At 38.5% G+C, this 72,089-nt stretch overlaps 3 protein-coding genes and 1 long non-coding RNA gene across 7 annotated transcripts; 3 read left to right on the plus strand and 1 right to left on the minus strand.

The window, feature by feature from the left end:
* The first annotated feature begins 6,986 nt into the window (after positions 1-6,986).
* LOC114299220 (triosephosphate isomerase, chloroplastic) lies at positions 6,987-12,060 on the plus strand. The gene is made up of 9 exons (XM_082904097.1): positions 6,987-7,490; positions 7,728-7,754; positions 8,982-9,051; positions 9,332-9,455; positions 10,166-10,250; positions 10,415-10,547; positions 10,665-10,838; positions 11,247-11,329; positions 11,771-12,060. The coding sequence occupies exons 1-9, from the start codon at positions 7,263-7,265 to the stop codon at positions 11,825-11,827; spliced, it is 981 nt and encodes a 326-aa protein (XP_082760223.1). The 5' UTR covers positions 6,987-7,262; the 3' UTR covers positions 11,828-12,060.
* An 11,929-nt stretch (positions 12,061-23,989) lies between these two features.
* Positions 23,990-25,235, plus strand: LOC145806660 (uncharacterized). Its single transcript, XR_014349981.1, has 2 exons — positions 23,990-24,130; positions 24,293-25,235. It is a non-coding gene; the product is annotated as an uncharacterized LOC145806660 (long non-coding RNA).
* A 1,995-nt stretch (positions 25,236-27,230) lies between these two features.
* LOC114299206 (Urb2/Npa2 family protein) lies at positions 27,231-40,975 on the minus strand. Its single transcript, XM_028243897.2, has 10 exons — positions 40,615-40,975; positions 38,471-40,109; positions 36,649-38,106; positions 35,993-36,372; positions 33,427-35,177; positions 29,689-30,130; positions 29,400-29,562; positions 27,978-28,081; positions 27,750-27,841; positions 27,231-27,640 (listed from the first exon to the last, which is right to left on the minus strand). The coding sequence occupies exons 1-10, from the start codon at positions 40,881-40,883 to the stop codon at positions 27,564-27,566; spliced, it is 6,375 nt and encodes a 2,124-aa protein (XP_028099698.2). The 5' UTR covers positions 40,884-40,975; the 3' UTR covers positions 27,231-27,563.
* Positions 40,976-55,846: 14,871 nt separating this feature from the next.
* LOC114299201 (ras-related protein Rab7) lies at positions 55,847-59,416 on the plus strand. Of its 4 annotated transcripts, none has more exons than XR_014350013.1 (4): positions 55,847-56,276; positions 56,389-56,488; positions 57,159-58,564; positions 59,165-59,416. XR_014350013.1 is itself a non-coding variant. In XM_082904117.1 (4 exons), exons 1-4 carry the CDS (start codon positions 55,952-55,954, stop codon positions 57,221-57,223), a joined length of 243 nt encoding a protein of 80 aa, XP_082760243.1. In that variant the 5' UTR covers positions 55,847-55,951; the 3' UTR covers positions 57,224-59,416. The 4 variants fall into 4 exon arrangements, 1 of the variants encoding a protein (XP_082760243.1); XM_082904117.1 differs by having other exon boundaries at positions 55,847-56,008; positions 56,251-56,276; positions 57,164-59,416; XR_003642242.2 differs by lacking the exon at positions 57,159-58,564 and having other exon boundaries at positions 55,851-56,276.
* Positions 59,417-72,089: the final 12,673 nt, after the last annotated feature.

Here is a 72,089-nt window from a genome sequence, read left to right on the forward strand (position 1 = left end):
GTTGAAGCGGGTAACAAAACTGCGTAGCAACTCCCCCTCGGTCTGTCGAATGTTGAGGAGTTGGGTTGTCGGGCGTCGCTGGCGCTGGGCTCCAATAAAATGGTTGAGGAAGGAGTCGCTGAGATACTGGCAAGTGGAGACGAAGTCTACTGGTAACTGGCTAAACCACAGCCGAGCTGACCCCTTCAGTGTCACGGGGAAAGCTCGACACATGATCTCGTCAGGGAATGTATGGAGGATCATGAGGATTCTGTAGGTCTCCAGATGGTCGATTGGGTCCGTCGTATCGTCAAAAGAGTCGATGGTGGGCATCTTGAACTTGGTGGGTAGAGGTTTGTCGCGGATGGAGGCGACAAATGGTGAGTTTGCTGTGGTAGAGGGTTTATGCTGGATATTCTGACCCCTTGGAGTTGGAGCTTCATGGCTTGGAGTTCCGCGTCCTAGAGAGGGATGTGGTCACCTCCGGAGGGCAACGGGGGCTGGACGCTGCTGGCCTCTCCTTCAAGGATTGGTACCAGGATTGATGGTTGTGGGCTCTGGGGTGGCAGGTTTATACATGGGGGAGGGGGTTGCAAGCCTTCTCTATTAGGCGGATTAGGCTGCGGGATAGTATGGCTCGGGGCTTGTTTGTAGTTGGGAGGAATATCAGGAGGTGGTGGAGGGGGCATAGGAAGGTTTCTTTGGAGTAGGGCATTGATCAGGGCTTGGTTTTGCTCGGCCATGCGGTTAATGCTGTTGGTAAGCTCGATGAAATATTGTGGTGGGTTGTTTGGATTGGGGGGATCGGCTTGGTGGTCAGCAACATTTTGGTGAGAAGCCATGGATCTAGTCGTGACCATACATTTCGATGGGTAGCGAGAAAGGGGTATTGGAACGGGGTCTCCAACGATAGTGAACACAACTGGCGCGAGGAGCAAAGTGTTCCCACAGACGGCGCCAACTGATTATACAGTTACGATACAACGGGTTCCAGAGGGAATGGGTCGGACTAGTCCACGCTTCTCCAACCGTTATCTGAATGGCCAAGCCCACTTGAGAACCTGCACAGGAGTTCAATGGGGAATGGGGAGTCCCCCAGCAAACCCTCCGACGAACAAGTTAGAGAGGGAGAGAAATGAAATGTAGAGATATGAATTGGAGATAGAAAACTTAACCTTCTTCTTGTCTTCAACGTTTGCTTATATCCTTTGGTCATCATTTCACTGTCCCTTCCGACCTGCCATCTTGGTCGAAAGTCTATGCTGTAGCTTACCTTGTTCAGGGTAAGGGGGTGTTGTTCCGACGGAGAGGTGTTGTTGTAATAAATGCTGTGATGGGCTGCATTAATGGTGATGTGCAGTGGCAATAACTTTGCAGATCTTTGTCTGCTAATGTGGCTTGTCCTTTACCTGCCGTATGTCTGAATGTCATTAGCTCTTTATGCCGTGTTGGATTCCAGCTGTTCTGGACTTCATCAGCTGGGTTATGTATTGGGCTCCAAGTGATGGGTTTGGGTTGTTCATAGTGGGCTATGGCCTTTGTGGGCCTACCCACGTCAGTTGTAATATTCATTTTTTTTATTTCATTTAATATAAGTTATTTCATTTTGTATTTCATTTTTTTCTTCAATTTTATTTTTTTTTTAAATTGTGATTCTGTTTTTATTAATTATTTTTCATTACAATTAATAATTTATTAATTTCAATTATTAATTTAATAGAAGTTATAATATTCATTTTTTTTATTTCATTTAATATAAGTTATTTCATTTTGTAGTTCATTTTTTTTCTTCAATTTTAATTTTTTTTTAAAAGTTGTGATTATGTTTTTATTAATTTTTTTCATTACAATCAATAATTTATTAATTTCAATTTTAATTTTTTTTTTGTATTTCCATTTTTTTTTAAAAATTTATTATTTTTTTCCCATTATAAACCCTAGCTACCGCCGCCAGTGGTTAGGGTTTCACATTGCAGATCGCGATGGTGACGGTGGCAGTTAGCTTTGGTTCATCACCGTCAGGCTATCTCGCGAAGCCAGTAAGATCACGGAAGGTTGATCGCGAAGAGAAAGAGAGGAGCCGACGATGGCGATCGTGATTAGGTTTTCAGATTGTGATCACGGTGTCAATGACTGTGGTGACTGGAGGTGGCGACGAAGCAGAACGTGCCCTAGCCACCGCCTCTAGTGCGTGAGAGAGAGAGAGAGAGAGAGCTCTGGTTTGAGATCGCGACACGACATTGAGCTCTGTTTCAGATTGTGACGGTGAGCTTTGGTTTGAGATCGCGACGATTAGCACTGGTTTGAGATTGTCGCGTCGTCGATGGTGGTGGTTAGGGTTAGGGTTGTCGATGCCGGAAATCGATTCCGTCTCTCTCTGGTTTGTGAACAATGTTAAGATGTGGTTTATATATTTTGGTTTTTAGTAATAATTGAAATTGATGAGGGACATTTAAGTAATCTTGCCCCTCCAATACATCTTTCCGCTTAAGCTGTAATTACTTAAGCACCTCCCAGGCCATTTCTCAAAATTCATGATTTTTGGCTTAAATTAAGCTGCCAAAAGCTGAGTTTAGCTGAACCAAACACTCCACAACAGCTTAATTTAAGCCAAAAGTTGAGATAAGCTGCTTACAAGCTGTGCTAAACAGGCACAATATGTTGCATTACTCTTTGGAGATTGAATAAAACGAAACGGTATTTTTTTTTTTTGTAAGTTTTAGAAATATGGCATTCAATTTTTAGCCAAAAAAAAAAAATGAGAAATTAAATTAATTACAAATATTATATTAATATAATTTTTTTTATATGAAAAATTTAATAAAATTAATTATTTAAATTATCAAAATTAGACTTATAACAAACTCCACGCATGAGGAGAATATCGTCCAAGCCCCATTATAGAATAGGAGGAACCAAATCCCTCAAATTTACTGTAGAAAATGAATTTTAAAATAGCTTTCCTCTCTAATTCACATGTCTTGTTAGCCATGGATTTCATTTTACGCACGTTAGTTGGCTATTTTATTTTTGATTATTTTAATAGATTAAAATAATTATATTTGAAAATGGAGTTGAATTTTTTTTTTTAATTTGATATGATATTTATGAAAAAAAAAGTGAAATAATTGTCAATTTAATGCAACATTTTATGTTATTAACTATTTTAACCTATTTTATTTTTAGTGATATTTTAACCCAAAAATTCAAAAAAAACATATTGTCAAACACCCCATAGTATCAATAGGCATGCCTATTATTTTGATTCGAGGGTTCAACCTAGTCCTTTCTAGTAATTTAAATAATTTATTTTGTTGAATTTTTTTATATATATTATTCACAAAAAAATTAAGTCAATTGTACATGTTCAATCTATCTTGTTTGACACCAAAAAATAAATAATTATACTTTTAAAAGCACACTTTTCATTTTGTGGTGTCACAATAAATTAATTTAACTACAAATATGAAATTAATTTAATTTTTATGTATAAATAATATACATAAAAATTTATATACAACAAATTGTTTAAATTATTTAAACATGACCCATTATAAGTCTCTCGAGAAGATCACCCAGCCAGTACAAATATTTGGACCTGAGGGAGCCCAATCCTACGAAAATGCAAGTGACTCCAAATATTTTACTAATCAACAATGTTACAGATCTCTAAAAAATACAAAATTCACAACTTCACTTATCTGTGATTGGTCCCGGAAAGAAAAAAAAAAATACATTATTAGTCCACATCATTTTGGGAGTCATAGGAGTCCCCAACTTTAAAAATCTCAAGTATTTTTTTTATCAATATTTTTACTAAGGGGTTGTTTGGGGTGTCCTAAATAAGTGCACTTTTTGTCTTTTTGGACTAAAAAGTTGAGGGAAAAAATATGGATGTTTGGGTTAACTTTTTAACTTTTTATGGAAAAATGTGTAATAAAAAATAGTAAAAATTGGTTTGTAGAGGAAAATTAAGATTGGGAGTTGTGCAGCCGTAATTGTTGACTTTTGATGAATAGTGTTAACTTTTTAACTTTTTGAGTAACTTTTTGACTTTTGGCTTTTTTTAATTATCCCAAACTTGACCTAAATGTCTGAAACTCACACTATATAAATCCCATGTAAATTCCACACTTACATAAAATATTTAATAAAAATATTAATAAATATTTAGGATTTGTTTGAGATGTGAGTTGACTTTTGGCTATTTTAGTCTGAGGTTAAAAAGTCTCGTTTAGGATAAATTTTTTGACTTTTTTAAATTTTGTGATAGAAAAAATAAAATAATTATAATTTAGATGTGATATTTTGTCTTATTAAATTAAAAATTATATTTTACCTTTTTATAATTAAAATAACTAAAAATTAAAAAACCTCAAATACTAAACGAAGATTTAAAATTCCTAATACTACCCCAATCTTTTATATCAACGGTTAGTTACATTACCTGCAAACCAAACGAGTCTATACCGTTTGGTCTCTCAAGGCCGTCCATCAAGTTAGGTGGGCATCTACCTCGTCCTTGGCCGGCCCAACCATTGACCTCTTCACTTAAGATGTGCACGGATCAATGTTTCGACCAACCTATGATTTGACCTTAATCTTTGGTTTTGATGGATAAGGTGCCACGTGTACGGTGCCCCTTGGCTCTCCACCACAGACTCCCACTGTGTCTCCAATCACCACATCCATATCCGTTTTCCTCATGTTAGTTGAACTACGTGGCAGCTTTAGAATGGTTCAGATTATTATCTGATGATGATGTGCATAAAAAATGTCGCGAAAGACAGAGGAAATTAGAAGATAAAGAGACGACGACGTATCAAGTCCAAAGTCGTTCTTTTTATTTGTCGTCCCGTCATCATTGATATTTTCACTGAAACAAGATTTGCCAATCTCACTGCTCGCACCGCACGTCGCTTAGGGGTCCTTTGTTTATAAAATAATTCTAAAATTTTTTAAGTTTTTAATTTTTTTTATTAAAGACCAAAATAAATTAACTAAAAATAATAATGTAAAATTATATAGACATTTAGATATATAATAATTTAGTAAATTTAATATAATTACATCATTTTCTGCATAATTTAATTTGAATCATACTTATTCTATTGTCTTGAGTGAGTGGTTAATAAGACGAATAGAATGTGAGATATCATCTAATTTTGTACTAAAATATATAATTTATCTTTAATTAATGTTAAATTTGTCATTTAAAAATTAAAATGATTAAGGATATATTACAATTTAATGACATCAATGCAAAAGAAAATATTATTTATCTCAATAAATTTAAGTGCACAGAAGTGACACACTGAATAGATATATATGTTTCACACAAGAGGTAAGACTCACATATGAGACCACTAATTATAAGATATCTATGTTTTATTTTGTTTTTAGTCTTTATATTCATAACATTACTGTTATATAATTATCATTTTGTTTTTTAAGAATATCCTTCGGTAACATTTAATAATTCTTGAATTGTTTTTATATTGTTAAACAATTTTCTCATTCCTCCTCGAACTTTCCTTTATTCATTAAATTATCAAAAAGTTTAATTTTAAAATAAAAAACGCATGTATTTTTCATCAATCTTTAGTAATTATGTAAAGAGCATTTGCTATTTAAAATCAAGAATTAAATCTAATTTTTAAATCTAATGATATGACAATTAATTAGAATATTAAAGACAACGCTTTCTCTCATATATTCTCTAATTATCAATCAAACATATCACTCACATATCATTAAGTGTAAAAAATAAGACTAAAAAGTAAGTTTGTGTATCATTTTTCTTAAGTAAAATCTATAAAGCTCAACATATTTGCAAAGTAAGGAATTATTGGGAATACACTATTTTATTAGAGACATTTTTTCATAAATTTCTTTTCACCTATTTATGTTTCATTTAGTCCACATTATTTTCTTAGGTTCCAATAAATCCTATGAGTGATATAGTTACCAAAATACCCTTAATAATATTTACATTTACATTGTGAATGTTTCGTGATACATTGTGAATGTTTCGTGATGTGAATATTCACATTGTAAAATATGAATGTTCACATCACCAAATTGCTAACCGTTCAAAAAATATTTGTAAGGGTAGAAATGTCCATAAAATACTTTAAATATGAGAATTAGGATTTGATAAATCAAATGTCCAAATAATAAGATTTATTAGAATATAAAAATATCTTATGGACTAATTGGAATACAAACATTTGAAAAAGAATTTTCTAATAAATTTCCCATTTTGTTAATTTTTTATTTTTTATAGAAAGATATGAAAAATAATAATAATAATAATAATAATAATAATATAAGATCAAAATAAGATAAAAATACAACCAGCTTATTTGTTTCCAGCTTTCAGAAAATTTTAATTTTTTATTTTTCGTATTTTAATATTTTTAATGAATTTTTTTAATATTTTAAGCAATTTTTTTTAAGAACTTTTAGACACACCTAACATAAATACACTTAAAAAGTATAATATTTATAAAAACAAATCTATAAAAAATATACTATACGAAAATTCAGTACATTTTTCATATTTTTGTATATTTATTAATTTTTTAAAATATTTTTTCACAAATATTTTACTACTTAGATATATTTAAATAAAATATATCTCAAAAATAAAAAAATTACTTAAAATTTTAAAATATTTACTAAAAAACATATATGTAAAAAATGAAAATTTAAATTCTCAGGTCCGTTTAGGAAGAACTAAAGTGGGTTTTTTTGGCTATTTTAGTCACAAAAGATAAAATAGGTTATTTTAGTCACAAAAAACAAAACATCACATCCAATCTATAATCATTACACTTTTCTCTTACAAAAAAAGTCAAAAAAACTAAAAAAACTAAAAAATCCTTCCCAAACCAAATTTTTTAACCTAAGCTAAAATAATAAAAAAAATTCAAAAAATTAAAAAACCAACCGACTTCCCAAACAGAGGCTCAGATAATTAAATTCTGAAATCTAACCCACTGAATAATATGCCATTTTATTTGGGTTGTTCGGAAACAACCCAAAAGCAAAATACTGGGGCGTGGAGTTGACGCACCCGAGACAGGCGTGAATTCTGTCTTCGAACAACCGATTATCACAAAACACAACGCCACATTTTCAGCTAAAGCTTTCAACTGATGATAGCTCTTCAAATAGATAGAAAGGACGGAGAGTGCAGGGTTGAGAGAGAGAGAGAGAGAGAGAGAGAGAGCCTTTTGACAGTAATCGGTAGTTGTTGAAGAAGCTGAGCTTAATCTTCAATGGCGGTAGCATCCACATCTCTCGCACCTCAACTTTCCGGCCCCAAATCTGCAACATCCTCTTGCCCTCAGTTCACTGGACTCCGTCGATCTTGCTCCAAGCTCGACCACTCTCTCTCTTCCCCTACTCTATCTCTCTTCCAAACCCTCGATTCTCATGTCCGTCTCTCCTCCTTCTCTTCACGAAAAGGTTGCAGAGGCGTCGTTGCCATGGCCGGCTCCGGCAAGGTAATAGCCTCTCATTCTCTTCTCTCCTTTCAATTCGTTTTCTAGATCTCTATAATTGAGGCATCGAAATTAAACGAAATGTGTGAATTTCTATGATGAATCTATTTATGTGGAGTTGTTGGTTGAATTTAGGATTATTTGATTCACTAAATTATTATGCTAATTTAGTTGAATTGTTTGTTTTATTCTTCAAATTTGATTTTTTTTTTTTTTTTTTTGCCTTTGCTTTGCTTGCAGTTCTTTGTTGGTGGCAACTGGAAGTGTGTAAGTATTTTTTCCCCTTTTTCCCATTTCTGTCATAAAGCTATATATATATATATATCACATTTGTGGTTGCTGTTATCTTTGAATTACTATCCTCGTGGACAATGGATAGATCTTGAGGACTGTTTTTGGTATTATGCAAACCAAAGTGTAAAGAGTTCTTAATTCAATCAAGATATAAAAAGACAATAGGGTACCCTAAACTTTAACATTGAATGAGGGTAATAGTTCCCTTCATAGTCATGGACCAATATTTAGATGCCATACCATATATCTAGATAAAAGTCAACCTGTGTATATGCTGGGTTTTCAAGTAAAGGCAATAAATTTTCAAAAGATGCCATTTTTACTAAAAGGTTTCAAAATGTCTTCTTAATCTTGAAGAAACAATGTTTGGTTCATGTTTACCTTTTCAAAATGGAATCAATGCATTAATGGCACCATTAACTCATCAAGGGCACATCATGATACTTCCTTACAAACAATTCTCCCTACCCACTGTATAGGTTTTCTCAAGTTATGATTGGATATAAGCAATACAACAAGCCACAGAATAACACAGAACTCTTCCAAATTAGGAACCTTGGTTTCTTTACAAACCAAAGAATTCATATGAAGGGATTAATTGAGAAACATAATTTGAATAGTACCAACAAGATAATGGGAAAAAGGTAATATGAACTATTCTTTGATAAGAAACTCTTTTGTTGTAAAGTGAACTTCAAACAATTCCTTTGATTTCTTTCAAAAAGCCTATTCTTCTAGAAGGCTGTGTTTGGATCTTAGATTTGGCTAGAAATTTGAAAAGAGAATGTGTATGAAATATAAGCGAAATTTTTTCTCCGTTTCCCTTTCCAAATCCTTAGCCAAATCCATGATCCAAACATAGCGTTAGTGTATTTTGATTAAAGCTTTTCAACATTACCTGAAGGCTGGAGAGTAGGTTTCCAAGGCTGTTACCAGTTGTCCAATGTGTTGTTGGGTTGGGTCAACTAGAAATGAACCTAATATTTGGCTGTATCGGCACATTGTGACTGTTCTCAACCATGATCTCGAATTCCCAGGCATAACATCCCAAAACTTTTGCCAGTAAGCCAAGCAATGGCCCCCTAATTTAAAATATATTCCTTGTGTAACTTTGGATATTGTATCCACTACTGATATTTTCATTTTTTCTAGCTTTTGATGGTAATGTCTCTTATAGACTCTTCTTCCATTTTTATATAGAATGGGACAAAAGAATCTATCAGTAAGCTTGTCTCGGACTTGAATAGTGCGAAGTTGGAGCCTGATGTTGGTGAGTCATTGCTCCCCTTCAATAGAATATCTAAATATCAGTAATATCTTTTTTATGATTTTTGTCCTACACTCATTGCCCTCAAAACAAGGCATCCCCTTTTAAATACAAACCCCCCCCCCCCCCCCCCCCCCCCCCCCCCCCCGGAAAAAAAAAAAAGACCTTTTTCTCCATGGTGTATTATTCTAGTAGATGTAAAGTTTCATTTGGTCACTTTTAATTCATTTATCAGTGTTAAATATATAAAGTATCAAAATCTCAATTCTGTTTGATTCTACAGATGTTGTTGTTGCACCTCCCTTTGTTTATGTCGATCTGGTAAAGAACTCATTGACAGATCGGATTGAGATATCTGCTCAAAATTCTTGGATCGGAAAAGGTGGGGCTTTCACAGGAGAAATCAGGTTAGAGTGTTTCTTCTTGGTGACTTAAGAATATTGGTTGCATTGCACTTGCCATTATACATTTCCACTAGAGTCAGATAAATGTGTCCTGCAGCCCCTTTTACTTTCTTTATCCACAATTGGTGATAGGATTCACAGTTCTAGGAGATTATTTTGAATATGCTCGAGAAAAAAGCCAGGGTGTGTAGTTTTGTTATATTTTCAATGTTCTTCCATGTTTTGTATATGTATTTGTCAATTCAACAATGATATATGGCATTGGATAGGACAGATGCTATTATTGTCTGGTTCCCCAGTTTAAAACTGAGGCGGCATTGTGGTGGACAAATATGGGGTTTTTGGCCATGATCGTAACTGTTTAGTGCTCTGTTTCGGATTGCACTTCTGTTTACTCAGGAATGAGAATCTACAGCTGGGGTTTGCTTGTGTTCCATTTTCATGTTCTCATGGACCATGGGAAATAAGGATGCATTTCTGCCTATAGTAAAAGGACAAAGCCTGGTGTTTGTCCCCATTAATCAAGGCTGTTGGACTGCTGGAAGGGTAACACTTGAGATAGACCTAATCTGTGGCTTTATTTATACAATGTGGCTGCTGTCAGACTAAAGCCCACATTCTCATTCTTGGCCCGAGATTTTATCAGGCATTTCTGTCTATATGTCAATCTTACGATTTCACACAAGTAAACATGCTCACATTTCTGTTTGCAGTGTGGAACAATTGAAGGATATTGGTTGCAAGTGGGTTATTCTTGGACATTCTGAGCGGAGACATGTTATTGGAGAAGATGATCAGGTGAGGATTATCAAAAATTTGATTTCTTGAATCTTGAACTTCCAAAAGATAAAAGTCACCTATCTAAAATGAAAATTCATTGTCATTGGGTTATTAATTGTATTTTATGACAAATTGAGGCCATGTATTCGATTCATGACTGAATCACTCTCACTCACCTTCAGTTTATAGGAAAGAAAGCTGCTTATGCCTTGAGCCAGGGTCTCGGAGTGATAGCCTGCATTGGTGAATTGCTAAACGAGAGAGAAGAAGGAAAGACATTTGATGTTTGTTTTCAGCAAATGAAGGCTTTTGCAGGCAAGCTTCCCTGGTTGTGGTTTTTTCTCAGAAATTCACCATCTGTGGGATTTTTGTGAACCAGAAATGGCTTTGCTATATTTTTTTGGACATGTAACCCATGTCCATGATTTGCAGATGCTGTGCCCAGTTGGGATAATGTAGTAATTGCTTATGAGCCTGTATGGGCAATTGGAACTGGTAAAGTGGCAACACCCCAGCAAGCTCAGGAAGTACATGTAGCTGTTCGTGATTGGCTCAAAAAGAATGTTTCAGCTGAAGTTGCTTCTAAGACACGTATAATCTATGGAGGTATTATTATTTTTACACTCTTATCTATACAATCATGTAATTTTCTTTTGCTAGTTTTAGTTTTGGGATATATTAGAAGATATGAAGAAAGCCTTCATTTTTCAAAGCATCTGTGTCATAATCCTCTCTGTGATACTGAGAGATATGTGCTGAGGTCATGTAAAGTCTATGTCTGTATTACTTGTGGAAAAAGCATACTTTCTCTCTTTCTCTCTCTCTCTCTCTCCACGACACTCTTCATTCTGAATCACTGTCAGCAAGAGCTACCTCCTTCGTGCAGACCTCTGCACTTGACCCTCTACACTGTTCTTACCAGCTTTATTTGTCTGAATGCTCCTAAACTTCTAGATTTAGTTATCATATGCTTTTGCTCATATTTGCTAATCGGAATCCAAATCTCTTTTGCAGGCTCTGTAAATGGTGGCAACTGCGCTGAGCTTGCGAAACAAGAAGATATTGACGGATTTCTTGTAGGTGGTGCTTCCTTAAAGGTATCATACCATTCAAATCATCAATATGTGTATCATACTGGTTTCATTTCTATATTTCCATCTTGTGTACTGTACTGTATGGTTTCTATAATTCATTGCTTTCTAAATTGCATTGATTAAGTGCAAGCAGTGCCCTTTCATTGATTATTTAAGTAATGTCTTGCTACGTCTCCTTGGTCCAAACATCAAGTACCTTTCAGCCAAATGATGGAATAAATTCCTTTTGTCCACTTGAAAGGGAACAAAGTTGTAAAAAAGCCTTGGAAGTGTGCATTAGTTATTTGTAATTTGTATGTATATATATATATCAAACATGTATATTTTGTGTTATGTATATATTAAGAATTTAAGATGCGATACAGTAAGAAGACTTGGGATCTTTCGTTCCCCAAAAATCTGTTGGTGTATCCATGATTAAAAGTTTGAATTTATGTGTTGCAGGGTCCTGAGTTTGCAACCATTGTCAATTCGGTAACTTCCAAGAAGGTAGCTGCTTGATCATTCATGGTGACTTTGGCAACTGGGCAAATAAATGGCTTAAGGAGTCACGTGAAAACTTATGAGCTAATTCAGTTTGGTGGGATTTTGATAGTTTTTCCATTTTTCCCCTGCCATGAATATTTAAAAAAATAAAAAATAAAAAAGGACAAGAAACGTGGCTTTCATTTGATTGCTTGATCTGTTTGAACAAGAAAGATTGAAGATATAGAATAATTGTCAACTTAGTGGCATATATGTTGAGTTGTGTTGCTTTGCTTATTCCTCATTAGAATAAGACAACTAGACACCACATGTTTTTAGCATCTATGAACATTGCTTGTGCTATATATGACTCTTTTCTATGAAAAATAATTTCTGTTTTGAAAGGTGTTTTACTACAAACGAAGGTTTCGAAAATTGGTTGCGGTGACACGCTTGCAGTTGCGGGGTGTGAAAGTCGTAGCGTAAGGTTGCAATAATTGGAACTGTGAATTTTTAAATTTTTTGCACAATTTGAAAAAAACTTATCAATAGGCATATTTTTTTTTTTTTTCAAAATTACATTTATTAGGGTTTAAAATAAATTTTGATCAATTTTTGTTAAATTTTATGTATGATATATATTTCATATTTTTAAATCACTATAAAATGTGTTTTTTATATTTTATTTTAATAGTTAATAAATAACTTTAAGAATAATTGATTTTAAATGTTTATAAAATTATTTTTGATCAATATTTGAACTCACTAAATAAAAGACTATTTACAATTATTAAATGAAATGATTATAAAAAAAATTCTGTTATAAACAAAAATTATTTGGGCTAATGATTTTTTTTTTAAAGATATTTTTTTAATCAACACTTTATAGTTAATTAAATAAAATTATTTATAATTAAGTATTAAATAAAATAAAAATTTTATTGTAAGTAAAAATTATTTTTGAGCTACTGGTTTTTTTTAAAGATATTTTTTAGACAACGTATTATACTAACAAAATAAAAATATTTATAATTAAATATTAAATGAACTGATTATGAAAATAAATACAATCACTGTTTATATATTTTTTATTTTACATACTAATGTAATGAAATAAAAATTAAAAAAAAATTATAAAGAAAAAAATCATACAAAGTTTTTCTTTGAGTTTGAATCACTTGAGTATTCATTTTTTTTTTTTTTTTGGAAAAAAAAGTTATTCAAAATATTGTAACGATGTGTAACGGCCGTTATGTAACACCGAAACGACCGTTATACATGTAAATTTTCGTCACATCACAAAAATGAATGTTATAAATAACGCTTACCACTACAACCATCACATAAAGACCATAATCTTTACTTAACACCATTTTAAAACCTTGCCACATACTATTAAGTACATTCTCCCAGTAGGCTTTTATTTGAAAAGGCGACACCCTTTCTTTCAACTGAGCTATTATGTTCAGTGGTTCAAATTACCGTTGCTCAGCAACCATCTGAGAGCTTCTAAACATGCAACAGCCTCTGCCATGAACAGTGAACAAGCTGGAAAAGGACCGTCTTCTAGCCTTTCTTCTACCCTTAGTCTCCTGAATATACTATATTTTGTTGTGTTACATAAGAAAAGGTTATTAACTTTAAGTGAACTCTTATTGTTGAGCCTCTAGTAACTTGATGTTATTGCACCCATTGACACCATAGTTCATTGTAATTTGGTAAACAATGTTTCCAAAGTGGGTAGGGTTAGTCAAATGGTAAACTATTTGAACAAAATCACATTTTCAAATCCCTCGGGTATTTCCTTTTCAAATCTCCTGATTTTGGTCAACCTTCTTACCTCTATATATTTTCTGTTGGTGATAATTATAAATAAAACATCAGAAAATAAATAATAAAAATTACAATAACTATTATAAGGGCTAAGGCGCGGGAAATTTACTCTCTTTAAAGAGATTCAAGCCCTCTGCGGTTAGGCAAAGCCACACACCGGTGCAGCAGAAAAATCCTTGACTTGTCCTTCCAGATACAACAGCCCGACTAAGTCGTATGGTTAACCAATACTGCATAATTGGTTGAATCCAAAACTTTATCACATAAATCATTTTTTATTTGCCTGATAATTTCACACAAGACATAATAAAAGCAACCAAAACTTCTTCTCGTATATCTCAAGATAGGACATAGCTCAATATATATAGGAGAAAAGGCTACGAGGGTCTTCCTTGGTGGATAAGAAAAGGAAGACTTGGAAGACTTGAAAGGATAAGACTTGGCGAAGACTTATCTTGGAAGACTAGGAAGACTAGGAAGACTTGATGTGGATAAGAATGGGGAGACTTGACCAAGACTTGGCAAAGACTTGAATGGTAAGTAAACTTGGTAGAAAAGAAAAGAAAACCGACCTATAACACATTATAATATTAAAATACCTGCTAACATTCTCCCCCCTATTTTAATATTATAGGTAACAAAAACTGAGATTATTAGGCAAATAAGGATATTATGCATCATGGTAGGTGTGCTCTGCATTGAACTTCCATTAGTGAAACAATAATATCTACTCCAAAGCCAATAGTATGCTCAGCATTGAACTATGACTACTTAAGGGAAATAAATAATTATTGCACACACATAATATTCCAAGTGTTCACAAAAGCTTTAAAAGCTAGCACATTACGGCCTTGTGCGATCCTAGGATTCATGAGTGTATTTGAGAATTAGCCCAAATCTCATAGGTAGCAGCCCCACTACCACACTCACATAGCTGAATTCTGTCAAGGGTGTTCCTGTTACTAAGGCACCCCACTCAATAAGAGTTACAGAAATTCATTAAGAGTTTTTTAATAACCCAGCCTCTACAACGTTACAGGATAAATGCACTTACATCACAGGGATGGGTAAAAAGTAATTTTAGTGCATTTCTCACGGCCATCATATGATAATTTTTCTCATTGAACCCAGTTATAGGATCTCTAGTCCTTGGGTTGAGTATCCTCATACATGGCTCCTGCTATATTCAATGGGCTTCAACCCTATCCCCCTCGATGTATTTCAGACTCTATCTCTTGCTAAGGCCTTAGTTAATAGATTTGCAAGATTATCACCAGATTTAATATAATCCACATTTATGATGCTATTATTCATATAAGATCTCACAGTACTGTGTTTTCTTCTGATAGGTCTGGATTTACCGTTATAATAACGGTTATTAACTCGATCAATTGCTGCGGTGCTATCACAATGAATCAATATAGGTGGAATTGGATTTTCCCAATAAGAGATTTCATTTAACAAATCTCTTAACCAATTTGGTTCTTCACTAGCTATAGCTAAAGCAATAAGCTCAGCCTCCATTGTTGAATTAGCAATAAGGGTTTGTTTTTTCGATTTCCAACTTATAGCACCACCTTTCAATGTAAATAAGTAACCAGTGGTTGATAATGAATCACCTGACAAGGTATTCCAATCGTCATCACTGTAACCTTCAAGTACTACAGGATACTTATTATAAAACAAGCCATATTTTATGGTACCAGATAAATATTTCATAATACGCTCAATGGCTAGCCAGTGATCACTGCTAGGCTTGCTCGTAAACCTGCTAAGTACTCCAACTGTATATGCAATGTCAGGTCTAATACAGTCAGTCGCATAACGCAAGCTACCAATCATACTAGCATAATCCTTTTGATTAATTACATCCTCATCATTTTCAATAGGAAATAAACGCACATGAGGATCAAAAGGAGTAAGAACATGCTTGCAGTTATAAAAATTATATTTTCTCAAAATTTTCTCAACATAATGCGACTGATCAAGAAATATACCATCATAGGTTTTGGTAATTTTCATTCCCAAAATATAATTAGCCTCACCAAGATCTTTCATATCAAAATGGCTACTAAACATATTTTTAGTTTCCTCGATGATATGCAAATTAGAGCCGAATATAAGTAGATCATCCACATAGAGGCTAATAATGACATGTGAATTCTCTTCAGATTTATAGTAAATGCATTTATCACATTCATTCGTTTTATAGCCATTCTCAATCATGTAGGAATCAAATTTCTCATGCCACTGTTTAGAGACCTGTTTTAAGCCATATAGGGATTTAACTAGTTTGCACACTTTGCTTTCTTGACCGGGTTCCACAAAACCCTCAGGTTGATCCATATAGATTTCTTCACCTAGGTCTCCATTTAAAAAGGCTGTTTTAACATCCATTTGATGAATTTTTAATCATGAATTGCAGCCACTGCAATTAATAATCTAATAGATGTAACTCTAGTAACTGGAGAAAATGTATCAAAAAAGTCAAGATCTGCTTGTTGTTTAAAACCTTTTGCAACAAGCCTTGCTTTATATTTATCAATAGTTCCATCCGATTTAAGTTTTTTTCTCAAAACCCATTTACAGCCAATAGTTTTACAACTTGGTGGTAAATCTACTAATACCCAAGTTTTATTAGATAATAATGATTCTATCTCATCATTTACAGCCTCGCTCCAAAAAACAGAGTCAGGAGATGCCAAAGCTTCTTGTAAAGTTAATGGAGTTTCCTCCACATTAAAAACATGATAATCAGGGCCAAAATCTTTTTCTAATCTAGCTCTTTTACTCCTTCTAGGTTCAAAACCTATAGGATCTTGGTTTTGTAAAAAAGGAGTAGAGGAACTAGTTTCAGATAAAATATTTTCTTGATAATTTTAACCCCCCACCATTTTTAGATTTAAAAGGAAATTTTTCTTCATGAAAAATTGCATCAACTAATTCAAAAATTATTTTGTTTTCAATATCAAAAAATCTATAGGCTGTACTATTTGTTGCATATCCAAGAAAAGCACAAGCGGCAGCTTTCACACCTAATTTAGGTCTTTTAGGGTCCACAAGTCTAACAAAAGCTAGACAACCCCAAACCCTCAAATATCTCAAATTTGGCTTATGCCCTTTCCACAACTCAAAAGGTGTAACTTTTATTTTTTTATGTAGCACTCTATTCATAACATAACATGCTGTTAAAATTGCTTCTCCCCACAAATTTGAAGGAGCACCTGCTTCAATTAGCATAGCATTTGTTAAATCAGTTAAAGTTCTATTTTTCCTTTCTGCTACACTATTAGATGCAGGTGAATATAGTGGAGTAGTTTCATGGATTATTCCCGAAGACGAGCAAACGAGTTGAATCCAAAAGATTCATACTCCCGACCTCTATCACTTCTATACCTTTTAATCTTTTTACCGAATTGATTTTCAATTTCAAGAAGAAATTCTTTAAATTTTTCAAAAGCATCACTTTTATTTTTCAACAAGTATACATAAGTGTATTTTGAAAAATCATCAATAAAAATGATAAAGTATCTATTTCCACCACGTGTTAAAATTCCTTCAAATTCACATAAATCAATGTGAATTAATTTTAACAATTCAGTATTTCTCACCACACTTTTATGAGGCATTTTAGTTATTTTTGCTTGACTGCAAACTTCACATTTCTCAAACTTATTTGTTAGTCTGAGAATTAATCCTAAACTACTCATGACTCTCACATATCGGCTATTAATATGACACAGACGAGCATGCCAACAATTCATAGAAGGCAGCATCTAAACAGAAACATGTGCTTTCTTATTCTCAACATTTAATTTAAACATACCATTACCGGCATACCCTTTCCCCACAAATATGCCTTTTTCAGTAATTACATATTGGTCAGATTCAATAGTCTGCTTGAAACTAGCTTTGTTGAGCAAATAACTCGACATCAAATTTTTTCTCATGAACGGTGTGTACAACACATCTTTTAAAACAAGCACATGTCCAGAGGTAAAATTCAGCTCAACATTTCCACACCCGAGCACCTTGGTTAAACTTGAGTCACCAAGCATAACAGTCATCTCCTCATTAAAAGGAGTGAAATCTTTGAACCAATTTTTATCATAGCAGACATGCCTATTGGCACTAGAGTTTGCCCACCACCTTTCCACAGATTGAACCATAAAAATATCTGTAATCATAGCCACAAACGGTTCCTCGGTAACATTAGCCTGTGGTCGAGACTGTTGTTTCCGAAATTTGTAAATTTAAGCAATATGCCCACTTTTGCCACACACAAAACATGTCACATTTGTCAGATCTTGTGAAGAGGGTTCTTGGTTCCATTTTTTTTACCTCGGGTAATTTTTATTTTGTGGTCTTCCAGTATTTTTCCAAATTTTCTTAACTGGCTTCAAATGATTATTTTTATGAAATCGACCTTTAGGTAAAGTATTTCCAGAAGTTAAATTTACCTTTGTAGTGGAATGCTCTTGTGTCATAAGCGCATCTTGTCCTCATGCTTCCTCCTCCACCCGAATCCGTGTGATTAGAGTCTCCAAGGACGTCTCTTTTTGCTTGTGGAGCATTGACTTCTGGAACTCCCTCCAAGATGATGGTAGTTTGTTAACAATACCTGCTACAATAAGATTGTCTCCAATTTTGATGCTTTCGGATCTAACTTCAACCACTAACATATGAAAATCTTGAACTTGCTCCACTACTGATTTTCCATCTATCATTTGATAGCGGAAAAAACGGCTTGCAGCATATTTTTTAGCACATGCCTCTTCAGTGTCATATTTGTTCTGCAAGGCTTTTCAAATTTTCTTGGCAATGGTGTAAATAGTATCATAATAATCATAAAATTGGTTTGAAAGACAATTCAAAAGATAGTATTGACATTTATACTCATCTGTGTTGTATTTCTCGATTTTTTCAAGATGAGCGGCATACTCCTCGTCGGCCATCTCTTCAGTGGGGACTTTGTTTGGATTTTCTCGGTCAGGATATAGGCCACCTTAAGAAGACTGAGGTAGAAAAGCACCTTGCCTTTCCATCTCTTGAAATGAGCTCCCTTGAACCGGAAGGGCTTGTTGAGATCGCCGGTATTCTCGTTGGCTTCTCTAGCACCGGCTCCATGAATTTTTGCTATTTGAATCTCCTTAAAATTGTTGGTGATAATTACAAATAAAACACCAGAAAATAAATAATAAAAATTACAATAACTATTGTAAGGGTTGAGACGCGGTAAATTCGCTCTCTTTAAGGAGATTCAAACCCTCTGCGGTTAGGCAAAGCCTTACACCGGTGCAGTAGAAAAAACCTTGACTTGTCCTCCCCCAGGATACAACAGCCCGACTAAGTCGTGTGGTTAACCAATACGGCACAATTGGTTGAACCCAAAACTTTATCACATACACCATTTTTTATTTGCCTGATAATCTCATACAAGACATAATAAAAGCAACCAAAACTTCTTCTCGTATATCTCAAGATAGGACATAGCTCAATATATATAGGAGAAAAGGCTATGAGGGTCTTCCTTGGTGGATAAAAAAAGGAAGACTTGAAAGACTTGAAAGGATAAAACTTGGCGAAGACTTATCTTGGAAGACTAGGAAGACTTGATGTGGATAAGAATGGGGAGACTTGACTAAGACTTGGCAAAGACTTGAATGGTAAGTAAACTTGGTAAAAAAGAAAAGAAAATCAACGTATGACACATTATAATATTAAAATACCTGCTAGCGTCTTCCTATTTCAAAAGCTTCCCGTCAACCTTCTTCTACATTCAAAGTAGTTGTACATATATAGGCTTTTAGAAAGAGATTCGAGCACCAGATTGTGTTAATTTATTTTTATGAACTTGTTAATATCGTACTTAACAAAAACTATATGTATAATCGACCCTCACTATCATTGTGAATCAAATATCTTTTCCACAGCCCACGTGGTACCCTTAACAGAGTGCTATTAGCAAAGGCAATATGCCTTAAAGTGCCAATACACAGGCATGAATCCAAAGCAGAGAGAAGTACTTACAAATTGATTATTATTGATTTGATGAGAGCATCTCTCCAGCTATAGCTACTCTTTAGTGATGAGGTACGGATATTGGTATTGGTACGATATGGATATGTCGATATGATAGGAAAGTTTAGTACGCTTGTAAAAAAAATATTTATTTTTAACTTAGAATAATGTAAAAATTAATTAAATAATTTAATTTGTTAAGATTCAAGCTACAATTAACATTTAATACCAAAAGTAAAGGTATAAATTAAAATTAAATGTCAATAAATTAAATAACTTACAAACTAGGGCAAAACACCAATAAATTCCAAATTTTAATATGTTAAACCATTTGGTCATGCCTTTTATTTTGTAGATTAATAAGTCATATTTAAATGTTAAAAGCTCGCTATAGGCCTTTTTTAAATTTCCCTCTTTTCCGAACATTAGCAACATTAACTACACCAACAACATCATCAAACATCAACTACATCATAAAACATCATCAACATTGATCAAACATCATCAACATTGATCAAACATCAACTACATCATCAAACATTATCAAATATCATCAACATCACCAACATTATAAAACGTCATCAACATCATCAAACATCAACTACATCACCAAATATCATCAACAACACCAACATCATAAAACATCATCAACAACATCAAACATTAACTACAAAATCACCAACATTGTGAACATCATCAAACATCAACTATATCTTCAACCTCATCAAATGTCATCAACATCACCAACATCATCAACATCATCAAACATCAACTACATCATCATACATCACCAACATCACCAACATTGTGAACATCATCATACATCAACTACATCTTCAACCTCATCAAACATCATCATACACCAATATATGATACAATATATAAATGTTTATACAATATAACAAATAAAGATATCATACCAAATATAAAATATAACAAACAAAGATACCATACCAAATATAAAAATGACTAAATGGTTTATAAAAAAACACTCAAAACTAGATAGAGCAATATTTCCCAATATGAGATTTATGAGTAATTTTTCCTACAAACTATAGTTTAGTTTTAAAAACATGTTAAGCATAAAAATAAAAATAAAAATAAATCTAGTGAAATTGAGTTTTATCTTTGTAGTAGAAGAAAATATTATTTCAACTAAGTTATGGTACGACTTGAGTATATAGTAAATACGTCTTGATATGTCAAAAATTAATAAGAAAAAATTTAGATATATGTTTCGTGTACCGAAACATATATAGAAGTACTATACGAAGTACCATACCGATAAATATCCAATACAAATACGAGATGTTTTTTTCGAAATACCCATAATTCATAGGTCTTTTTACCTATTTCAGTTGTTTTCATGAAATTCCATTCCATAGTGTTAGAGCAATTCTTTTAAATATATAGCCAATTGGAATCAGCTGCTTGAGTGCGCATTTGCCCCAAAAAACAAAGTTAGGAAGAATCCATACTCAAGGCATATATGCTAAAGCAAACCCCGTCCTAGCTCTCATCTCTCTCTCTCTGTATCTTATATAAAGCCTTCATGCACACTACAGAGGAGAGAGACACAGAGAAAGAGAGATGGAATGGCTGTACCCAAAGAGGAGAGGTCCAGAATGGAAACAGGGGTGGACAGGGCAGACATTGGCCTCCATCTCCATCCCTCCATTCCCATTGCTTGCCATCTTCGCCATTGTCATCTTCTTGTTGTCACTCTCCCAATACACAAACTACAAGGCACAGATGCAACACACCATGATCAACTTGCAGCTCTTCCTCTTCCTGTTGCCCATACTGCTTATCGTCATCATGCTTTCAGGATTAACCAGTGGCAGGTTCAACTTCTGGTTTTTGCAGTCGGAGCACAACCCAACTCACCGGAGTGAACGAGGAGGAGGAGGAGGAGGAGGTTCACCTTGGGGTGTTGCCATCTTGGTGGTGGTGCTTCTGTTGTTGGTTTCTTTCCAGTCCTCATTTCATTCCAAGTGGTTTGGATCCGTATGAAGGTCAGATTAGTAATTACACGTGAGATCTCCGTATTTGTATTTAGTAATAAAAAAATCAGACAAAAAATTTGTTTATGTATAACATTAAAAAAAAAACCTATATGTTAGATAAAGAAAAGAGTTTGAAACCTTATGACTTACATGTAAATGTGAAAGTGGATGTGTTTCATTTTGTTGATGCGGGTATGTTAATGTTGATGTTAATTCCAATTTTTGGTTTGTTTTATTTTTATTTTTGTATTTATAAGTTTTTTTTTTTTTTTTTTTTTTTTTGAAAATATAGTACATGTCAATTTTTGGTAGCATATTGTATTTTTTATTCCTTTTTAGATCACACGAACCTGTCCTGCTCTACTCTGCATTCATGGTTCTTCATGGGACGTGGCATGGGAGGGATCACGGATGGTACTCTATTATTTGTCAGGCTTTGAAGAATTTTTTAGATAATATCACACACATACAACGTTGAATAATTTTCGCTTTCAGTCATTTTCTTCTCTTCTGCATTCGATTACGTTGTCTTTGTTTAAGAGATTTGAAATAAAGAGAAAAGTTAAGCGGAATATGAATAAAATATACATATATTTTATTTAATTTCACATGTTTTTTTTATTTATTAAATTTCTTACCAAATTTCCTAACCAAATATGCGTTAAGAAAAATAATATAAATATATTATTAAAAATATGCACAAAACATAATATTAACAGACACGATATTCATCTTGAATAGAAGTCAATTCCACAAGATCGAAGCATTTTTTGCCCTTTTATGTTTTTTCAAAAAATAATTAAATTATGTGTTTAGCTCCATTCTCATATATTCATATACTCATACAGTGAGGAAAAAATAAAAAATAAAAAATAAAAAAAAAAGACTGAATATCCAAAGAGGAGATCAAATTGTTCGTCCTTATCTCTGTTGTATCTTGTTCCAAATTATCTCTATACTCTCCCTTTATTTTTGGATTGTTTTGGAAAGTTAAAAAAAAAAGTTAGCTTTTTGATTTTGATTTTTTTTTTTTTTTAAAAAAAGTACATTGCAAAAATATAAAGAGATGATATGATAAAAAATAAGTTAAAAATTAACCTTTAGCTTTTAGCCGTCTTTCCAAAAGAGGCCATAGAAATAATTTCATTTCAGTGTAAATTTAGAAAAGTATTTTCAAATTAATGATGATTTTATAAGTATTAAAAAGTGAAATCAAAAAATTTTTGATGGATGTGCAAGACAAAATAGATTAAAATAGCATTAAAAAACAAAATAGTACTAAAAGTTTTGATTTTTTTGGCTAAAATGGTACTGAAAAAAGACCAAATGAGCAAAAAAATATTTAAAAAGACAAAATGTCACATTAAATCTATAATAATTTCACTTTTTCTCTCATAACTATCATATCTAATTACAAAAAAGATTCAACTTTTTTTTTTTCCGAATACAACTATTTTAACAAATTAAAATAACTTAATAAAATAGCCAACTACCCAAAACACCCACCAAATTGAACAAATTTCACTCACACGAAATTTTCCCTTTTTATTATCCCTCGTCTTAAACTATCTTTGGGATTCCCTGTGTCCAAACAGCTCCAAAATCATGCCAATAATTTCTCCAAGTGATGGGTCAAGGACTGAAATGTCATTGGGCCACGACCCCAGTGGTAGGTATGGTAATTGAATATAACAGTTGTAATCAAATGTAAATCAATTCATTAATCAAGTCTTATGCTATGACCCACCACGATAGATTGTGTCCTTCAGCCCAGTTACATATGTTACGTAACATTCTGGATAACTCATAGAAAAATAGTATCAATTCATTAATCATAGAGAACACGCCAAAAAAAAAAAAAAAAAAAACAAATTAATTAATTAAATTAAGATATTAATGGAGTTTAATTAATATTTACATCGCTATCAAGCTAAAAATCTTGCTCATTTCCGGCCATCATGCCAATTTGTCTCACTTATAGTTTTTAATTTTTTTTTTCTTAAGTGGATTGAAAGAAAGAAAATGATACTTATCACCATTTTTTTATTTTTTTATTTTTTTCATAGTTTGTATCATGAAAGCATTTAATTATTTGTCTAACTTTATTTAACCAAAGAAATTACAAGAATTGAAAGAAAACACTTTACTCTTCCAAGTTTTATGTAATTTTGAAGTGTTTTAAGCATTGCACTTTATAAACACTGACGTGCTTCGCATTTTAAGAAATAAGATTTTTCGAGAGCTAAAATGAAACTTTTAATTATTAGTTGCCTCTTTAAGAGTCAAAATTCCAGACTTGCTAATCAAGACATCATGTTAAATTAGAAGGCAAAAAGTGAAATTTTCCCTTCAATAAACAAAAATAATCAATTAAAATGAACAAATCATGAAAGCATAACAAGTATTTAAATAACAAACGATCAAAATAATTCCACACTAGTTGGCTTGAACCATGACATTTGCTTTTTTAACCACTAATGTTGTGTTTGGTTGGGGGATTTGGAGAAGGATTTGGAAAGGGAAATGGAAAAGGTAGGTGAAATGTGAATAAATCATGCCTATATTTCACATAGTTTCACACACCTTTTCCCTTTTCCTTTCCAAATCTCTCTCCAAATCCCCTAACCAAACACACCATAAGCGATTCAAGCACCAAAAGTAGCAAAGCCAAGTTGATCAACTCATGTCCACCAAGTTAATTACAATTTTACAGTAAATTAAAAAGCTAGTAACAATTATCCAACTAGTTTCATACATCAAACAAGAACCCAAACTTCATATTTACATCAACATGAGTTAGTAACCAGGTCAATTATTTATACATCACCTCTTTTACATTCACATAATCCGATCACATAATCAAAAAGTTATATCCGATTCTAAATTTTTTTTTTTAAATAATAACAAAAACGAGTAACCACACAAACCACATACTATATATTTAGTTCAAACATGAGAGTAATCACATAGTCAATCTCTAATTTCATCTAATAAACACCACACCTCTTCTACGTGTACAAAATCTGATGAGAGTTGTGTCCGATTCTATCCACTTAGAAATTTTCTAAACACACAACACTTGGCACAATCAATTACCATCTACTCATAGTAAACCGACCAAAACAAGTAAATAGTTATCACACCTTGTAAGCATTAAATAAACCAACCGTCAAGGAAGCTAGACTGGTACTGCACCATGACAAGCAACAGCAAGATCACGGCGGCGACACCCCAAGGAGAGCTCCCCTCCGACGGCTGGTAGTGGGTCCGCCGCCGCCTCTCAAACGGTGACATCCCAAACAACCAATTGGAATCTTCCAGACTAGACAACCAACGAACAACAAATAGTAAAACCACTGGTATGAGCAAAAGAACCCAACCCATGTTCTGTTCTGTGGTCTCAACAACTGACTCATAAGAAGCATACCATTGGATGCCAAAAAAGAAAAAGATCACAGCTAGGATTAGCAGAACTGGGTATGGAAGAGGATTCAGTGTGAACACCTCCATGATAGAGGAGGCTGTGCTTCTTCTGTATGCCATTAAAGGGAGCTCTTTGTTGTTCTGAAGCTTTGGACTAATTCAAAGGTTTTTGGAGAAGAAAGGGCCAATGTATTTATAGCTTGAAATTACACGGATGACGATTTTGGTAGGTTAGTGGGATAGTAGATTAAAGTTGTGATGGGTGTTTTGAGAGCCGTCGATTTCTCGTTTTGGGTCTTTTGTTCAATGATCAAAACTTTGTGGGGTTGTGAATGGTTTGAAACTCTTTCAAAGTAATGCCAAAAAACAAATCATAAGTTGTACAAAAAAAATTATGTGGGTTAGGTTTATTTTGTGTGATAGGGTACACAAAATGAATTTAGGTTACACAATATTTTTTTGGTACTTTTATGTGGAAGTAGTGTTATTAAATCAAATCCTATCGTGTTCCTTTAAAATATTTAAAGTAATATTAGAAATCTCAAAGGTTTACTAAAATTTTTATTAAATATTCCACGTAAGTATCCTCTATTTATTTTCATCAATCATTTCTAGTTGTATAGATAGAAAAGGACTACCACATCTTTTATATTAAAATGTAAATTTTACCCTCAATTATTTTTGTATCTATATACTATCTGTATTAATTTTAATTATTTTAATCTTACTTAAAATAAGATCAATATAATTATATCTAACTTCTAAAACTTTATAGATTTTCTTCTAAACTTCCGAGATGGTTTGTGTGATTTATCCTATATTTTATATACCTATAAATATTGCTGATATTTCGGAGAGTTCCTAATTGGTAGGACCCAGATAGACTTGTTCCTTTATCAGGATTAGGTTCAAATAATATCACAATTTTTTAGTCCAGCTTGTCCCCCCCTAAAAAAACTATAGTTTACTAATTATACCTTGATTGACGCCACTCAAGGACACCACTAACTGTAAAGCAAGTGTAAACCATTATAAATATCACCCCCAACAATTATAAATAACACTCCCATTGAATATCATAATGTGTCAAGGTTCCAATAAAATACTGGTCGAGAAAAATAAGGAAAAGGAAAGATTCATTCATACTTGGAATTAATTGATCACATTATTAAGACACTTTATTTATTTATATATTTTTATAATTGGTAGAGATAATAAGAAAAAAGAAAGTTACGTTACACAATTGTAAACCTCAAACTTAAGCATCACATACCATAAAGGAAAGTCAAAATGAACTCGACATGCTTTCTTAATCATACATATCTTCAGAAACAATCGAGTGCTATCAACAAAAATAATCCACAAAAACTTCAAAAGTTGAGACTTCCTAGATTGAAAGACTGAGCTTAAAGAGAAATTTTCCAAGAGCAATCTATTTCTTTCACGAAATGAAAAGCTATGTTCAAAACAAGGTTATGCATTCCCTATCAAAGTAGAACAATCACCCATCCCCTACTTGAACTTCAGACCTACAACTATTTACCAGTCACCACTCATTTTCCAAAATTTTTAGAGAATTAGAATCAATTAATACATGTAGGATATAACATAATTCAATCCCGGCATCCATATAGTAGTAAAATGAAAAACTGGCAAGTTCACTAGCCTCTTCTTTGTCCAGAAGTTGAGAAGCACAGGCAAATCCTGGGCAGCCTCAATCCTAGATGAAATGAACACGAGGAGATCCTTCTTAAGGGAAAGAATTTCCTTTCTCTCAGTCATTTCTTGGCAAAGCAAAAATGGTACGACTCTGCAGGCTCACAGCAATAAGCAGGAACATGAACAAGTCAATTCTACATGCTTGAAATTATACTTAACTTAAGAAACAGAATTGAATTCTACTAATTGACAAGAACTATCAATCAAAGCTGAGTTCTGAAGATCTTGGAAGATTTCAGAATCGAGACCTCATTTAGGTTGGACATTAGAACATCAGAAAGTAAATTTCCAACAAGAAGATGGTTATGTCATGAAATACAAGCCAGATCAAAGAGGAGTTAGATGATAAATGAAGCAGCAAAAATTTTAAAATAAATAAATAAATGCATTCCAATCAGATAGTGATGCACTGCAGTGATGTGGCTCACATATCAATGTAAAAGACATCTAACAAGCAGAAATTATCATTTCTAGAAAAAAGAGTTGCACTAGTTTACAGCATATATACACTGGCAATAATTGATATCACTTATAGTTTAATGAAATGAGAAAATATCTCCCTTTACATTTGATTTTTTAATTTATAGCTTTGTAATGCGGAACCTTGGTCCAAACAGTGTAATGAATTTAACATAACAACCAGGCTTGCCCTGAAAGATTTTGTAACCACAGCATGCTGTAATCCTCGTGTCACTCTGATGTTCACATTACATCGGAACTAAAATGATTTCTGCCAAAAACATCCACCAGAGAGGGAAACAAAACTTTGATCAGACTTTTCCTGCGTATTGGAAATTCAGTTTATAATCATGTTGCAGAGTTGCCAGAGTGCTTCTGCAAGGACCCTCTACAAAAACAATAAGATAAAAAAATTAAAATTAAATTTAAAATTAGCCCTGAAACAAAATGTCCTCAAGTGTGAGCTCTGGACTCCGCATCAAATTGAAATTTCTTACCCTCAAATACAGTATGAAGGTGTTGAAGATCATCTGCTGAGCAAGCATCTATGAGAGCATAAATTCCCGGTCTCAAAGCTGTATCAATTTCCCTGTAAATTAGTAAGTAAACATATAAATATTACTGCTTACAAGTGGTGCTAAATTTTGACGAAGGAATAAATATGGAGATTGTACTATGCTTTTAATTATGACAACCAAGTTCAAAATGAGATGCCAGAAGCCTACCTTCTGATGCCTGTGTTAAGGGGACCATATCCTGAATAGGTCCATATGTAACTAGATAAAAATAGAGAACAATGCCGGCCAAAAACATCCTTCTGCTGCCTCATCTGCAAAATAGTGAAAGAAAACCAATGAGGAATGGAAACTTGATTTGGAATAAGGTTTCTTGAACACCTAAAGAAAACATAAGACAAGCCATTATTAGAAGTCTAGCCAAACATGAGCACGATAGATTTATTGTATGCAGGTGTAATTGTCCATGGGTTGAGTCCAAAACATGATAATCGGAATATCCTGAGAATTGCAGGCAGTAGACAAAACCACTAAATTGTGGAAGGATGAGGAATTTTCTACCAAGTAACAGCCCTTGTTAAATAGGCATACTGCTGCTGCTGCATCTACTTCTTGTCATAGAATAAAACCAAAATATGAAAAAACTATTTGGATGAAGTCTGGTCCAAATGATAAGGAACAGGTTCTGTAGATAAGTTAGATTTCCTCCACGTGAAACTGATTAGCGCACCAAATTAGGCTCACACAGTAACTACACCATCCATGAATGCATTAGATTTCTCCACATGGAAGCTGATGGGTAGACCAAATGAGGTGCACACGTTAATTGCAGCTGATGGGCGGAACAAACGAGGTTCACACGCTAATCCCACCACCCTAAATGAAATCAACCAAGGAGCAATACGTTGGCTTTGAAGCAGCAAAACAATATTGGCATTTTGCATCTATTGACAAAGAGGTATATGAAGGAACAAATCAGTGGATTGACTAATGGAATTCTCAAGATAAAGATAACTGTGGCTTTTCCAAAGAATTACTTCAGCTCTCTCACTCCCTCTGACTATCTAGATATCTATACACAATTGAAGCAAGGACACATGGCATTTATGTTCGGAACAATGGTGTTAAGAACTGGATGTAGTGGTTAAGGGAGTTTAGTTGGTCATATTGTCCCTCCAGAGGATTAAAACTGAGGCCATTATAGATAAGACATCTGCACTCCAAAAAAAGCAAGCTTACAAGAAGGAACCATCCGCAAGGAAGGTACCCTGTGAACTCTAGCCCCAGTGCCAACTTGTTTGTTGGAGATGTCCCATGAATGGCAGTCAGCTGGAGCTTATTCCATAACTTATAGCATAGCAATATCAAAGAAATGTTTCAAGCAAGACTAGCCAGAAACTTGACTGCTTGGAAGGGAAAATGGGGTGGAAGATCTGGAACACTATAGCTCTGTTTTCAGCCTCAGATGCCATGTCTAAAAATCAGTCATCACAGGCTATATCTCCATGTCTGAATAGCAATATAAACTCTCAAAAAGAAAAAACGGTTCGTGTGGCTTACTTCGCTTTAGATAATTTGAATGTGTACAGAAGAGAAGCACGTCTCTAATCAGTTTAAAAGAACAAAACAAACCTCTTCATAAATTCTCCGGAGAAAAGAAGCACATTTCACTGCTTCTTGTACTTTCCATGCAAAGTAACTTTCTCCGACAACTGTAGAAGTATCTACCATCTCCAAACAATGAAGAAGAACAGAAACCGAATCTTCAAGTAGAGCAACACACTGCTCAGTCTCACTACAAAATTCCATAAATCAATGTGATTAATATCATATGAAAAGAGGGGAAAGAGAAAAAACCAAAGGCAACAAAAATACTCAAATGAATTTGTAATTATGGTTAAAAATCAAAGAGGAGGCATACTTTTTGTGATGCTTAAGGACAGTACACAGTAATCGGCAACATGCAGCAAATAAATCTATCGAGAACTGTCGGTCCACAACACAGGAATTCATGCCTTCTACAATGTCAGTATCTTGATTATCCAATAACCTCAGAGAATTAGGTACAGCAGGAGCTTCAGAAATTCTAAGCTGGAAAAAATTCTGAAATAGTGCAGCTGGTATGCGCAAGGACTGCCCAACTTGGCAGGAATCCAATTGGTACATAGCATGTTTTCCTAAAACTCTTGTAAGTACCTCGACACACATAAGAATGACTGATCCCGGATCAGGATCAGCATTACCTTTATTAGAGATTATATTTGTATAGAAGATCAATGGACCCTGCAAGTGTAGAATGATGTTGAACAGGCAGGCAACTAAGCTCTGAATGTGTCTTTTAACAACACTCAAACGTTTGCGTCCTACAAAGCAAGTTGACATCAGAATAATGGTGCAGTTGATACCAAAGAGAACATGCACTGATAAAAACAATCAGTAAACATGAAGACACCATTTTCAAGAACACCACACTGTCGTATGTAAACATCAATGCTGTTAAAAACATCCACATCCAAATGATTGTCCACATGCAACCAAAACAAACTCATTCCAAATGCCATGGGAAACTACATTGCTCAGTTTCAAATGTTATAAACAGATGGAATGGGGATGATATAGATTGATTTGATGTGAAGACATGCAATTCTGTTAAAACCTACCATCACCTACTCCACCTACGACACCTACCACCACCTACTACCACCTACTACACACCTACCACTACCACCTACTACCACCTACTCCACTACATCTCCTATATAAGGAGCCCCTCACCATTTGTAATTAATAACATACATCAATCAATAATACATCAATTTTAACATGGTATCAGAGCAGGTTTAGAATCTAGTATTTTCGCTTCCCCGGCGGGCGGCAACCTCACCTTAGCCGCCCGCCGGACCTCAACCTAGTCTGCTTGTTTTTTTACACATACCTTCTTCCATAATTAAGCTCTTCTCTGCCTTTACAATGGCTGCCAACGAAGACCAAGTTTTTCCATACCCATCCTCCACACAGACCACATACCAGCTCATATACACAAGAGATGCTTGATATCTCTCTCTCTCTCTCTGCACCTGGTCTCTCTCTCTCTGGCATGAACTGGTTCGGAGATGAAGAGATCACACGCACACACACATGCATCTGCTCTCGGGCTCTCTCTCTCTCTCCATCACATGCAAGCAAATCTCTTCAAAACTGCCATGGACGCTGCTGTTGTTCGAGGGAAATCTCTCTCTCGCCTTTTCTCTTTCACCCTCCTTTCTTCGTCACTCAGCCCAGCCCCCACAGACTTCGGAGAGAGAGGAAGAGAATCACATGGCTTCTTCCACCTCCATCTCCCTCATGCTGCTCCTCATCGCCGTCGTCGCTGGCGCATCATCGGCGATCACTTTTTCCGACGAGAATCCGATCAGGACAGTCGTATCGGACGCTCTTCTTCGCGACTTCGAGACCTCCGTTCTCAAAGTCATCGGCCACTGTCGTCACACCCTCTCCTTTGCTCGATTCGCCCACAGGTATGGAAAAAGCTACGAGACTCCCGAAGAAATGAAGCTACGGTTCTCGATTTTCTCGGAGAACTTGAAGCTCATCAAATCGCACAACAAACAGAAACATCTCCCTCTAAACCATCTAAGGTTCCTGACTGGGTAAGGAAATCTGAATCTGCAAGCAACAAAAATCATAACTTGGATACTGAAAATTCATCAGAACATGCTGGTTCTCCACCACATCCCACACCGATTTCTTCAGACCTTCCACATGATCATTCTGATTGATGTTACTTTCTCTCTCTCATTTTTTCACTTTCCCACCGACCGGGCACATGCTTTCGCCATTAATATATTCTTATTATTATTATTTAAAAAAAAAAAAAAGAAAAAAAAAACAAACCCATTGCAGGTTTTCACAAAACCGTGGGCCAAAAAAAAAAAACCCCACGTGAACCAATCTCCTTTTTCCCTCTCTCTCTCGTTTTGATTTCACATATATTCTTATTATTTCTTTCTCTGTTTTTTTATTTTTCTTTCACTTTATTTTTAATCTTTTTTCCATTATTATTTCTTTGCAAAAAAAAAAAAAAAAAAAAAAAAAAAAAAAAAAGAAGAAGAAGAAGAAGAAGCAGACGAACTGCACACCAAACTCATTTTATTCATGTTGGGGCTCACCCCGATCACCATTTTACATCAAAAAAAAAAAAAAAAAACAACCACATCCACAGGCGAGATTTTTCTTCTCTACTCTGCCGCCGGTCTTTTCTTCTTGCCTCCGTCCTGGCCGGCCTTTGATGGTGTTGCCTCCGTGTTTCCTACGCCGCCGAGCACGTTCACTCCCCCATACTCCTCCACTGCAGCATATGGCGGATCTCCAAATCGGAACATCACTGTGGCCTTCCGCTTCAGCTCCTTATTTTCCGCCTTTAGCACACTTATCTCTACTCGCGCATCCTTATATATGCGCTGGAGCAGAGCCAGTTGGGCGTTTAACTGCTGCACCTCATTTGTCCTACTCTGCAGCCGGTGCGACAGGTTTGTGACCGCCGTCATGGTCTCCACACATGACTTCAAAGTATACTGATTGGCCTCAATATCCGTTTGCACCGCCATTTTTTGCTCCACCGACCGCATCGGAAAGTTCAACGGAGCAAAACCAGAGGCGCTTGGTTGAGGTTCACTGGCCACCGCACCAGTTATCTCTCTTGTTGACTCGTTGAGGTCGGGAAAGAGAGTGAGCAGACCACGGGACGAAGAGGCCATATTCTGGGTAGCTGAACGGGAAGACGAGGCCATGTTATGGGTTGTTGAGCGTTTCAGAGAAGGGTTGGTTACAGAGTGTTTCAAGATTTGCAGCTCTTAGCGACAAGCTCTCAGAGAACGAAGAGGTTTCAACTGGTTTGTTATGCTTCCAAGCCTCAGCCTCCGCTTCGGTTTATAAAGACCATGATGAAGAGGCAGACACGCGCATCATGCGCCTCTCGGTGCTCGCCGACAACATGGGCGCGCCTTTTGATGGCACGTTTTTTGATGGCACGCCTTTTTATAGATTGGGCACGCCTTTTGATGGATTGGGTACGCCTTTTTATGGCACGCCTTTTGAAAGATTGGGCACACCTTTTGAGGGTGCGACTTTTTTAGGGGTCCGACAAGACTCTGTAAACTGTCCCGACATTGATTTCGGTTAGTTTCTACAAGAGTCCAGCAAGACTCCGTAAACTGTCACAACAACTGTCACAACATTGTCTGCTACAACGGTCCGACATGACCCCATAAACTGTCTTCTACATCGGTCCAACACGAGCCAGTGTCTTCTACATCGGTCTGCCATAACCATACAGTCTTCTACAACGGTCTGACACGACCATACAGTGTCTCCTATCCATTTTTTATTTTTCAGATTATTTTCTTGTTTTGTTACTCTCTCCATACTCAAGTTGGTTAGTTCCTATCCCCCTTGAGTTTGCGGGGGGCTGTTAAAACCTACCATCACCTACTCCACCTACTACACCTACCACCACCTACTACATACCTACCACTACCACCTACTACCACCTACTCCACTACATCTCCTATATAAGGAGCCCCTCACCATTTGTAATTAATAACATACATCAATCAATAATACATCAATTTTAACAATAGGTGTGCTAATAAAATAATACCTGTAACAAATTCAAGAACCAAGTCCATGCAGTCAATGCCAGCTGCAACAATTGAGGAAACCTTTCCCCCATCTGAACTTCCAGTACATATTTCATAGTTTGTTGTGCAGCCAACCCGTACTCCAACTAGTGCTCTCTCCAAAGCCTGAATCACAGCCAACAGATGCAACTCTGATGGTTTATTGACAAAAACTTTAAATGACATCCTTAATCTGGCTTTAAACTCATCCAAGCAGCATGGCTCACAGTAAAGAGAAGATTCAGATAATCCCTTCTGGCCATTTAATGTCTTGGTACTTGATTCTGTGTCATGAGATGCTAAACTAGCTCTTTTTCCCTGTAAAGCAATGCACTTTCCAATAGCCATTAAGTGTAAATCTACTAGCTTCACATACACATTTCTAGACAAGACGGGATTGGTTAGAGGAAAATGACTCCCAAGCTCTTCAAAAAACTTAATGACACCATCTAACCAAACAAAAGAAAACGGTGATGGCACTTCAACATTGTTTGCCAACTCCACTAACAAAACTTGGGAAATGCCAATAAAAATTGGTACTGAGCTTAACGACAATGAAGTACAATTGATCTGCAAATTTAGCCTCAGAAGAGCTGCAGAGGCAATAAAAAGCTGTCTGAGAAAAAATGCTGCTTCAGGATTTTCACCTCTTAAAAATCCCTGCAACAAAGACTTCTTCAAAGAACATAACTCAAATGAATCACACTTGGCAAGAATACTGTCCGTACAACCTGCATTTTCTGAATTGAACCTTTTCTTCCAAACCCTTTTATCAGAGTGATCTTTCTCAGATGATGAGGAGCACTTCCTCATAGTTAGCTGCTCTTTTTCATCTAAAACATCACCAGAGCCTTGACATGAAAACTCCACCCCCATTAAATCATCAATGCCATCTGACATGGAAAGAGTTCGACCACCAGGGAAACTACCTGGCAATTGATCATCCTCAATAAGCAACACACAAACAAAATAATCTACGAACTCTGCAAACACATCTATGCAACAGATAAGTTTGTCCATAGATCCATGTTTCCCTCTCGATAATTTAGTTTTAACATCAAAACTTTTTGAATCTATGTAATCCAAGGCAGATGCCAGGCCCCACAAAAAACCTTGAGAGCAAGAAATAATAGAAGATAACTTAATAAATTCCAAAACGCTGAGACCAACTTGGACTTTTGCACTACAAAGACCTTCCCCCTTTTGAGAGACTAGTAAATACTTCGTCTGTTCCTTCAAAGTCTCAGCTATGAGGACCACAGTTTTCCAAGCATCAATATCTTTTGAAGAACACAAATATGGATCAGAATCAACCAAATTATTCCCTTCCTGGACAACAAAACAATTGTTTCGTTCTTCACAAGGCTTCTCTGCATTTATAAGGGAGTGGAGTGAACGTATAAATTGATATTTGCTTAACGTCAAAAAAGCATATGATGTGTGATCCATCAAAGAAAAGATAATGTCCTTCACTTGGGTAGCACTATCTTCAGAAACTGCACACTGAGGCACAATCACGGCAGACAATGATTTCAACAGCCATAAAACAGGAAATGAACTCTGGTCGAGTATTAGAGTGAGGCGGGATTGACTGGCTCCCATCTTCTCCTCACATGCTACCATTATTAGGTTTTTCAGGGCCCTCCGACAAGACAGAAACAATCTGAAGAGCTCATAGAGATTTTGCGAGTACAAAACACCATGGCAATCTAATAAGCTACCAACTACAAGCCTGAACCACATGGAGAGCAATTGAATCAGTGAAACTCTTGCATCAAGAAGTTATAAAAGTTCATCCCTCAGCCACAAATTTTACAGCAGAAAAAAGAAAATATCATCCATTATAATGTAATAGCCCATAATTTGTCTCTTAAAAAAGAAGTATAAATAACAATAACGAAAATAATACAAAAGACAACTGAAATCACCAACACCTAGTTCTGCATATTTCGGGTCAGCTACATGAATCTTGTTTTCTTTTACTGCTCAATTAATGGTCATCATCAGTTAAACAGCATGCTGTTAAATCTCTCCTTACAATATCAACATACAATAATTTTGCTCTTCCTCTTTCCTAAGCATTTCCCGGTCAATGCCAATTCCTCATTGGTGAGTCATAGGTCTTCGTTGCACAGATTCAAATCATCTTAGTTGATTTTTACTCATTTGATCTCCCAATAACTACTACTTCTACAATGCTGTGAGCTCATCAATTCTTAATTTTGTTATTTCTCATTTTACCACACATCCATCTCAACGCCTGCCTCACACACAACTATGCTCATTGTATAGACATGTTTTCTATTAATTGCAACAGACTTTTGCTTTCAACTTCATGGGTGTACAACCATCAGGTCCATCACACAATACATTGAAATGAAAGTATTCCTTTAAGTGCAACAAAGGTCTCATCTCAAGAGAAATAAAAAGTAGTGAACCGATTCAATTTCAAATGCACAGACCAAATCATACGATTACATATGACATGTACAGAGACAGCAGCATGTGCGCACTTCTGTGGTGTTAAGAGACAGAAAAGGAGTGTACCTCTCAATGTTGAGAATGTAGGTTGCATATAGTGATAATGATTTAGAATTTGCATATCCTTTTGGCATCCAACACAAATAATGGAGCAAAGTTTGACAATCTGTGAACTCCATGCTATGTGAAAGAAAGGATTTCTGTTCCTTGCTGCGTTTCTTAGGCAGCCTCTTAGATGAACAAGAAACTGGTTCAGCCACTGAAGTGCAGTCATTCATAACTTTTTTGTTGCCAGAAACAAGAATTGATGAATTGTCAAGCACACTGAAAATATCCGGCCAATTGGGTGATGTCTTTAAATCTACCTCTCCAACATTACTAAATATTGCTAGGACGAACTTCTCCAATATCTGGCAAAACGTTGATGCCATATGCCTGCAGACAAACTAATACAAAAGACAGTAATGTTGCCATAAAACCTCTGGGTAGTAGTAAGATTGTATAAAAGCATGGAACAAAATCAATATGTAAAATAAACACACACAAAGGAGGGACAAGAAAGAGAAAGATTTGAATAATTATAAGTGTATTAGTTGAGGACATAGTTGCTGAGAAGTTAAAACAATATCATGTAAATGCACTCATTGAGAGGGCATAAATGCAACAGAATGCAAGACAGAAAGAGAAAGCATATGGATGAGAGTCCAAGAATATTATCTTACTCTTTGCTCATAGAGAACAGTGTCTCTGAGAAGTTCCAATGAAATTTGACGTGTTGTGACGTTCTTCAGATGGCCGGGTTCATTAGTTTTCTGCATTGTAAAGTCATCCAAACTGTTTCCCCCCCACACAAGAGTATTCCTCATTAAAACTGAGAGGAACATTTTCAACTTCTTCTTAGCAGCATGAGTGCACCAAACATCAATACTTCGGCAAATAATCCACCAAAGTGCAGAAGGCAATGACTTTTCATTTAAAGCACCAACACCGAAATCCCATGTATCATATTCAAGCAGAGCTTGGGCATCTATATTTTTATAAGTGGCATCATTAGATGAGGAGAAAGATGTTTGGTCTTTAGCCAGTAATGGGAGGTGTCCCATCATGAAGTCGGTAAGATCTGCTGCCTCTTGCCTCAAACATGAGATACACTTTTTCAACTTTTTGCTGTTTTTTTTAGATGGTGAGGACCCAGCATCATCCATTAACGTCTGAAGTAGATATTCATTCCTTTGCAGTAGATACTCAAAAGACTTCATCATCCTATTCAAATCAACAAGCCTCTGAATAGCCATGGTGTTTAATACGTAAATCAGAGGGGCACAATCTGCAGCAGTGTCTTTAAGATAAATGTCTGACACAGACTGTACAATGGTGAAAAGAGAAGCAGAAGGCTGGAGAATCCAAGAAAAATAGCCTCCACAAGTCCAATCAGTCCTCTCCACCCAATCTTTCCCAGAGTAAGCTGTAACAGAGTCACCCATCACTTTTGACATCTTTCTAGATGTATCTGGAGGCACAAGGCTCAGTGCTTGCCGGTATAAGCTTTGACAAGAAACGTAAAGGCGAAAGAAAAACAGAAGAACCCAGTGAGTGGAAAGAAAATCATTCTTGCATCCAGTCCCACTGTCACTGAGTGTTCTTCCTGTAACTGTAGAGAGGAACTCATTAACACTATCTGGCTGTATTGCAACCAGACTGCTCATACTAAGGCGTAATACTGTCATCAGATCCTTCACAGAAACTCTAATGAGATTACTGTTACCTGCTGTTACAGTCAGTGAATCCAGAACTAGTATATATATATCAGACAAACCTCTTCCCAGAAGTTCTGCTTTTAGATCAAAGTACAGCTGGCTACTACTTGGATCCAGTTTGCCAGATTCATTTTGAGAAGCAAGTGAACAACTAACTTTGATCCATTCCAGGGATTCTGAAATATCTGCTTTTAACTGCCGAATGCATCCGCTGACTTGCCCTTCTGGTATGGAGACAATAGCATTATAAATGGCAAGCCTGAGCTCTTGTGAGCATAATACCATACTCATTGATTTTGCATATGCTTCCCAGCATAACGAAGGTGCATGAAGCATAAGTTTTGAACCAATCACTTCTCCATAATTGTCAAGTAATACCAAATGCCTCACCACTTTACATAGTGCAGAAATAATATTATTAACCTACATTAGTTCGATGTGTAAGAATAAAACAAAAACAATAGAATTCAAAACAAAACAACATTCTAAGAAAGAGCAAGCATTGTTGAATGGGATGCAACAAAAAGTCTCCAGGACAGTTAATGGTAAGTTGCATCCACTATTTATTTTTTTTAAAAAGAGAAAATGATCTGATCACATGCCATGCCCTCATGCATACATGAATGGCAGGCTGGTAAAAGAGCATGGTTTAATATTAAACTCAAACACTAATAAATTAAACCCAAAAAAAATTAAAGAAATCAAACCACCCAATGTTAACAGCTGTCACCTTCTACAAATGTTTAAAGTAGCTTAATGTAACTTGATCAGAAAGCAATCCACTAACCTGGCGAAGTTCACTATAAAGATTAACCAGCTGGCATCCAAAGTGAAGTATCTTTGAAGTTAATGAGTGTTGATCTGGTGCATCCGGCAAAGAGAGGCCAAGGACAGCAAATGAGAACATCATGCGCCATAAGCTTTCCAAATCATCCCCAACAACCTCGTATTCAATTTCTACCAAGTAACTAAAAGCAAGAACAAGCTCCTTGGCAATTGAACTGAAAACTCCCATTTTTGTGCTCTTGTCTATATCAAGTGTTGATGGCCATAGTTGCATTATTTTGGAGGAAAATGACAAAACCAAATCATAGAACACTTTCAGGAAATTAAAAAAAGCTCCTTCAGAAATATCCTCAGTTCGTATGTATAACTTTTCATGCATAAAGCTAGCAAGTATTTTGTTGGTATAACTGAGTTTGCTATGAACATCCAACCACACATCTCCCACCTCCAGTTCAGCTTGAAGATAAATATTAAACTCTTGCAACGAAGGCTCCATAATCTGTACAAAGAAATCAAAGAGTGACTTCCTTGTTTCTGCATTCAAACTACTTGAGCAATTACTCTTTTCTGAAACTACACTATTGTTTTCAGAAGAGTTTTCAGTCATATGACCGGAAAAATCATTTTCCAAGTGCCTCAAACCTCCTCTGACTGAAGCTCCCTTCTGATTTTTAACACAATTGACAAACAAGTGAAACATCTCTCCTACACCTAATGCCAATATATTCTTCCCTGCCAAAATCTTTTCTAGCTTATCAAAAAGGTGTCTATGATAACTTTTAATGATGATTTTTGAATCTCTCGGTTTGCCATCCTCAAATGCCATATACTTTCCAGTACTTTGTAAGCTTAGAAAACCATCCATATGAGCGGCGTGGAATAACCCATAAGAAAAAACTTCTTCAATAACCTTCAGCAAGCTTTGTACCCAACCAGGATCACTGCCATGAACATGAAGATGTAACACATCCAACAAATGCAACAGAGGCTCCAGAAGCTTATCTACAAAATCATGGAAACCATTTTTCCGAGTTGGGTGGATCCTCAAAAACTTGGCGAATGGATCAAGCACAGCACACGAAAACTGCAGGAGAAAGACACCCACCTTGCCACCATCAAGGTTGTGATCGAAAATTTTCTGCACAAGCTCAAGCACTGTATCAGAGGTCAATATCCACAAGTCCAAGTTTTCATTCAAAACTCCACCATGAGATGAGAATACCAACGAAACACAACCAAGAACAAGACTGTAAAAATCAAACTCTTCACCACTGAAAACAGTTTCTTTCGATTGAGGTAACACAACATTCAATCTGGATAATGCATCCCTTGCAATACAATGAATAACCCGTAGGAAATCCCGTGAGCAGGTCAATGACACATGCAGTTTGAAAGACTCCTCCAAGCAGTACTTGAAAATCTCCCAGCATCTATAATCCAAACACGACCCAACAATTTCAGACTGAGGTTTATACCCTTGAGTCCTAATTTTCTTTTCTGAAGAAATCAACAATGACTGGACCCAATTGCTGAGGAAAACCATTACCCTTGAAATACTAACCGCCTCTAACCCTTCATTGCTGTGATCCCCTCCTTCACCAACTCTCAATTTTACATAACCAAATGCTAGTTCCACCTTTCTGCACCAAAACCCATCATTCAATAAACAAGAGAAAAACAAAAAACAAAAACAACCAAGGACTCATTTAACATGAAAACTGAGCATCTTCAATCCTTCATCGATTTTTACATCAAATTCAAATTTAATGAAAAATTTGCTAAAAGTGTAATCCGACCATTTCATCAAATCAACGGAGAGCCTATTTTTCACCAAATCAAAGATGAACCAAATCCTTCACCAAATACCCAAAAGTCATTTTTTTACTCAATTTAGAAACTTTTCTTTATGAAGTGTAAGGATTGGTGATGAATTTCTTTCATAAACAAATACAAAAAAAAAATTTAAAAAAAAGAAGAAGAGTAAGGATTGAAGTGTTATATATATCAAGCTTTTAACAAAAAAAAAAAATCACTACGATGCTCTAAGTCAATGTAAAGAAACTATAATTATGAAGAAAAAAAATGTATATATCTCAATCCAAGTAAAATATATATGTTGTAGTGACAGAGAGCAAAGAAACTAACTTTTGGAGAGAGATGTCTTTGTTCTGAAGAGATAAAATTAACTGTAGATTCTTCCATGGAGGATTGTCTTGGAGCTTTTCGATTGGTTCTCTCTGTTCTGAAGCTACTTCTTTTTGTTTCTTTTTCCGTTTCTCTTTCTTTCTCTCTGAGCGGTCGATGAGAGAGGCTTTGAAAGGTCTTTGCTCTTCTCTTTCTTCTTCGGCATTTATTATCTTTCTCTTCTTCTTCGTTGAATGCTTTCGTTGTCGTTCTGATTCGAAATCGGCCATTGTTTGTGTTCCCTCCGAGAGAGAGGTGTCCGAAATTATGCAGGGTTTTGCCAAATTATATGTAGGGTTTTGTTTTGATAGTGGTTATTACTGGCTTATGTTTTAGAAAAAAGCTTGGACACTAATTAGCGCTCAAACTAATTAGGTGGAATTGAGTTTCGCCATTAATTATGTGATATTTTAATTTTGGAGTTATATTTTTTTTTTTTTACTTTTTTAATGTATTAGTGCTATTAGTGGTGATGTTCTTAGTGGGATGAATCATTATTGTTTATTTTATTAGTCAAAATAAGTATAAATAAATAAATAAATTACACTTTGCCCTTAAAAATATGGATTAATTACCAAAAAGTCTTATCTACATATTTGGTGGTAGCTTAGGTCCTGTTAAAAAGTTTTTGAACCATTAAGTCCCATTTATAGGTAAAAAGACATTTTGCCCTTTAATCCCAAAACTGAGAATGTTCTCGATTTTAAAACTGAAAATGATCTCAATTATAATTATCAAAACTAAGAAATTTCTCAATTTTTTCTAATATGAACTAAGAATATTATTAAAACTAAGAAATTTATAATTATTCATGTTTAAAATTGAGAATATTATAAACTGAGAATGTTCTCAATTTCTCAGTCATTCAATATTAATATGCAATTTTTTCATGTAGACTTTTGTCTCTACTCTCTCTGTACAATGGCTTCTCTGTTCCGGGACAGGTCACTCGGCCAATCCAAGAGAGACCATGACTGTCGCCGCCTCTCTCTCGTCCCCATTCGGCGACCTCACGCCGACTCTCTCCCCCCGCCAACCTCCGCAACACCACCTACGAAATCTTCGTCGCCGCTTGCTGGACCTCCTCCGGCAAGTCCCTCACTTATATTTCCAGCAATTCCTCCAACTCCGACCGATCGTCGTCCCCTTCGTCGAGCTCGCCGTCGATGCAGAGATCTCTCACTTCTACTGCTGCTAGCAAGATGAAGAAGGCGCTGGGGATCCAATCTAGTTCGAAGAGGAGCGAGGGAAGTCCATCTTCGGGCGGGAAGACGAAGAAGCCAGTGACTGTGGGAGAGCTATGTGAAGTGAAAAAAGAGAGAATGAAGACAACAATGATGTTTGGCAGCTATAAGGAGGTCTTGGAAGGATAAATTGGGTAATTAAAAATTAATGGGATTTGAAGGAACAAATAATTTTATTTAGGATTTAATGGAGTATAAGTTCACAAAATAGGACTTGTATGTAAATGCTCCTAAAAATATTTTGTCATTTTGACTTTTTTAAAGTTTTTTTATTATTATTTTTTTCACTTTTTTGCTAATATTTTCTAATTTTATTGTTTACCTCCAAAATCAACATTCATCTAAATTGAACAGGAAATGTCTACAAACTTAAGCGGATCCAAACCCATTAAACCAATCCAAACTTGTCCTAAACTAATCTAAAATATTTTAATTAACTTTAACCTCCAACTTATTTACGTATTCTATTATTTCTTTGCCAACTTGTTATTATCTTCTATTTCATTATTTGTAACAATTACTTACCTTCTATCACAATAATCTTGTTCTCACATAATTTTTCTTCAACTTTGTCACATTCACTTACTGTCAGAAACGCACTATATCTTATATAATATTCTCATTTATTATGATTATCGTCAATACTTTAAAATTATCATAAATCATCTATCACCGAACTTCAAATTAACACTATCGCTGTAACCATTATTACTACCAAGAAAAATGTTTGAGAGCACTAATTAGCGCTCCCACTAATTAGGTGGCAGTGGGTCCCGTCATTAATGATGTGATATTTTAGTCTTGGAGTTGTATTTTTTTTATTTTTTTAATGCATTAGTACTATTAGTGGTGATGTTTTTAGTGGGATGAATCATTGTTGTTACTACCAATCTCTTCTCCTTAGATCACGACCACAATCTTTTCAAGTCAATACTATTGAACACTATCTCTCTCAAATTTGATTAATATTACTACCAATCTCTTCTCCTTAGATCACGACCACAATCTTTTCAAGTCATTACCATTGAACACTATCTCTCTCAAATTTGATTAATATCTCAATAGATATAAGCATGTGAATGAGATGGTGAATAGTATGTAGCCACTCTGATTTTTCGTAAATTATTATTTATTTATTTTTTATTATTATTATTATTTTATTTTATTTTATTTTTAATTTTATTAATTGCGTGTGAGAGGGTAATTTTTGGAAAAAATTGGGCCGAGCTGTGAGATGGACTTTATGGCCCAAAGTACGAAGGACAGGATAGAAAGGCCCAATAGAAATGTAAAAGTTACTCCGGCTCAGGTGAGGTAAAATTACTTCAGTGCAATAAGATGTAAAGCTACTCCGGTCCGGGCAACTTGGAGTTAGGTCGGTCCCAGTAATAGTCCGGTTGAGATGTATTGAGGTTAGAACGGCCAAAACACTGCTACTTGGTAGCTTGGTCTTGGAGTTGTGCCGGTCGCAATTTGTTAGTTCGGTCCAATCGTGTTATGGGTTGAGCAGAGGAGAACCGAGATGAGGAGTAAAAGCAGAACCGAACTAAGAATAGTTCGGCCTAATCAGTGGCTCTGCATAGCCAAGCTTATTTCGGTCATATCGTAGTTCGGCCAAAGTAAAAACCATCCCACTTGGTTTAAGCAGTGGGGGGTGTAAAAGGATAAGCATTATCCTTAGGAGTATGAATCCTAGGAGGACTCTGCATGGAGGAATAAGAGTCCTACTAGGATTGTGCCACACGAAACTTATAAAAAGCTCACAAACATCACCTTGGAGGAGGTAACAGAACACAACATACAATTTTGCTTCCTGAATACATTGACCTTTGTCTATTTGTCAAGTTTTCTGACTTAGGCATCGGAGAGGTTTCCGGCACACACCCGCCGGCTAGCTCACGTTTGTGTTTTCAGGTGACAAAGCGACGTCGTACGGAGGAGCGTGGACTTAGTCAACAGGATTATACGAGGATAATTATTTCTTCCCCGTACAATTGGCGCCGTCTATGGGAAAAACAGACAGAACAAAACCTCTTGACTAAGCTCCTTCTTTTCTCAATCAATGGCACACATTGAAGATTTGCCGCAATCTGCCGTCGACGGACTAACTCCAGAAGGGGGTGCAAGGCATGAAGGATTACCTTCTGTCCCTCCCTCTCATGGCGGACTTAGAGTCCCAAAGACATACCTCCAGGAGGGATGCTAGGGGGAGACGGACTCACAGCCCCCGTCAATCCCATTCTCAAAGTCCTGACAGACAAAGACAGAGGATTGACCCTCAAACTCTAGAAGATCGCGTGAAAGAGCAAGATGAATTGATAAAGAAGATGGCGGCGGACATGGAAGCCTTGAAGCGCCAGATGAAGAAAAAAGAAGTGGCGACAGGAGAGGGGTGCAAAAACAAGACGCCCCCTCGCCACTCAGAAAATCGTAGTAGGAATACTACACCCTCGCAAGGAGAGAGCAGAAGCCTCAGGACAGGCGACACTCAATCCTGGTCTTCCAAAACTCGTCATTCCAGGTCTGAGAGGACGAGATTTGAGAGATCATACACTGAAAGAAGCACATATTGGCCTTCACATTCTCACCAAATCAGATCTAGACAGACAGAATTACCCAGATCATCCGACTTACGAACCGTGCTCGAAGAGAAAGCACGATGCAAGGAGGATGCCAGGGCAAGGGATCCACATAGAGTCTCAGCCTTACAGCGGTTGGCTCCTCGGACGTATGGAAGCGTCGAGGTTGGAATGCCAATACCGCGACCAGCCTACGAACCAACGAACAAAGCATTGGCAAGACTACAGACTTCGCCGTTTGTTCCAGCAATTGAAAACGCGCCCCTACCATCAGGCTTCCTTCAGCCGAAATTCACCACATATGAAGGGAAGACGGACCCGTACTCACACTTGAGCCACTTCCGCCAAGTCATGGCTGTATACAGACGAAACGAAGCCTTAATGTGCATACTCTTCCCATCAAGTCTTGGCGACCTCGGCTTGACTTGGTTCAAGAAACTTCCTGAGGGCAGCATAGCCTCTTGGGCACAATTGGCAGAAGCATTCGTAATAAGGTTCCGAACGAACACTAAAACCCCGGTGGAGATCGACCAGCTTCTCTTCATCGACATGGGTGAAAAAGAGACCCTCAGATCTTACAACAGTCGCTACTGGAAAGCATTCAATCAGATTGGGGACTGTCCCACCAATCTTGCCATCGCACAGTATAAAAGAGGCCTTCCAGTTGGGAACAGACTGAGGGACTCGATCACCATGACGCCACCCCTCACTATGGAAGCCCTGATGGAAAGAGTGCATCAGCACATCAGGGTAGAAGAGGATGGCACACGAGCCAAAGCAAAATCTAGTGCAACCGCAGTACCAGAAAAGAAGACCTCAGCAAAGGTCAATACAGTAGATCGTCAGAACAAAAACGGACGTGGCAGACGAGATAACGGAGAAGACCCTGATAAAAGATGGTTGAGAATCCGTACTGCCATAACCACGGTGTTCAAGAAACCGATATATCGGATTCTTAGCGAAATAAGAGATGAGCCTTTCGTCAAGTGGCCAGCCAAGCTAGGAGAAGCCCAGAAGGATTATGACGAAAGATCACGGTGCACCTTCCACAAAGAAAAAGGGCACCGCACTGAGAATTGCACGCCATTGAGACAACACTTGGAAGAGTTGGTGGCAGCAGGCCACTTGGACAAATATATTGAAGGAGGGACGCAACCAACCCCCCAAGATCATAATAACCATCCCAACGGAATGCCAATCGACGCACTGCCTCAAGGTATTATCAATGTCATACATGGAGTTTTTGAACCTGAGCGCGTATGCGAGCTCAGAGGATCAATCAAAAAGGCTGAGCACTTTAGAGAAGTACTAAGTGCCCAACCTGCCACCAAGCAAGGAAAGACAGAGGCAACAAATGTAATGTCCTTTTCGGATAAGGACTTGGATCGAATATACTGTCCTCACAATGATGCCCTAGTCGTCACTCTCCGAGTCAAGGATTTTGACGTCAAGCGAATTCTGATTGACCAGGTAGTTCATGTGAAATCATGTACTACGACACATTCAAACAACTGAAGCTACAAGACAAAGACTTGGCGCCTGCAGTTTCTCCCATAATTGGATTCAACTCCATGCCAGAATGGCCCATCGGCAAAATAATTCTTCCAGTCAGAGCAGGAAGCGTGACAAAACAAGTGGAATTCTGGGTGTTGAAAGTCCCCTCCACTTACAACATCATTCTGGGCAGAACATGGCTGCATGCCATGCGATCGGTGGCGTCATCTTACCACCAAGTAATGCGGTTCCCCAACGACACTGGTATAATTGAAGAAGTCTATGGAGATCAGATCATGTCAAAGCAATGTTTCGTCACGGTGAATGGCAGCCGCGCTGCCAAAGGATACGTTCATTCGGTGGAAGAACCGGAAAGTAATGAACTATTCGCGGACGTCGGTAAAGAGGCTGATCAGAAAGCGGTGGAGGACTTGGTGGAGGTAAAAATAGATGAGAAGAACCCGGATAAGTTCTTCTTGCATGGCTCATCGTTGTCCAGCGCTGAGAGATTAGAGGTCTTGGAATTCTTGACCTCTAACATCGAAGTGTTTGCCTGGACGCCCTATGACATGCCAGGCATTGATTCAAACTTCATCAGTCACCAACTCAATGTCCACCCATCCGCCAGACCAGTCATTCAACGCACACGCAGATCGGCACTCCACCACGTCGAAATAGTGGCAGAAGAGGTAGGCAACCTGTTGGAGGCAGGAGCAATCAGAGAAGTGCACTACCCAAGATGGATCTCCAACACAGTCGTAGTACCAAAAAAGAATGGCAAATGGCGTGTTTGCGTCGATTACAAAACAGTCAACAAGGCGTGCCCAAATGACAGCTTTCCTCTACCAAGGATAGATCAACTGGTAGACCTAACGGCGGGGCACAATCGACTTAGCTTTCTGGACGCATACAGAGGCTACCACCAAATCGCCATGCATGAACCAGACCAGGAGGTCACATCCTTTACAACACCAAGGGGACTATACTGTTACAAGGTCATGCCCTTTGGCCTGAAGAATGCAGGGGCGACATTCCAACGGATGGTCACCAAGATGTTTGAACCATTGTTAAGCAGAACAATGGAGGCTTACATCGACGACATGGTGGTCAAAAGCAAGGATAAAAATGACCATCTCAAGGACTTAGGAGAGATGTTTGAAGTCTTGAAGAAGCACAAGTTACGCCTCAATGCATCCAAGTGCGCATTCGGAGTAGGATCTGGCAAATTCTTGGGCTTCCTTGTGACCAACCGGGGTATAGAAGCAGACCCCTCCCAGATCAAAGCAATTCAGGAATTGGAGAGACCAAACTCAGTCAAAGAAGTGCAGCATCTCACCGGTATGGCAGCTGCGCTCAACCGGTTCATAAGCAAGTCATCAGACAGATTGCGACCATTCTTTCAAGCTTTAAAGGCCAAGTTTGAGTGGGATGAAGAATGCGACCAAGCTCTGGAAAGCTTAAAGGAATATATGTCTTCCCCACCACTGCTTGTCACCCCAGTACCTGGTGAGGAACTCTTCTTATACCTGGCAGTCTCTCAGCACGCAGTTAACGCAGTGTTGGTTCATACAGAAGGAATCCAACACCTGCCCATCTATTATGTCAGCAAGATATTGCTAGGAGCTGAAACGAGGTATTTGCCACTAGAGAAGCTAGCATTAGCCTTAATGATGGCCTCAAGGAAATTGGCACACTACTTTCATGCCCACACCATAGTCGTCCTCACAGCTTTTCCACTAAAAGCCTTGTTTGAAAGAGCGAACTTTAGTGGGCGAATCTTGAAGTGGGCAGTGGAGTTGGAACAATTCGACATCAAGTTCCAACCCAGGACCGCAATAAAAGCCCAATCTTTGGCAGACTTCATCGCAGAGTTTACTCCTGGAAGTCATCATATCTGGCCAGTCGACCTAACTGACACAACCGAACTAGGGACGGAAGTTGACGCCGGAATAGCGCAACCCCTAGTAGAAGATACTCAGTCAAACTCCAAGGCAGACCAGACTAAGGACAACAAGGAAGAAACAAACAAAGATTCACCAACAGTGCAATCAGATGACGAAGGGCAGACAACAAACATGGACCTTGAAGAAAACACCATCCTTGACCCCACGACATCATCTGACCCCTCCACTTGCTGGAAGTTATTCGTTGGAGAGATGTGGAAGCTCTTTGTGGATGGAGCATCCAATCGGCATGGTGCAGGACTTGGCATAGTCCTCATCTCTCCAGACGGCCTGGTTGTAGAGCAAGCAATCAACCTTGGCTTCCCAGCATCCAACAATGAAGCGGAGTATGAGGCGCTTCTCGCAGGACTCAAGTCAGCACACTACATGAAGGCCACCGAACTAATGGTTTATAGCGACTCACAACTGGTGGTAAATCAAATTTCTGGCGACTATGAAGCGAAGGATGACAGGATGGCCAAGTACCAAGAGTTGGTCAGAACAGAGATCAAGAAATTTGAAGTAGTAAGGATAGAGCAAATCGGCAGGGAAAATAGCAGAGCAGACGAACTAGCAGGCTTCGCCTCAATGGCAGATTCCTCCATACCTCATCCACTACTGATCGACTATTTACCAAGACCAAGCATAGAAGATCCCGAAGCAGAAGAAGTATGTTGCGCAGAATTAGGCCCCTCTTGGATGGATCCATCATCCTGTTCCTAAAAGACGGCATCCTACCAGAAGAAAAAAAAGAAGCCAACAGAATAAGGGCGAAGTCGCAGCGATTTTGGCTATCTCCATCTCTGGCATTATACAAGAAGTCATTCTCAGGGCCTTACCTAAAGTGCGTTCATCCCAGCAAAGTAGAAGCATTCTTGTTCGAAATATACGAAGGAGTGTGCGGAAGCCATCAAGGGGGAAGGTCGCTAGCTTACAGGGCCATTTCACAAGGTTATTGGTGGCCATATATGCAGGCAGACTCAGAGAAATATGTGAAAAAGTGTGAAAAATGCCAGAAATTCGCACATCAAATACATCAACCAGCCAGATAACTCCTACTATTGACTAGCCCATGGCCTTTCGCAATGTGGGGCTTGGACATCGTAGGACCACTTCCAACAGCGCCCGGCGGCAGGAAGTTCTTTCTCGCGGCAACAGACTACTTCACAAAGTGGGTTGAAGCAGAAGCATTGGCATCAATCAAGGAAAAAGATGTGAAGAAGTTCGTCTGGCAAAACATCATCACTCGATTTGGCATACCAAAGGCCCTAATCTCAGACAATGGCACTCAATTCGACAGCAGAATCTTCAGAAGCTTTTGTGAAGAGTACAAGATAGAGTTCTACAATTCTACACCAGCATATCCTCAAGCGAATGGCCAAGCAGAAGCATCAAATAAAGTCGTCTTGGATGGACTAAAGAAAAGGCTAGAGAAGGCAAAAGGCAAGTGGGCAGACGAACTTCCTCATGTTTTATGGGCTTACCGCACCACACCTCGGCGATCGACAAGAGAAACACCATTCTCCTTAACTTACGGAATGGAAGCAGTAATCTCACTAGAAGTTGGCCTCCCCACAATTCGAAGCGAAAATTTTGATCTAGACTTAAATGGAGAAGCCATAGCTTTAGAACTCGACCTTGCAGAAGAAAGAAGAGAAAGAGCACTGGTTCACATCGCCGCATACCAACGAGAGTTAATCAGAAAATACAACAAAAAGGTGCATCCAAGACAATTCAAGATCGGCGATTGGGTACTGCGCAAAGTAATGGGAAACACCTTGGTTCCAGGAGACGGCAAGTTAGGGCCAAACTGGGAAGGTCCTTACAAGGTGGTTGGGTTAGCAGGCAAAGGGGCATACCACCTAGAAGACAAGGATGGCAAAGCAATTCCTAGGCCATGGAACACGGCCAATCTCAAGTTATTTTACTTCTAGCTTTTCTTTTTCAAACATGTAATTTTTTCTTTCTTCAATAAAACAAGCAATTCTTTTCAGCATAAATTGTTCTTTGTAAAAGTTAGCTTTAGTAAAGATTAGGTATATTGCAAGCATTTTTCTAAGTTAGCTGGAAAAACTAACTTAGAGGTTGGCTGGATTAAACCAACACCCTTCCTAAGCCCAGGATAAGGATCCAGGCTGCAGGACGTTTGGTCGGAATAAACCAACTTTTGTTACTCTTCAGCCGAAGTAAGGATATGGCTGAAGAGTGGTTGGCTGGAATAAACCAACTTTTGTTACTCTTCAGCCGAAGTAAGGGTATGGCTGAAGAGTGGTTGGCTGGAATAAACCAACTCTTGTTACTCTTCAGCCGAAGTAAGGGTATGGCTGAACAGTGGTTGGCTGGAATAAACCAACTTTTGTTACTCTTCAGCCGAAGTAAGGGTATGGCTGAATAGTGGTTGGCTGGAATAAACCAACTCTTTTTACTCTCCAGCCGAAGTAAGGGTATGGCTAAAGAAGTGGTTGGCTGGATTAACCACTGTGTACTCCTCAGCCGAAATAATTATATCGGCTAAGGAGTGGTTGGCTAGTAAGCATAGTTTAACCACCTAAAAACCGAAATAACAGTTGGAGTAATAGAAGGCATTACAAAGTGTACGCATACGAATTAAAATCGGAATAAGAGTTCAAGTAAAATTTTTCACTCATTGAAAACCCATTACAAAGAAGGGGCATAGCCCGGTTTCAAGAACAGAAAATAACGAAAGGAAAAAGTACATAATCAAGAAAAAAGTTCTTCAATTTCGGCGTCAAAAGCTGCATCACCATCAACTTGAAGACCGGTTTCAAGAGGAAGTTCGCTCTCGGTTGCCAGGATGGTTTCGGTTGGAACCACGGTTTCACTTGGCTGTTCAATAGGTAGGTCCTCTACCATGGGCTCCAACCGAAGTGATGGGTTTGCACTAACAATCGGAGTATCTTCGAAAGCAGAGGAGTCGTCGGAATCTGAGTCTTCTAGAAACTGCTGCTGCATAACATTCGCATACTCTGCAAGGGATTTCGGTATAAAGTAGGCTGGAGGGTCGAAAACCTCGGCCTGAGGATCATGATCGAGCTTCTTAACGGCTCCCCTCCAGCCGCACTTAAAAAACAACTCCTTGGCAGCCTCACATTGCTTGACGTATACATCCTCAGCCTTTTTGAAACCTTTCTTCTCGGCCTCTTTTGCGCTCTCCTTCGCCTGGGTTATTTTGGCGTCTTTTTTCTTTTCAAGTTTTACCAGCTCGCGCAGGTACTTGTCCTTCAGAGCAATGGCAGTCTTTTGTTTTTCGGCTTCGGCCGAACTAACCATTCCGGTCAGTCTGCCGACCTCACCTCGTAGTTCGGACATTTTCTTTCTGGCCTCCTCCAGCTCGGCCGCTTTGGCCTCAGCCTCTGCCGCTGCTTGCCTAGTTACTTTCCTAAGCTCCAGTACTTTCCTATGGGTGATTTGGTTTTTCTGAAGGGCCTGACAAAGCAAAGATTTCCCTTTAAACCGAAGTAAAAGTTGAAAAAAGAAACTAGTCAGCAAAATGACCGAAGTTGCTTACCAGAATCATGGATTTTGTCGTTGACCGGATGGCCTTTAGTTCGGTATTCAGTTGTTTTTGGTGATGCTCCATGTCTTTGGGGAGGCATACACCCTTGGCCAGATTGAGGGCCAACAAGTGGTCTTTTTCAGCAACAACCGAATCTGTATCTCGGATGTCTCGGTCGTTGAAGGTAAGTTTTGGGGCCCAGCTGCTGGTAGTTCGGTCAGAAGGTACCAGTTGGGGGCTCTGTGGCAAGCTCGGCGGAAGTACGGGTTCTGCTTCATCAACCAAAATTTGTTTGGTCTCAGCAGTCCGGGCGCGCTTGGTTCGGCGAGAAGAGGACGGCTGTTGAGAAGGGAGGGCCACAACAGCAGGTTGCGATTGGCTGGGTGGTGTTACTTCGGGCCTAGTTGTTTCGGTCAGAAGGGCCCTAACTTTGCTTTTCTTTGCCATCTCTTCTTCAGCGGTTAGTAGAACAAGTCGTATTTCGGGCAAGGTTGGGTCCGGTTCAGGTGCTTCTTCAAGAAGGCAATCGGTCACTCGGGCTTTTCGACGACCGCTATATCTGTAGATCGGCTCAAAGTTTAGAAGCTTAGCCCAACTCCTTTCTTTAACACGTAATGCGGCTCGGAGTGTGTTCAGATTTGGGTAACTGTAATGGGAAACAAGATGAGCTGAGTCTGCAAAAAGGATAAAACTGTTAGATCGGTTACGACATCCGAAACCAAAGTACAAGAAAAAAAAAATACATAAAACCGAAGTAAACTCTACCAGGTTTTCCTTTCTTCCAGTTTATACTTCGGCCTGGGATTTGGGCTTGCTGATCTTCAAAATTGCCCGATACCCAGAAAAAGTCATCATCATTAACGTCCTTATCCGGCGTATCTTGTATTATCTTTTCTCTACGGTGGCGTATCCTAAGGTAATAAACCCAGCCATCTTCTTTGGAACCTATGGAGTACTGGTGGAAGATTTCGGCTAAACCGAGGTTCAGGCCTTCTTGACGGTTTAGCTCGGCTATACACATTATTATTCGGTATGTATTGGTGGATAGTTGTGTTGGGCATAGTCTGGTTTGCCTAAGAAATTCACAAATTAAAGGCTGGACTGGGAACCTTAGTCCGGTCTCTATTATTGAAAGCAGGGTAAAGGGTACAAAGCCTGCCTCACCCCAGGGTATGATATCCTTCTTGGCTAGGGTAAGGTGTACATCGTCTGGAATGCCATAATCCCTTCGGAATTCGGCCATGCCACCAGGGGTCTCTACCAAATACCTATACTTACCCATCTGATGTATAATTTATGAATAAATTATATCGGTGCAAAAATCATGCTCAGTAGCTCGGTTGAGCGCACGCAGGAGTGCCTGGATAACCTAAGTCTGCAAAGTAAAAAACAAAGGGGTTAAGCACAGATCATTGGACCGTGCTACAATTTAAAAGCAAGGTATAAGCGCCCTACTTCGGCCTCCTGAACTGGTTCTACCTCGGTTCGTCAAAAGGTTTGGTAGCTCGGTTTGAGCAGGTCGCTCGTTAGACCGGTTCATCGTCTAGGGGCAGCTTTCTGAGTTCGGTTTAGAAACTAAGAAAGCTGGTTTGGCCCCAAAGGCCTAAATCGGTTGAAGTATGAATAAAGTTACTTCGGTTGAGCCTCTAGGGGCAGCTTTCTGAGTTCGGTTTAGAAACTAAGAAAGCTGGCTTAGCCCCAAAAGCTTAGTTCGGTTGAAAACCGAGGTTCCTAGTCTAGTGTATTCAAACTTCGTTCGGTGATTTTATTTCGGCTACAGTGAATCAGGAGTTGGTAATTTTTTAAAACCTGGTCGATCCTAGTTCGGTTATTGGCTAAAGTGATCTACCTATATAGGACAAACAGTACCCTAGTTCGGTCGCTACATTATTTTGGATCCAAGACTAGTTTTCTACAGGATAATTCATACACACATGAGTTCTACTGAAAGTACAGAAGCATAGCAAAAATGGAAGAAATATTTTGCAAAAACACACTAAACATAATGCATTGAACAGATACGAAGGTAAAACATGGAAGGGAGATGGATTTGCTTACCAGATGGAATAAAAGAGGACTGGAGTCGGCAACAGTATCAGCAAATGAAGAACACGAGCTTGATAATGGAAGAAACAAAGGCACAGAGAGAGAAGACGAAAGAATAGTGGAGAAAGTGATTCAAAAAATAAAAGGGTTGTTTTGGTTAATGGACGAAAGGGCGGGACTGTTCAAATTTTTCGTACTACGAGGGCGGCGTGACAGCTGCTCCCAGCCTATCAGAACCTGCCACGTGTCATTGGAAAGGGAAGCGTTACAGTCGTGATTGAAGAGACGTTTTGACCGGACAAAATGGAGCCCAGAGTAAAAATTAGCTCGGCTTAAAAGTCTTAAGAGTTTTTAGCTCGGCTGGAGAGGTTAAAGGGTTTTTAGCTCGGCTGGAAAAGCTTAAAAACTCCCGCTCGGCTGGTATACTGGTAATCCTAATCATGCTCTGCAGATGGAATTAAGGGGCAATTGAGAGGGTAATTTTTGGGAAAAATTGGGCCGAGCTGTGAGATGGACTTTATGGCCCAAAGTACGAAGGACAGGATAGAAAGGCCCAATAGAAATGTAAAAGTTACTCCGGCTCAGGTGAGGTAAAATTACTTCAGTGCAATAAGATGTAAAGCTACTCCGGTCCGGGCAACTTGGAGTTAGGTCGGTCCCAGTAATAGTCCGGTTGAGATGTATTGAGGTTAGAACGGCCAAAACACTGCTACTCGGTAGCTCGATCTTGGAGTTGTGCCGGTCGCAATTTGTTAGTTCGGTCCAGTCGTGTTATGGGTTGAGCAGAGGAGAACCGAGATGAGGAGTAAAAGCAGAACCGAACTAAGAATAGTTCGGCCTAATCAGTGGCTCTGCATAGCCAAGCTTATTTCGGTCATATCGTAGTTCGGCCAAAGTAAAAACCATCCCACTTGGTTTAAGCAGTGGGGGGTGTAAAAGGATAAGCATTATCCTTAGGAGTATGAATCCTAGGAGGACTCTGCATGGAGGAATAAGAGTCCTACTAGGATTGTGCCACACGAAACTTATAAAAAGCTCACAAACATCACCTTGGAGGAGGTAACAGAACACAACATACAATTTTGCTTCCTGAATACATTGAGCTTTGTCTATTTGTCAAGTTTTCTAACTTAGGCATCGGAGAGGTTTCCGGCACACACCCGCCGGCTAGCTCACGTTTGTGTTTTCAGGTGACAAAGCGACGTCATACGGAGGAGCGTGGACTTAGTCAACAGGATTATACGAGGATAATTATTTCTTCCCCGTACAGCGTGGTTACATAAGAATTTAATATGTAATTTAATTAATTTAATGTATTATTTAATTATATGTAATTAATTTAAACATTTATATATATATATATATATAAGGTGTTATATATATTGATTTTATATTTATATTTATATATGTTATATTTATATTGTATTTATACAATATTATATAATAGTTTATTAGGTTATAAGTGTTAGAGCCTCACTAAGGAAAAACTGAGAGCAGGAGCAGCGGAAAGTTGAGAGAGAGAGAGAGAGAGAGAGAGAGAGAGAGACGGCGGGGATGAAGAGGAAAGAAGGAGAAAAAAAAATTAGGGTCAGAATTATATTTTTGTGACTCTATTATTTTTTTAAATATTTGTTTTTTATCTGTAAAAATAATTATGAGTATAAAATTCATTTTTCTTAATTTATGTTTAATTTGTTGTTTTATTTTATTTTATTTTATTTGATGTTAGTTTAATTTTGTATTTACATGAATATGATGGATTGATTTTAATTATTTTAGTTAGTTATCACCATAGGAAATTACACTTTTAGCGACCAAATTTGACTATTAAAAAAAATTTAGTCGCCAAAAGTTGTGGAATTGGCGACCAAAAATTATATTAGTCGGCAAAAATACATGATTTAGCTAATAATTTTTTTTAGTCGGGGTATATTGATTATTGGCGACTAAAAAAAATCTAGTCACTAAAAATGTCACAATTGGCAACTAAAAAAATTTTGGATCGCTAAAAATGCAGCAATTGGCGACTAAAAAAATTTTTAGTCACTAAAAATGTCACAATTGCAACTAATTTTTTTTTAATCGCTGTATAGTTAGTTTTGGCTACTAAACTTATTTAGTCGCCGAATGAAAAATAAAAATTTACTTTTTATTTTTGGCGACTAAAAGTTTGGTCGCCAAAATTTTTTTTGGAGCAACTAAATTTTTTACCAACTAAATGTTTTAGTCAGCACTTTTAATTAAAATTTTGGAGGGAGGATTTTGAATTTATGAAGGGTTCCTAAATTAATTGGCGATGAAACTATTTTTCAGTCGGGAAAAAGTTAAAATTCTGTCTTTGGCGACCAAATCTGTTAGTCAGGGAAAAAAAAAAAAAAAGGGGTAGGTTTGCAAAACATCACCATTTTTGGCTAAATAAGCTCTAATTTCTCTGCCTCCCTTTCTCTCTCTCTCTCTCATGCCTCTTCTCCTTCTATGATCTCTCTCGCACCGTCGTACCTCCATCGATCCACCATTGGAACATTATCCCAAGTATGTCTTTCGCCCCCTCTCTCTCTCTCTTCAGCGCCTCTCTTCCCCTCCCTCTCCCTCTCCGCTGCTCCTTTTCCCTCCCTCTCTCCCCGCCAATCTTCAATTCTAGGGTGTTGAGACGTATATATATGCCTTAGATCTTTTGATGTATAGATTCAATTGGAGCTCTTCAAGTTCTTCTTCCACTTCTTTAATTGGAGCTCGATCTAATTATATGTTTTGTTTGTTTTGTGCATTGCAAGGTCGGAAAGACCTCTTTGATGAATCAGTATCCTTCGTAGATTGTTTATTAATTTAATTGTTGAATTTAACGGTGTTTGTTTTAGTATATTTTTATTTTTGTGGATTTGGTATTGTTTGCCTTGAATACTTGCTTTTAGATATGTGAATAAGAAGTTTAGCAATCAATACACGGTAACAATCGAAGCTGATTTCTTGACTAAAGAAATTCAGTTTGAAGATAGGCTCTTTACTTTACAGGTTAGTGATAATGTTCAATTTTTTTGTCATTGAATTCATTTTTATGTGTTTTTGTGCTCAAATGTTTATTCTTTGTAGCTGTTGAACAACTTCAGTGTTGGCTTCTCATTATATTTGATTTGGTTGTTGAGAAAACAGTGGAATGAATGATAAATTAAGATGAACGGATAAATGATCTAGTATTTCTCACAGGTCCATGACCAGAATAAGTAAAGATTCACTTTCTAGGTCTGGTCTACCTTGAATTTGACGTTGATATGTATACTATTTGATCAATTATTTTTTAAATTAACTGCTGGCGAGGAATTGGTATTAAATGATAAAGAAGTGATCAGTTGACTAGACTCTGTTGTCTGGTTTGCTTGTGCGATTAATGGAAAGTAGCTTCTTGTTTGAGATTGCAAAGTTTCTGCATCAGTTGATTGTTTTTTATGATAATCATTATTTCTCTCAGTTGAATCTCGGGCATAGAGAAGCACAATGGGTGTATCTCTGTTATGCTATTAATATGATGCTGCTCTCATTTATGTTTGTTTCACATCTATGTCAAGGACCATTGTTTTTTTGTTTTGGGTGCAATTTGCTGACCTTAATTTTGTTTGATTAGTAATGTTGGGACTTTTGAACAAGATTTGGTTGAGACCTCTCTTTTTTCTTTCTTTTTTTGTAGCTCAGGTGTTCGATGAAATGTCTAAGTTCACTCCACACCAAATTTTGGGTTTTGTTTTTAGTTAATGGGGCAAGGTGTTTTGGATATTAAGTATAGATATGGAGATAATAGGTTTGCCTTTTGGATTTGCCATTTTGTATAGTGTATGCATGTGGTTCTCCTATCTATAACATTTCATATTTTAAAGGCCAAGTCTAAGAGTTATATAAATTCTAGACTACACTAATTGATTATTCTTAACATAGCACACTAACCAATTATTCGAACTGTTTTGGGATTTCAACAATTTTGCCTTCCAAACTGTGCAAAGCAAACTGTTTTGTGTATCTGTTTTAGGCTCCTTCTCCTTATATCTATGGCATACACTTGACTATACTAGTTTCATATCCTTGTGTTGCTACTGTTTAACTTTCGGCGACCAATAATTAACTATACTCCTTCTCCTTCTCCTTATAAGTTTCATTACACTTGACTATGCTCCTTATATCTACCAAAGTTTAGTAGCCAAAAGTTCAATTTCGGCGACCAATAATTTAGTCACCAAAAGATCATCTTTCCCAACTAACCAAAGTTTAGTAGCCAAATGTTTAACTTTCAACGACCAAAAATAATACTATCGCCGACAGAGTATAGGCGACGAACTTGGCGACAAAAAAATTTAGTCGCTAATTAGATTTGGCGACCAAAAATGGGATTTTGGTGACCAATATTTTGGTCACCAAAACTGTCATTTCCTGTAGTTTGTGTATGCAAGGTTTAGGGTTTTTTTATGTATTTATTTTATGGTTGTAATCACACTCATGATTATATGAAATTGAAATAAACTTAGAATCCATAGATATTGGTTAGATGATGGATTGATTCGTTGATCTTATTTATTTATTTGATGTTGGTTTAATTTTGTATTTGCATGTAGATGATGGATTGATTTTATTATTTGGTTAGATATATATGTAAGGTTTAGGGTTTTTATATATATTTATTTTATGATTGTAATCACACTCATGAATATATGAAATTAAAATAAATTAGGAACCCATAGATAAATTTCTTCTACTCTACCATGACTCCATGGATTGTTGTTTTATTTGAGTGTTGGTGGAAAGAGTGTATAAAAAAAAGTAAGGATTGTGAGATTTATTTGAATGCCTTAGGCTTGGCATTATTATATTTGTTCTCATGAGTAGATGAGAGATTGTGTGTATATATATTGTTGCATCGTTCTTATGAGTAGACAAGTGCTTTAATTTATGCACGTACGTATATGCTAACCATCCGGGGAGTGTGGGTCAAACTCGGGACGATATCCCCATGCAAGTTTGGCTTCGGAGCGGTGTTAGGTATACGAGAGCTACATGGGACATATGTGTAGGCCAGAAGTGAAGGGCCGAAATTATAGAGTTAAGGTACAAAGAATTAAATATGAGTTTATTGTTATAGTGTGAATTGTATTGATTTATACATCTTGAAAAATAGTAATCGACCTCGATAAATTATGAAATTTGAGTAGAGGCATGTATACGTGATTCTAGACAACTTTTGTGTTTTAACTTTTTATTAGAAAGATCGATTATAACTTATAATTGAATGATCTTGGTTATAGTAGTTTTGATTCATTTTAGCAATGTAGATTTTAGAGGCTGTTTTAACCCACGAAACGAGCTCATTTTTGTAGGTTTCTCATAAAATGAAGTAAAATATTATTTTGAACACTTTTTGTGTTTTGAACTTTTTCGAAAAAATTCATCTTACAACATTTTCTTTTCGTTTTTAGTTCCAAATTTTTTGATCAAATTTCGTTTAGGATTTTCTATTAAGTTTTTCTCTCAAACTGTTCAGTTTCTACTAAATTAGTCCGCATTGTATTTTAGAAAATTTGATTCTGTACAACTTTTGTTCTTTGAGTTTTGGTCAATTCAAATTATTTAAGCATGAAACAGTGTATTTTTAAACTTCTTCAACAAGTTACTTATGATTAAATTATACTAACTTTTTTTTTTTTGCAGGATAGTGGGTCTTACTAACTTTTTATGCAGGGCTAACCCACCATATTTTTATTTTTATTTTGTTTATTTTATACTCAATTTATATTTCGTTGTGTACGGGCTAGAAACCAAATGCCACCGTATCTTGGGAAACTATCCATTCGTCTCGGTGCGGATGAAACTACTTGTCTTGTCCCATAACAAGAATTAAATGTATTTTTGTTTGTGTCTGGTGGACACGTGGGTGTTAAATCTTGTACTCATACCAGTGGACTTATACGCTACGCGAAGCCAGTTTGAAAGTTGGACTTATACGCTAAGCGAAGCCGGTTTGAAGAGTGGACTTATACGCTACGCGAAGCCGGTTTGAAAGTTGGACTTATACGCTAAGCGAAGCCAGTTTAACGAGTGGACTTATACGCTACGCGAAGCCAGTTTGAAAGTTGGACTTATATGCTAAGCGAAGCCGATTTGAAGAGTGGACTTATACGCTACGCGAAGCCAGTTTGAAAGTTGGACTTATACGCTAAGCGAAGCCGGTTTGAAGAGTGGACTTATACGCTACGCGAAGCCGGTTTGAAAGTTGGACTTATACGCTAAGCGAAGCCGGTTTGACGAGTGGACTTATACGCTATGCGAAGCCAGTTTGAAAGTTGGACTTATACGCTAAGCGAAGCCGATTTGACGAGTGGACTTATACGCTACGCGAAGCCAGTTTGAAAGTTGGACTTATACGCTAAGCGAAGCCGGTTTGAAGAGTGGACTTATACGCTACGCGAAGCCGGTTTGAAAGTTGGACTTATACGCTAAGCGAAGCCGGTTTGAAGAGTGGACTTATACGCTACGCGAAGCCGGTTTGAAAGTTGGACTTATACGCTAAGCGAAGCCGATTTGACGAGTGGACTTATACGCTACGCGAAGCCAGTTTGAAAGTTGGACTTATACGCTAAGCGAAGCCGGTTTGAAGAGTGGACTTATACGCTACGCGAAGCCGAGCATCACTCATGATTATGCAAAGAGAGCTGTAATGAGGCAATTATGCGAAATAAATGCAACATTTTAAGCGAATGCTAGGCAAGCAAGTAAACTCGAGCCAAACTACACCTCATGCAGAAAGGATGTAAGAAAATTATGGAATTCTCACTGCGAATACAGTGTGCATGTGTGATAGATACACAGAGCGAACATGTGATTGATACACAAAAAGGTGAGCACAAAGTGTGATAGATGCACTAAGTGAACAAAGTATGATTGATATACTAAATGAATGAAGTGTGATTGATACACTAAATAAATGATCTTAAAACGGAACTTCCTTGAATGAACCGTACATACAATATTGTGCATGAAATGAGAAAGAAACTTGATAGGTACAATGCATTACAATGCATGATGCTTAAGGAAAGCAATAAATGGACAAAACAGCACTTTAGAAAGCACCTCATGAGGTGAGTGGCGGTGAACCGCTCTGCTCCGATGGGGATCTTCCCCTCTGCTCTTCGAACACTTACCTTCATCTTACAGTACAAAGGCTCTGAAATACTGACAAGGGTTCTTCACGTAGAACACTTTGGATGTTGCCTTTCTTCCTGATCACATTCACAACTTTCCCTATTCTCCAACGGGGTGACAGACTAGGTTGGTTCAGTATCCAGAATTGAGGTGCATACATGCTATCTCAACCTATGGGGCTTCCATACAGATTTCAAGCCGAGGACATGCCTCTGGGTATTGAAACCAGACTTTAGTCTCGGAAATCCTGAACCTTTACGTTCTAGGCATCAGCCATTCGAACTCTAGTTTCCACCGTCGCAGTTGGTCTCCTAGGAACTCATTGCAAACATAGCCAAGATGCCTCTGGCGGGGAATGGTACTCAGGGAGAGCACTTCGATTGCCATTCTGGCATGAAGCAGACTTGATCTTGAGCTTGAGGTAGAGGCACACTCATACTTCGGAGCTTTGGCAAGACTTAAAGAGGTATACATCACGGAATGTAGTCTCGGAACTTACTGAAGTTGAAACAAACTCAGATGCTCGACATTTCCTCTTTTGCTTTTGCTTTGTAGTCTGGAACCCATATAGCTTCAAATAGGTCCTAGTTCTACTGTTCTCGCATGACCTGGGTTGAACCCTGCGGTTTTATGAAAGAACGAATCTTGTTTTGCACAGATGTGGAGAACGGCACGGCACTCGGAGCGCAAAACGATTTTATTTTTGAATTGATAAATGAGCTTTTGACCGGGTATCGAGCCTACGACTGAACACAGCAAGACAACTCAACAAGGAAATAAAAGGCACGCAACCTAGACACATCGAGTAACACTCGAAACGACTCAAAACAAGAATCGAGATAAAACAAAAAGACACGACACTCAGGCGTGCACAGGGAGCCTGTTTCACTGGGTAGTGTTTCCCACCCTTTCTCATTTGTGATTCTCACATCACTCGACCCTCAAGCTCTGTTTTTCTGAAAAAGCCCTCTTCTCACTTTTCCTCTCATCGTACATCTCTCTATTCTTCAATCTCTCATTTTTCATCCCTCTCCTAGGTGGTTGATGGATAAACAGCAAATTGTGGGCTCGCATCCCTAGCATTTTGCTAGATTCTCTTTCTTCCACTCACAGCTAGTGAATTCCTCCCACGGAAAGGTTGCGCTGCAACTGGGTGTGTAGCAAATCTGCAGCTAACATCAGTTGACGATGCTTTGTTGGGGAGTTTGGACGTGATAAGATCTGTCCAGATGATGGAGTGGAATATCTTGCCCCATTCTAGTTCGTGCTTCGCACTTTGCTTGATACCTCGTTGTTGGAGGATGTGAGAGCTTTCTGCCCTTTGTTGTGCCCTTTTCTGGCGAATACGGTGCCCTTTCCGACAAGTAGAGTGCCCTTTCCGGCAAGTATTTTGACAAAGGGGAAAAGACAAAACACCTGACTCAACTGTGCCATTAGTTTATCATTTTGACCATTTTTGTTTTAGTTTTCTCTTAAAAAAATTTTGACCAAAATGAGAGTTAGATTAACGCGCTTGTTCGATTTTCTGATTTAAAATCATGCAAGTTAGGCTGTGAGCACTGAAAATTTTCCTCTTTTGGGTCCAAGAAATGGTCCAGTTTTAAAAATGGAATACTTTTCGAGAAGATTAGTCAACCTTAGTAAAAATTCTCAAAAACTATTTTTGCAAATGACCACTGCTCAACGAGTACGGAACCTACTCTCGAGATGCACAATCTCGAATTTGAAGGAAGATTGCCCCTTGCTTGAGGGGAACTGCATGGCAACGGAAAGTTGCCCCTTGTTTGAACGGCACCGCGGCGCATTGAATGGCAACGGAAAGTTGCCCCTTGTTTGAACGGCACCGCGGCGCATTGAATGGCAACGGAAAGTTGCCCCTTGTTTGAACGGCGCCACGGCGCATTGAATGGCAACGGAAAATTGCCCCTTGTTTGGATGGCACCGCAGCGCATTGTAGGCAGTCCTCAGAGCGACGAACACAACCAAACTCTCGGATACAGAGAAAGCGAAGATGATCAGAACCATTGCATGGACACAATCGAATTGTTTTATGGCTGGACTTCAGAATGAAGTTGCCTACGTATCCCAAAGATGGGAATCAAGCCTTACGTAGTTCGGGGTTAAGGTACACTCGGGTATTAACCTCTCCTTTTTAGGCTCTAACTTTTGCCAAGGCGCCCGTTGCGGGTTTTCGACCTTGCGAGCTTTGTTCTTCTTTTCTTTTCAATTCTTTTCTTCTCTTTTTTTTGTTCTTTTCTTTGCATCTTTCTTTTTTGTTCTCTTTTTTTCTTTTGCATTTTTTTGCTTTTTTCTTTTTGTATTTTTCTCTTGCTCTAACTTTTGCCTGGGTCGCCATTCCGGGTTTTCGGCCCAGCGAGCCTCTCAAAGGGTAAAAGTGTAACGAGTCCATGCCAAATGGTTTTGAGATCCTGAAATTATCTGAATCCAAGAGAATGGCTGCTGTTCTAGCTTCGTAAGCTTCTCCTGATGAGATCTGATCTTTTTGATCTGACTTTCCTGGCCTCTTGTTCGAGGGCTGCTTCAAATCCAGCCGCACAGGCCTCACATCATAGTTGACCGTTGAACCTTCTGAATTCAAGTTTCAAGGTTTGGAAGCAAAGGGGTTGAGTCTCGAGGCTGAGAGCGATCTTAGGCTGCACAATCTCAGGAGTGATTCCACACAGGTCTTCGCAAGGCCGCGCAAAACATTTTGTTTTTGAAAATTTTTAAGAAAGCGACAAATCGCTCGCGCTGAAGGTAGTGTAGAACCAATCTGGATCAAGCCAGGGTCCTTCTCAGTACTCACGCTAACAAGCATGATTCCATTCGTTAAAGGCTTAGCACGCCTCTCTTTCTCTCAAATGATCAAATTTTTGCAAAACCCGAGGAATTACTTCCTCTTCGTTTTCACCGCAGTGTTCAAAAAGTTTTAAAAAAAACTTAGGTCAATGCAATGATTTTGGGGTGTAGAAGAGTAGGCGAAAAGTACCGCCGTTTCATTCAAACTTTCTGGCATAATTGGCACACGGCCGAGGCAAACACAAGAGCGTGAAAAACCACTGCTGTTTCATTCAGAATCTGTTGGCACAACTGGCTCCCTGACAGAAACAGACTCAAAACAAAACGAAAAGACAAACACAAAACAAAATGGTGATGCCCGAGGCAACACCCCCTGGAATCACCTGACTCCTATACAACAGGACTGACTCGATACAACAAGACAGACCCAAAACAAAAAGAGACTGACTCAAAACAAAAAGACAGACTCAAAACAAAACAACAAGACTGACCCAATACTCAAGTCAGAAACTGACATTCGCAAATGCTCAGAATAGCGCATGTCCCTCCCACATCTGGAGTAAATCGAGTGCCACCCGCAGCTGGTTCATCCCTCGATCACATCACATTATCCCCCCACAAATTCACTGATCAAGTGCCGATAGGCTTTGCAGGACTTGGTGCGGGGATGACCCCGTTGTCAAACAAATCTTGTACATCATGGCGCAGACGAAAGCAACTGTCGGTGTCATGACCAGCTCGCTGATGGAAGGCACAGTAGTCGGCTGAGTTGTGCGAGAGAGGGAGGTTCTTTGGTAATGGCTGCGGCTCAAGGGGCTTCAAATGCCCTTTCTTGATCAAAACCTCTAGAGCCTTTGACAAAGGCAGATAGAGGGCATGGAAGACCCTCCGACCTCGGGGTTGGTACTTCAAGGCTTGTGGATTTTTACTGGGCGCACCAGCAAAGGGATTGGCAGGTGCTGGCCTGGTTTGCTGATCTTTTCCGAGTGCAGGATTATAGCCGAAAGGAACGTTTCTGATACAACGACCCTTCTCCTGGCTTGCCCCTTGATTCAAACTGCCCCCAACTTGAGTGGCGAAAATGTCGTCCACAGTTTTTGCAACGACCGCGAACACTTGCTCTTTGTTCAGTCCCTCGGCTTTCAAAGCCTCAACAGCCAACAGAAGATATTCATGAGGATCCATGTCCACCTCTACCTCGTTCTTTCCACTCGCCTCCACTTTACCAAGGGATTGGCATTCCTCAAATATAGCCCGTTCCGAAATTGGGGAGCCTTTTGACATGAACTCCCTGGCATGTGATGTGGTTGATGACGGAGCCGATGTCTCGGAGGCCAAACCTATCACAGTTCTCTGAAGATCTTCGATCATTCTCTTCAGCTCAGAAGTCGTGGGCTCACGGGTTTGAGATGATTGGGGTCCAAGTGCATCCATCGTGCTTAAGCCCATGCTTTCCGGGATAAACATCTCGGGTTTGAGTATATGGGTCGGGGTGTATATACTGGGGTTGTAGGTGGGTGGCAGTGTTTGGCTGAGGTTGAGATGTGGAGGAGGCACTTGGTCCTTGGGGTTTTGAGGTGGAACTATTGTCCGGTTGTCAATGAGATTCTGGATCTCATGACGAAGGCGGTAGCAACCATCGGTGCCATGGCCGTGCTGTTGATGATATACACAGTATTTGCTGGGGTTATGTCTGGCAGGGAGTGGATTTGGCGAAGGTTGAGGATTAAGGGGTTTGAGGTGCCCTCTTTCCATCAGAACTTTGAATGCCCTGGTTAGGCTCATATGGAGGGGGGTGAAAAATCTACCCTGAGCTCGGGCTGAGCTGGCTATTTGTAGGCTGGCCTTGGCAAAAGGGTCGGCTATGGCGACTGTGTTGACTTCAGCAGGTTTGGAAATAGTGCTACCACCAGCATTGGTACTCTCGGCTGGGAGCCTTACGGCAACCTCGGTGGACCAATCCTCAATGTCGTGAATGGAGTTGAGGCCCTGTGCCCTCTTGAATTGCTTCTCAAGGTTCACAATTTTCACTGCAGTCGGATTGAATTCATTAACATCAGAAAAAGGAAGCCTCTCAGTAGGCTGCATCGGGGTTGTGGAAACTCGAGCTTGAGTCAACCTTTCTCGGGGATCTGGACCCTGCAAATCTTCAGCTGGAAGAAGTGGGTCAAAGTTCGGCTGGGGTCCCGAAGCTGGATACGAAACAGATACCCCAGATGGGCGTTGCGTTTCAGTACTGGTCTTGTCCTGCATTGCAGTTCCCTGATTTAGTGCTGCTATCACGGCCACAAATTCTTTCGAACCCTGTGCCATCACGGGTCTGCTGATGATGTGACTGGTGACTGTCGGATCAGGTGGACAAAATGAACCCTATCTGGCCCTCCTTTGCCTTACCTCAGCGGAGGAACACTGATTTGCCCTTGAACTGAATTTCCGACCTGACAAAGTCTATCGACACGGATCCAATGTACCCGGGGGATATCGGAGCCTTCTGAAGCTATAGTTCCCAGACTACCTTGCAAAAGAGAAAACAGACAGCATCTCAGCCTGATTCCATCTGAACAGATACGAGCATAGTTGAATGAGTGTGCCCTCTACTGAATTCTGCCCCAAAATTCGGCCTCAAAATATGAGTCTGATACCCACAGGTAAAGCTGACTCCCAAATACTGAACTGGTGCCCGCAGGCCTAATGCCCAAACTTGTACACTGATACATGCATTCCTGTAGAGACGCACTCTAAAGCACATAACAGATAAGTGAGAGCCAAAACATCCCTATAAAGGGGTAGGGTTTCCCTGTCCTATTTTGTCAGGAGCTAGGATTTCACTACGCACGCAGCGGTTTCAAACAACCTATAAACGGGTAAGCAACCTGTCCTAGTTTGGAATGGTCACTATGGATCCGAATATGCACTAGGTCGAATGGTCAAAAAGGGTGCCCCGGTAAAACCGGGGTTTGTGTTCCCATGCTGGCAGAGCCCACAACCGGTCAGCCTTATGGTCATGCCTTGACAAGACAAGCCTCCGGCAAACCGTTCAGGAATAGCAGATGGCAAACACGGTGTCCTAGGCGCACCAATGCAAATGCAATGCAAAGAAACACACAAGTGTAGTAAAAAACAGATATCAAGAGTTCGAGTCAAGTTCTCTAAATCCCCAGCAGAGTCGCCAGAAACTGTAGACGTCCCCGAACGCCCCGGGAGGGTTAGTCCCGTTCTGTTCATTTTGGGGTCACTACAGCTCAGGACTCTCAAAAGTCACGGTTCTAAGTCTGAACCAAAGAGTCCAAATCCGGCAAATCGTTTTGAGAAAACAGATTTTGAAAGAAGTGCCAAACATGGACTGCTTTGCCAGATACAGAGTCGCCACCTAAATGTTTTTTTAATGGGAAATTTAGGAAACCCTGACTCAGTGCCAAAGGCCACGTGTCCGTCATCACCAAAGTTGCCTCGGCTCGGGAACTTGGGTACGATTGGGGAAGGTCACTTCGTGAGCACCCCCGCTCGCCCGATCAAAGATCGGCCTCTACTAACCATGATATCTATTTTTGAAAACATTGTATGTTCTTATTCCGGTTTATTAGCCTAGGTTACTATGTGATGCGCACAGCATACAAGTATAGACTGGATCGCCCGAATTGGAACAAAACATTTCATGCTTGTTTATTTGAAAGATGGTTTGCTACTCACAAGTAGGCTTAAAATGCAGATTTTGCCACCCGCAGGTGGGCTTAGAAAAGATGGTTTTGCCACTATCTAGTGGGCTTAAAACAAATAGTTGATGATTTATTCCAATCCAAATAACCCAACCTTCACCCACAGGCATTCAGGCGGTTATATCACATAAGCACATAACCTCATGGTAAGCATGCTGTTCATGGCAACACTCACACGTATGCAAGGATGCTAAAGCATAAAACTCACCGAGTACTCCAAGCCAAAACAGAAGCTCATTAGAAATCATGCATGATCCTAAGTATACAGAAATGCCTAATGCAACACACGCAAAAATGCAAACTATAGTAGGCTCGGCTATTCTAAACATGGCATATGGAATGCTACAGCTAACAAGTATTCAACTTGGAATTGAAATACAAATGCAGTTAGTATGATGCGCCGAGCCGGTGCATGCAAAACAGATGAATGAATGCAAACATGCTATCATACTGTATGCTAATTGAAATATGCCCTAATCTAACCATCATAAGCGGATAAATAAAAGGGAAGAAAGACGTGGGGTTGGAAGACATACACCATACTCACGCACACTTATTACAATATTGCCCTCGCACAGAGGGTCCAAATAAATATATAGTCCCGAATGAAAGAATATTACAGTCCAAATATTACAGTTCGAATAATATACAAATTCCTAATTAATTAACAAATTAACTAAGAAAATAAATAAAACTGGCATGCAAGCCAGGGACTGCCTCGCTTCTGACGGATGATGCATGTCCGGGTTGTCTTGCGCGGAAATCCATCGGGATGCCCTAATTAGCCTCTGTTTAGCAGTTATTCTTGGAAAGCGTACCGAGCTCCGAAAAGTTGTTGATTCTTTATTTTGCTGCAACAGAGAGCAGGAAATGGGCATAGCAATGTATTTGCACAAATATATGCATGCCTCGATCCTCGTGCCACCAATCACGCATACCGAGACATGATGGCCGAGGAGTCGAAATGCACAATTCAATATAGGATGAATGCACATGAAAACACAGCTAAAACCTAACTCCATCATGGATAATCCGGAGTGTCGGTGACTGGGGAATTGAGATACATTTCGTCACTCGGAGTACGAAATGCACCTCGTTTCCCGCACCCGAGCTAACTCCTATTCCGAACACGATGCAATATGCATGATATGCATGAAATGCAACTAAGATACAATCCTAATATACACGATGCTATGAAAATGAGATGCCTCGAAATACGTGCACACGGGCACGTAAACCGAGAAAATGACAGAATGCGATCTAAGATACAACCTAGTATGCACTATGCTGTGAGAAATGAGATGCCTCGAAATGTGTGCGCACGGGCACGCAAACTGAGAAAATGACAGAATGCGATCTAAGATACAACCTAGTATGCACTATGCTGTGAGAAATGAGATGCCTCGAAATGCGTGCACACGGGCACGCAAACCGAGAAAATGACATACATAATGCAAATGATATGAAATGCGATATGGGCTTACACTAACATGAGAGAGCCTCAGCCGCACTCACATAAGAGGCCGATGGATGAAAATGAAGTGCCTCGAAATGCGTGCACACGGGCACGCTAACCGAGGCAATGGCATATGCAATGCAATGGCATGGACATGGCATATAGAATGCAACATGGACTTATACTAACATGAGAGAGCCTCAGCCGCACTCACATAAGAGGCCGATGGATGAAAATGAAGTGCCTCGAAATGCGTGCACACGGGCACGCAAACCGAGGCAATGGCATATGCAATGCAATATGGCTAAAATGGCATATAGAATGCAACATGGACTTATACTAACATGAGAGAGCCTCAGCCACACTCACATAAGAGGCCGATGGATGAAAATGAAGTGTCTCGAAATGCGTGCACACGGGCACGCAAACCGAGGCAATGGCATACGCAATGCAATATGGCTAAAATGGCATATAGAATGCAACATGGACTTATACTAACATGAGAGAGCCTCAGCCACACTCACATAAGAGGCCGATGGATAAAAATAAAGTGCCTCGAAATGCGTGCACACAGGCACGTAAACCGAGGCAATGACATACGCAATGCAATATGGCTAAAATGGCATATAGAATGCAACATGGACTTATACTAACCTGAGAGAGCCTCAGCCACACTCACATAAGAGGCCGATGGATGAAAATGAAGTGCCTCGAAATGCGTGCACACGGGCACGCAAACCGAGGCAATGGCATACGCAATGCAATAGCATGGAAATGACATATAGAATGCAACATGGACTTATACTAACATGAGAGAGCCTCAGCCACACTCACATAAGAGGCCGATGGATGAAAATGAAGTGCCTCGAAATGCGTGCACACGGGTACGCAAACTGAGATAATGCAAAAATGCGAACTATGGCATGGGAAATGATATGCAAACATGGTAATAGAATTTAAGCGCTGAAATGTGGGGGAAAATAGCCCCGAAATGAGGCGAAAACACACCCGATGCGAGGAATGGTCTCGAAACATGAATTTTGGGACCCGAAATGGCCTATAGCTATACCAAATATGCAAAATTGGTACATGGAATGTAAATACAGAAGCAAGGCAGTCCCAAAATGAGCACTTTTCCAGTTTAAAGCATGGCCAAACAGTGGACAAAAACAGGGAAAAACAAGCATGCAAAAATGGGGATTAAAAGGGAGATAAAGAAGCAACTCACAGATTCTGTCCCCAAACAGGTTCGGGCCCTTCAACAACATTGAAGAGGGGCTAACAATAAGCATATTTCCAGAACTGTAAAAACCCAAAAACAGTATACAAACATGCTATAAATGCAATGCAAAATGAGGCTCAAAAGTGGCTACAACACAAAGTATGCAAAATATTCCACAAAAAGCCAAGGACCCTTAATGAAACATGTTAAGAAGGTCAAAATAAGGCCATCTCTAGGCCTGTAAATCATCCAAAAATGGAAGCATAATGGGCTGCCAAAGCATGCAAAAATTGGGACCAAAAGAGAGATATAACATGAAGTGTATAAAATATACCTCAAACAGTGATGAGCCCTTCTTCAATGTTGAATAGGGGCTCAAAATAAGCATATTTACTGAACTGTAAAATGCCCAAAAATGGAAGCATAATGGGTTGCCAAAGCATGCAAGAAAATTGACATTTAAGGGGATATTGAAGCAAGTGCAATATGGGGGCCTCAAACAGGGTTGAGCCCTTAATGAAACAAGAAAATGAGCTTAAAAGAAGGCCACTTTCAGTTTTGGTCGGAGCTCAAATCAATAAGCATGTATGGCTTAGAGATGGTGCAAAAATGAGCTAGAAAAGAGGGGAATTGGACTTACCTTTGAAGACCAACACTTTTGTTGATTCTTGGACCAGATTTGGTGACTCTAAGCTGCTGGAATTCTTCCCCTTGCTGCTGGAATGGAAGGGTGGTGGTAGAGCTTGAAGATGATGGAGAAATGGAACCCAAAACTTGAAGGAAATGGGGTCCTATGTATGTATATGCTCCAAGAAACTCTTGTAACCCCCTTTCTAGAGTTGGGAGGCCAGCAAAATTTTAGAGAGAAGGAGAGAAGAGACCAGCCAAGTGTAGGGGAAATCAAGCCTTTTTTCCCTCCAAAAGGGTCCCCCGGATATAGATATTTTTGGGGGAAAACCAAGGCACAGCTGGAATGTACTCAACCTGAAGAAGCAGGCCGGCCTGACATTTTGGCTGCAGGTGGCCGGCCGGCCACTTCCCCTAGCCGGCCGGCTAGGTCAAAGGAAAAAAGTGGCCGGCCGGCCAGAAAAAGTGGCCAGCCACCCCCTAGGATGAAGCCCCAGAAGTTAGCTTTCCAATGGCGCAAACCTTGCATTAAAATTCCTCCTGTAGAAAAAGTTATGCCCTTTTTCGTGAAGCTGCGCAGATTTGGTCCAAGCGGACTTCAACCAACCACATCTCTCCCCCCCGGACTTGGACTTGGGAGATTCTTGAGTGAAAAATGAAGCCCTGGAAGTAAGCTTTCCAATGGTGGTGGCCTCATATCTTAATTCCTCTTGTGCAAAGAGTTACGCCCGTTTCGGTGAAGCCGCGCAGCTTTTTCTCCTTCCCGGATTCATGCTAAACCACTTTTGACCAAAAAAAAGTTGGATTTTCAGCAAAATTGCTGGCCTCCCACCCTCCTACAAGCTTTCTAACAGTGAAAATAAGGTCTCCACCAAAAATGAGCCCAAACCGATGCAAAATGAAGGTTCGGGGGCCAAAACGCGCAGCCCGAGGCCCCGAAAACAGGCTGTTAGGCACCGGGAGTGGTGTTCGACCACAAAGTGGGTCTCTTAGACCTCAGTGTCCCTCAAAAGGGAGCAAATAAGAAGTATGCCAAAAACCGAGGCAAACGGAGATGGTTAGGTGGTCCCGAACCGAGGCACACGGCCAACGGTTCCGAAAAATCGGGAACCGGACTCCGAAATGGGCAAAATCGCCTACGGCCACAAAATGTAGCCCACGGTCACTGAGAGATGGTCTACGAGACCTCTCTCTTCCCTCAGGAAAAGAAACAGAGAAAACCGAGTCTGGTTCGCAAACCGAGGCAAGGCACAGAAGAGGGTTTGGAAGTTTGGAGGCAGGGCTCGCAGCCGCGACTCTGAAACTTCTGAACAAGCACAACATGCAATATCACCGAGTGCTCAACTGGTGACGTCTGAGTCTCAAGGTCAGTCAAAAATGGGGTGTCTACAGTAGCAGAGCTCTTGGTTATCGTAGACTTGTGAGAGTTTAGGTGATCCTCGGATTTGGAAACATGGGTTAGCTGGTTTAGTTTAGTGGTTGAATTTATTCTAAGTATTTATGAATAAATTTTTGTGTGTTTAACTTGAAGGTGATGGCTGGAAAGTATCTTAATCTTTTTCAAGAACCAATTAGAGTACATTTTGATACTGGTGCATCTCATTTTTTTATATC

Source organism: Camellia sinensis, chromosome 2 (genome assembly GCF_055761805.1).
Source record: "Camellia sinensis isolate YWXY chromosome 2, ASM5576180v1, whole genome shotgun sequence".
In the NCBI taxonomy this organism is placed as follows: Eukaryota; Viridiplantae; Streptophyta; class Magnoliopsida; order Ericales; family Theaceae; genus Camellia; species Camellia sinensis.

What these genes read in the sequence shown, in the direction of transcription:
- LOC114299220 (XM_082904097.1), top strand. Translation starts at nt 7,263, where the DNA reads ATGGCGGTAGCATCCACATCTCTCGCACCTCAACTTTCCGGCCCCAAA. An exon ending in CCATGGCCGGCTCCGGCAAG is followed by an intron (nt 7,491 to 7,727) that starts GTAATAGCCTCT and finishes CTTTGCTTGCAG; the next exon opens with TTCTTTGTTGGTGGCAACTG. An exon ending in GAAGTTGGAGCCTGATGTTG is followed by an intron (nt 9,052 to 9,331) that starts GTGAGTCATTGC and finishes TTGATTCTACAG; the next exon opens with ATGTTGTTGTTGCACCTCCC.
- LOC114299206 (XM_028243897.2), bottom strand. Translation starts at nt 40,883, where the DNA reads ATGGCCGATTTCGAATCAGAACGACAACGAAAGCATTCAACGAAGAAG. An exon ending in CTGTTCTCTATGAGCAAAGA is followed by an intron (nt 36,373 to 36,648) that starts GTAAGATAATAT and finishes CTTTTGTATTAG; the next exon opens with TTTGTCTGCAGGCATATGGC. An exon ending in CCTTCATACTGTATTTGAGG is followed by an intron (nt 27,641 to 27,749) that starts GTAAGAAATTTC and finishes TTGTTTTTGTAG; the next exon opens with AGGGTCCTTGCAGAAGCACT.
- LOC114299201 (XM_082904117.1), top strand. Translation starts at nt 55,952, where the DNA reads ATGATCTCTCTCGCACCGTCGTACCTCCATCGATCCACCATTGGAACA. An exon ending in AAGACCTCTTTGATGAATCA is followed by an intron (nt 56,277 to 56,388) that starts GTATCCTTCGTA and finishes ACTTGCTTTTAG; the next exon opens with ATATGTGAATAAGAAGTTTA. An exon ending in ATAGGCTCTTTACTTTACAG is followed by an intron (nt 56,489 to 57,163) that starts GTTAGTGATAAT and finishes TTTGTAGCTCAG; the next exon opens with GTGTTCGATGAAATGTCTAA.